The sequence below is a fragment of the Medicago sativa genome, chromosome 8 (genome assembly GCF_051527215.1).
Source record: "Medicago sativa cultivar Bolivia chromosome 8, Bolivia_mono, whole genome shotgun sequence".
Taxonomy (NCBI): domain Eukaryota; kingdom Viridiplantae; phylum Streptophyta; class Magnoliopsida; order Fabales; family Fabaceae; genus Medicago; species Medicago sativa.
In genome coordinates, this window is record NC_140756.1 from 42,623,847 (window position 1) to 42,695,935 (window position 72,089).

The 72,089-nt window shown below is 37.6% G+C and overlaps 2 protein-coding genes, 1 long non-coding RNA gene and 2 other non-coding genes across 5 annotated transcripts; 4 read left to right on the plus strand and 1 right to left on the minus strand.

Annotated features, from left to right (window-relative positions):
* The first annotated feature begins 14,078 nt into the window (after positions 1-14,078).
* Positions 14,079-15,703, plus strand: LOC146899268 (uncharacterized). The gene is made up of 2 exons (XR_015023528.1): positions 14,079-14,813; positions 14,905-15,703. It is a non-coding gene; the product is annotated as an uncharacterized LOC146899268 (long non-coding RNA).
* Positions 15,704-27,627: 11,924 nt separating this feature from the next.
* On the minus strand, positions 27,628-27,733 carry LOC146899269 (small nucleolar RNA R71). The gene has a single exon (XR_015024384.1). It is a non-coding gene; the product is annotated as a small nucleolar RNA R71 (small nucleolar RNA).
* Positions 27,734-28,145: 412 nt separating this feature from the next.
* On the plus strand, positions 28,146-30,301 carry LOC146899270 (uncharacterized). Its single transcript, XM_085736733.1, has one exon. The coding sequence runs from the start codon at positions 28,724-28,726 to the stop codon at positions 30,299-30,301; it is 1,578 nt and encodes a 525-aa protein (XP_085592859.1). The 5' UTR covers positions 28,146-28,723.
* An 18,775-nt stretch (positions 30,302-49,076) lies between these two features.
* LOC146899271 (small nucleolar RNA R71) lies at positions 49,077-49,183 on the plus strand. Its single transcript, XR_015024411.1, has one exon. It is a non-coding gene; the product is annotated as a small nucleolar RNA R71 (small nucleolar RNA).
* Positions 49,184-53,289: 4,106 nt separating this feature from the next.
* On the plus strand, positions 53,290-53,724 carry LOC146899272 (uncharacterized). Its single transcript, XM_085736735.1, has one exon. The coding sequence runs from the start codon at positions 53,290-53,292 to the stop codon at positions 53,722-53,724; it is 435 nt and encodes a 144-aa protein (XP_085592861.1).
* The last annotated feature ends 18,365 nt before the right edge of the window (positions 53,725-72,089 follow it).

Sequence of the window (72,089 nt, forward strand, 5' to 3'; positions counted from 1 at the left end):
ATCCAAAGGCAAGTCATCAAAAGCTTTGAAAGTGGTTGAATCTGAAGAGGAAGAACAATCAAGTTCAGATTCTGAACCAGATGCTGCTGAAATGGCCATGCTCTCCAACAGACTTCAGTATCTGGCTAAGAAGAACAAAAAGTTTCTAGCCAAAAGGAGTAACTCCAGAAGCTCAAGGAAAGAAGATCAGAAGGGATGCTTCAACTGTAAGAAGCCTGGACACTTCATTGCTGAATGCCCTGATCTTCAGAAGGAGAAGTCAAAGGACAAGTCAAAGAAATCAACTTTCAAACCAAGCAAATTCAAGAAGCAGATTAAGCAGAGTTTAATGGCAGCTGGGATGATTTAGGAAGTGAATCTGGATATGATAAAGAGGAAGCTAATGAAGACGCAAAGGTAGCTGTTGGGTTAGTAGCTACAACAACTTCAGAAGCAGGATCGGATTCAGACTCAGAAGATGAAAATGAGGTATATTCTAAAATTCCCAGAGATGAACTTGTTGAGTCACTTAAAGAACTTCTTACACATTTTGAAGTAAGAACCAATGAGTTGAAGGATTTAAAAGAAAAATAAGCTGATTTGGTAAAACAGCAAAAATCAACTCTATTGGATCTGAAAGCTTCTGAACAAGGACTTAGGGGCTTTGACTTCATGTGTAAAACATATGAAGATCAGCTCAGGTTCTTATGTCAGAAGCTGCAAGAAAAGTGTAATGAAAAACCTTTAAGCAACCATGAAATTGCTCTTGAAGATTTTATTATATCTGGCATTGACAGAAGCAGAGTGGCTTCTATGATTTATAGCATTTACAAGAACAATGGCCGAGGAATTGGTTTTCCAAAAGTGAAACTTGAGAAAACCAATCTTAAATCTTGTTGTGAATGCATCAAGGAAGGTCTGAAAAACCTTCTTTGTACCTGAAGGTGCTGACTTGGAAACTGTTGTTCAATTAGTACCTGAAGCTTCTGGCTCTAAGGCTAAGATTACTTCAAAGCCAAAGAACTCTAAGCCAAAGACTATGATCAAATCTGATTCCAAGACTTCAAAAATCAGGATCCTGAAAAGATCAGAACCTATTCCTCAGAGTCTGGTGAAACCAAAATCTGAGGTTCTGAACTCTAAGTTTCAGAAGAAGACAGTTACTGCTTCTGAAGTACCAAAACCTAAGGTGATGGTTAATCAGAAGCAACCCAACTCACAACACAAGGTACATGAAGTGAAGAGTAAAGCCTTAGGTACTAACCTTCCAGGACCCATAGGACAATGGGTACCTAAATCTGAAAATGTAAATGATGCAGGTATGTCTAAGAGCAGTGCCAAAGCAAAGATCGTGGTACCTAGACAGCGGTTGCTCAAGGCACATGACAGGAGAGAAGTCCATGTTCCTCAGCCTAACAATGAAGGAAGGAGGAAATGTGAAGTTTGGAGGCAACCAGTCTGGCAAGATCATAGGTACAGGAACTATTGGTAATTCCTTTACCTCAATAAATAATGTATGGTTGGTAGATGGTCTTGAACATAACCTTTTGAGCATTAGTCAATTTGGTGATAATGGTTATGATGTGCTTTTTGAGAAAACCAATTGTACTGTAATCAACAAGGAAGACAAATCCATTGTGTTCAAAGGGAAGAGGGTTGACAATGTCTATAAAATCAATTTTTCTGAACTGGCTGATCAGAAGGTGATTTGCCTTCTATCAGTGAATGATAAGAAATGGATGTGGCACAGGAGGTTGGGACATGCTAGTAAGTTACAACTTAGTAAGTTACAACTGGAGATTAATCTCTAAGCTTAGTAAGTTACAACTTGTCAAAGGGCTACCAGACATTGACTATCATTCAGATGCACTCTATGGTGCATGTCAGAGAGGGAAAATTGTGAAATCATCTTTTAAAACCAAAGACATTGTTTCAACCTCCAGACCCTTGGAACTACTTCATATTGATTTATTTGGACCAGTCAGTACTGCATCCTTATATGGAAGTAAATATGGATTAGTCATTGTTGATGATTACAGCAGATGGACTTGGGTGAAATTCATAAAGAGTAAAGATGTTGCTTGTGATGTATTCAGTAGTTTCTACACTCAAATTCAATCTGAAAAAGAATCAAAGATTTTGAAAGTCAGAAGTGATCATGGTGGAGAGTTTGAAAATGAGCCATTTGAAGCTTTTTGTGAAAAACATGGAATTGTCCATGAATTCTCTTCTCCTAGAACTCCACAACAAAATGGGGTTGTAGAGAGAAAGAATAGAACTTTACAAGAAATGGCCAGAACCATGATCCATGAAAACAATTTACCAAAACATTTTTGGGTAGAAGCAGTGAATACAGCATGTTATGTCCAGAACAGGATCTATATCAGACCTATTTTGGAGAAAATAGCATATGAACTCTTTAAAGGAAGGAAACCCAATATCTCTTACTTTCATCAATTTGGATGTACATGTTACATTCTGAATAGCAAGCTCTACCTAAAGAAATTTGATGCCAAGGCCCAAAGAGGAATCTTCTTTGGTTACTCTGAAAGGTCAAAGGCATACAGAGTGTATAATTCAGAGACACTCTGTGTTGAAGAATCTATGCACGTTAAATTTGATGACAAAGAGCCTGAAGATAAAACTTCAAAGCAAGGTGAAAGTTTTGTAGAGATACAGGTTCCTGAAGTTACTTCAGAACCTGATCAGATAGCTGAATCTGAAGAAAGTCCAGAAGTTGAACCCACATCAGAAGCGCAAGATGAAGCTGCTTCTGATGAAGCCCAAGATGGCTCACATCAAGCAGATCCTCCCAGAAACACATTCAAGCACAAGTCTTCACATCCAGAAGAATTAATCATTGGAAACAAAGATAGTCCTAGGAGAACAAGATCATACTTCAAACAAGAAGAGTCAATGATTGGACTGATCTTAATGATTGAACCTACAACAGTTGATGAAGCACTTTCAGATGATGGATGGATTTTAGCTATGCAAGAAGAGTTGAATCAATTTCAAAGAAATGATGTGTGGGATCTGGTACCCAAACCTCAGCACAAGAACATTATTGGAACAAAATGGGTATTCAGAAACAAGTTGAATGAGCAAGGAGAAGTAACAAGAAACAAAGCCGGACTTGTTGCACAAGGGTATAGTCAACAAGAAGGCATTGATTACACTGAAACATTTGCTCCAGTTGCAAGATTGGAAGCAATCAGGTTACTTCTTTCCTATGCAGTTAATCATGGCATAATATTATATCAAATGGATGTCAAGAGGGCATTTCTTAATGGTGTCATTGAAGAAGAAGTGTATGTCAAGCAACCTCCTAGATTTGAGGATATTAAGTATCCTGACTATGTTTTTAAACTGAAGAAATCGCTATATGGCTTGAAACAAGCTCCCAGAGCTTGGTATGATAGACTAAGTAATTTCTTAATCAAAAATGATTTTAAAAGAGGACAGGTTGATACAACACTCTTCAGAAGGACCCTTGGGAAAGATATCCTTGTTGTGCAGATATATGTTGATGATATAATATTTGGTTCTTCTAATGCATCTCTTTGCAAGGAATTCTCTAAGTTGATGCAGGATGAATTTGAAATGAGCATGATGGGAGAGCTGAAGTTCTTCCTAAGAATTCAAATCAACCAATGCAAAGATGGAGTTTATGTTCATCAATCAAAGTATACAAAGGAGCTTCTGAAGAAGTTCAAGCTTGAAGATTGTAAAGTGATGAACACTCCAATGCACCCTACGTGCATCTTAAGCAAAGAAGATGAAGGAGCTAATGTAGATCAGAAGCTGTACAGAGATATGATTGGTTCTTTGTTATACCTCACTGCATGTAGGCCAGATATTTTATTCAGTGTATGCTTGTGTGCAAGATTCTAATCAGATCCTAGAGAATCTCATATGACTGCAGTCAAGAGAATCTTCAGGATTTTGTAAGGAACAACTAATCTTGGACTCCTTTATAGGAAATCCTTAGATTATAAGCTAATTGGATTCTGTGATGCTGATTATGCTGGTGATAGGATTGAAAGAAAGTCAACCAGTGGTAATTGTCAATTTCTGGGTGATAATCTTATATCCTGGGCTAGCAAAAGACAAACAACTATTGCTATATCTACAGCAGAAGCAGAATACATTTCAGCTGCAAGTTGTTGTACACAACTACTTTAGATGAAACATCAGTTGGAAGACTATTAGATAATTGCTAACAGTATTCCTATTTATTGTGATAATACTGCTGCTATTTGTTTGTCTAAAAATCCAATTTTACATTCAAGAGCTAAGCATATTGAAATCAAACACCATTTTATCAGAGACTATGTTCAAAAAGGAATTTTAGATATACAGTTCATTGATATTGAGAATCAATGGGCTGATATATTTACTAAGCCTTTAACTGTTGAAAGGTTTGATTTTATAAAGAAAAATTTGAACATGCACTACGTGTCTGATTAAATTTTGCTTGCTCCTGAATAGGATTTTAGGTTCTGAAGTTAGTTCAGAAGCAGTAGTCCATCAGAAGCTCTTTATTGAGATTCTGAGGAAAACTCGCTTCTGATGATGACGTCAGCATCTGAAGTCCAGAAGCTGGATTTTGTGCTTCTGAATAGTAGAGTTAGTGGAAACGTTGGGAGTTACTTTTTATGGTAACTTCTGACCCACTAACTTGGTAGTTACTCTGAGAACCTCTGACGTGGCCTGTCTGTATTGGTGTATAACTTAAAAGGGCAATGATGATTTGATAGCTTTGAAAGTAATTTTCACGCGCCCCCAATTTTGTCATTAATGTATGTTTGTTTGTCTCTTTTGAATTGCAATTGTTTTACTTTTAACACTTTGTCAATTCACACACTACTCACTCACAACAAACACATTTGCTTTCAAACCTCTTGCGAAGTAAGCGCAAAAACCTTAGAACCCTAAATTCTCTAAATCTTCTTGAAATATTCATCAATGGCAACCTCAAGCTCAATTCAAAATCCTTCAGAATCTACTGCACATGAGGTACCTGAATATGACTACAGAGGAAGAAGCATGAAATTGGAAGAATGGGATCTACAGGTTCAGATAGAAAACCCAGTTGATTTTGAATCACTAGCTTTTCATAGGTGTTGGATCAGAAACTACTATGAAGAGCAAGGACTTATGCAATATTTCAAAATGTTGAATGGACCAACATACGAAGCATTGGTCAGGCACTTCTGGGTAAGAGCAAAAGTTTATAACAAAGCAGCATCTATAGCTGAAGAAAGTCATATGGTTCTGCTTTATCCAGAACTGGAAGGGAAATCTAGAGAAGAAATGGGACTTGAGCAATTTACTGACGATGAAATCAGGTCAAGTGTCTGTGGTATTCCAGTGAGAATTGCGCAATGGCAGATAAAAGCTGTACTTGGTCTAAAAGCTTCTGGAAAAATACTCTGGAATTGATCTTTCAAGTGCTGCTGAAGAACGCATTTGGAAAGAAATAGCAAACATGGCTATATACAATTCCAAGAAGGAAGGAAAGTATGCTGAATTGGGCATGGAAACTAAGTTGCTTCTGAAGATTCAGAATGAGAACTTACTACCATGTGGTGGTTGTGAAAAACCCAATTTGGCACAGAAGGTATTTCTCCAGCACTTCATCAAGAAGGAAAAGGTAAACGTGCCAAAATACATGTTCAAGTACTTGAAAGAGTGTCTAAAAAAAAGTCAGCTATCAGATAAACCCTGGGTTATTATGGAAGGCATTTATCAGAGATATTCTATCAAGGAGGTGTTTTGGACAGACTAAGCAGTACTCAAGCCTTCACAGATGAGCTACTTGATTCTAAGACTGGGAAGTTCATAAATGCTCAAACTCTCAGGAATATGAAGCTGATCAATGAGGTCACCAAGCTTCAAACTGATTTAAGCGAATCCCAAGTCATGTCTGATCTTATGAAAGATTTTCCACCTATATGCAAGAAGGATCCTCTTGATGTACAGATGCATTACATCAAGGATCACTTTGAGTCAACCAACAAGGTCATCAGGTTGGAGGATGTACCTGAGGAGATGTATGGTGGTGTTCTGCCACGGGCTAGAGGCAGGAGGTCAAAGAGAAAGATGACTGCAGAAGAGTACTTAGAAGTTGAAAAATCTGCGAAGAAGGCTAAGGTCACTCCTGATAAGCTTAAAATTGGTGGTTCTGAAATGCCATCAATTGAAGAAGCAATTGAAGAAGCAATTGAAGACATGGACTCAAGTTTGATGCTGGATATTGGTGTTGTTCTTGATCAACCTGCAATACCAAAGAAGAAAAGGAAGCAAGCAGTAAGGAGGACCAAGGATTTTCCTCTTATTACCAAGAAAGCTGAAGCTGCTACTACCGTGTCAGAAGCTATTGAAAAAGCTGTGAAGATTGCTTCTGAACTTCAAGAGAGTGTAATGACAGAAGCATCACAACTTCTTACATTTCCTGGCACTGCTGAAGATGATCAGAAGAGGTCAGCTGATTGTTCAGAACCGTCTTTAACAGGTAATGTCTCCACACAATCAGAACCTGTAGTACATGAGATATCCAGTGACTCTCCCTCACCCTCTTCAAAATCCTTATCATCGTCTTCTGATTCTGATGATGACATACCCTTAGGTCTTCGCTACCCAAACCTAGTAAAACGCCAACCAACTTCTACCAAAACCAACAAAAAGTCCTCTCAGTCAAGCACTTATAGGCCAGTTGGTCATATAATCAATAAGAAGTTAGAAGAATTGGCTGAGCAAAGAGACCATGTCATTGATACTATCCTTCGTCATCACCCTCAACCTCTAAACATCCAACCTCTTAACACAATTGTACCTAATGAGGTCAACTCAAACTCAGAAAAAGCCTCTGAGACAACCCCAGAAGCAGCTGCTTCTGATAAAGTTGTTTCAGAAGACCCCCAACAACAACAACCAGAACTAGAAAAAGCCTCTTCACCCCCTCAAACTGAACCTAAAACATCATCACCCCTACAACAACAACCTAATGTTCCTGAACAACCAGTTACTGAATCTATACCAGAACCTCTATCTGAAACTGCTGCTCCTGAACATAATGTTCCTGAGTCAACCCCTGCTTCCACAACTCCTTCATCAGTACAAGCTGTCAAGATCACCCACTACACTGTGTATGTGATATGGACACAGATTCAGAGGATGATCAAGATGATCACTCCTCTAATATGAGAATTGACAACTTTGCTGACCAACCCTCAACCAGCAACACCCTACCTACAAAGGGCCAATCACCATCTGACCTAGCCATTGTACCCACTGCCCCTCCTAAACCCTCTAGACAACCTTCACCTCCCACCATTTTCTTGGACTCTCAAGTACTACAGGATGTGTGGGAAGACATTGCTTCTGAAGTTCTCAGACTGATAGCAGGAAGAAATGACTTGGGTCATACAATAGACTATCAGAAGCAATGGAGGAGGATCAAGGAAAGGGTCATCAACCTGATTTCAGCATTGCATGATTCCTGTATTGAGGCTCAAGAGCAAGCCAAGCATAAGCTGAAAGATTGGTTGAACGGAATGGAAGAGAATTCAAATGATATAGAAATCCTTGGTACTTGGGTGAAGAACCCACTAAGTATCAGAGGCAGAGAACCTGGCGAATTTGATAATTCCCTTTGAGATCCTTGAGAAGACTGATGCACTAACCTGGCTCTAGTTCAGGAGAACAAGATGTTGAAAGAAGAAAATGAAAGGCTTGAAACAGAGCTACTAGAGCAGAAACTGAAGATATCAAAGTTGGAAGCTGACATGAAAGAAGCCAGAATCAGGGAAGACAACTACAAGACAGAGATGGATCAGAAGTATGCCGATATTCAAGAGCTTCTGAAGAAGATTTTAGAGAAATAAGCCAAACCCATAGTTGCACACTTTTAGCTTATTCTTTTGTCTCTTTAGGCTTTTGATATTCTCTGTTCATCTCTGCTTCTGATTCAGTTTTTCGCTTCTGATATTATATGCTTCTGAATTCTTTTCGCTTCTGAATAACATTAACTGTTTATATCATATGTGTTTTAGTATCTGCTCTGATTATAATGTTTGAAGATGGTTTATATGCTTTAGTTATATGGTTTAAATGCTCTGAACATTTATTTTATGTTTTTCTCATCTCTCTTTTTGTTTATTTCTTTTTGCTAATGACAAAAGGGGGAGTATATGTGATAGTATTTAAAGGCTCTGAGCCCCATTAATAATATTTGAAAATCTTGAAAATTTCTATCCTTTTGTTTTACCTTAAAACGGTGTATCAAAAAGAGGAGTATCAAATTTCAAATAAAATTAATTGAACCATTCTTCTTATCTATAAGTTAATTCTTTCAATTTTTTAAGCTCTGATATTATTGTGCGAAAAATGAATTTAATTAACCTGGATAGAACTTAGGGGGAGCTTACAAACCTCACCTTAAAGACTATCAGACTCAGGGGGAGTTAGAGCTTACAAACCTCAGACTCTGAGCTTACAAACCTCAGAACCCCAAAGTCAACTTGTTAGTTAGATTAACAACAATTGATCAATTTTAAATACTATTGTTTGTCATCATCAAAAAGGGGGAGATTGTTGGAACAAAATGTGTTTAACATTGAACCTTAAAGGGTTTTGATGATAACAAGGTATTAAAAATTGTAAATTGGACTAGCTAATATTTGTTCAAGTGTACAGGACCACAGTTAAAAAGTTACATAATTTATTGGTTCTGAATGAGCAAGTAAAGAGCAAAAGAAATCAACTAAATTGAAGCTTAGACGCTCCTGAAGGCAATACGCTCCTGAAGATGGAAAGCGCTCCTGAAGTCTAGCCGCTCCTGAAGAGAGAATAGCGCTCTTGAAGAATAACGCTCCTGAAGAGAGTATAGTGTTCCTAAAGACAAGAGGTCCAAAAGCTGCATCATCAGAAGCTACGTTATCAGAAGCTGCCTCATCAGAAGCCATTTCACCAGAAGCTGAAGATCAACTGAATTTGAGAAATTCAAGGATTCAAGAGCTGTGTCATGGATCAAAATTCATCAAAGGACAACAAAAGATCAGTGGAATTTTGCAACGGTCATTTCAAAGGTGTTTGAAGACATGTACTTGCAATTTTGGACAAAAGCGTTGACATTGTACTATTGTACGAACTGTACAACCACCTTCTCCACTACTCTGTTTTGTGTCCACGCTACAAGACAAGAAAACAACTCCAGAATACGGCTTCGCCTGCATAGATGTTCCTTTGGATAAGGAATGGTTTTCAAATTTGTTCTTCATAGGACAACAACCAAATCAAGCAAAAGATTATTGGTGAAAGATCAAGCTTCAACAACGACTCTTTGATGTGCTGGCAATTTCACAACGTCTCTTTCACATCTCTATATAAAGGAGTGAAGACTTAGAGTTTTGGCAATGCTGAACGAAAGACTCACAACATTTTTACAAGTGCCAAGCCTCTGCTGAAATTGTTCTGCATTCACTTATAATTTCTGTGTCTCAAAGTCATATCTTAGAAATTCTTAAGTCTTAGAGTCTGTATCTGATTTATATTGTGAGCACCTCTGATTGTATATCAAGTGTTCAACCTGAAACAATTTTCTGTGTAATTTTGTTTAGTTAGAAGTCTCTTGCAGTTGTGCTTGAGCAGGGAAGTCTCTTGATTGTGCTCTTGAGCATAGGAAGTCTCTTGCAGTTGTGCTTGAGGAAAGGAAGTCTCTTGCTTGTGTGCTTGAGCAATTGTAATCAGATATTACTCTTAGTGAAATCTCCTTGGAAGTGCAAGGGGGACTGGACTACTTCCAGATTGTGGAAGGAACTAGTATAATTGCTTTGTGTCATTCTTCTTCTCTCTCTCTCTATTTTATTCTGCTGCATTTAGATTCTGATTACCACTTCAGAAGTTGTCTCACTTAGCTTCTGACCAGTGTGTTCAATTTTTAGAAGAAACGAAGAATTTTCCAAAAACACAATTCAACCCCCCTTCTTGTGTTTTTCTTACCTTCAGATTTTTCAAGACCAGCAATCATCAGTAATACATTGACACCTTTAGAGGAAGAGAAACTAATGAGGGTGTTGAGAAGCAATCAAGGAGCATTAGGATGGAGTATTTCTGATCTAAAGGGTATTAGTCCAGCCTATTGTATGAACAAAATACATATGGAGGCTGAATACAAACCTGTAGTTCAACCTCAAAGGAGACTAAATCCAACAATGAAGGAGGTGGTTAAGAAGGAAGTGTTAAAGTTGCTCGACGCAGGCATGATTTACCCTATTTCTGATAGCTCTTGGGTAAGTCCTGTTCATGTGGTGCCTAAAAAGGGAGGAATGACTGTGGTGGCTAATGAAAAGAATGAATTAATACCCACACGCACCGTCACCAGTTGGAGAATGTGTATAGATTACCGGAGGCTGAATTCCGCAACAAGGAAAGATCACTTTCCATTACCATTCATGGATCAAATGCTAGAAAGGTTGGCTGGCCAAGCCTTTTACTACTTCTTGGATGGGTATTCAGGGTATAACCAGATTGCGGTGGCTCCGGAAGATCAAGAAAAGACTGCCTTCACTTGTCCTTTTGGTATATTTGCTTATAGGAGGATGCCCTTTGGGTTGTGTAATGCGCCGGCGACCTTTCAACTGTGTATGCTCTCCATCTTCTCTGACATGATAGAGAAGAACATTGAGGTATTCATGGACGACTTTTCTGTGTTTGGTAAGTCTTTTGATAAATGCTTGTTTCACTTAAATGCTGTACTTAAAAGATGCACCGAAACGAACCTTGTTTTAAATTGGGAAAAATGTCATTTTATGGTTACCGAAGGTATAGTTTTGGGGCATAAAATAAGTGCTAAAGGCATAGAAGTGGATCAAACAAAGATAGAGGTTATAGAGAAACTCCCCCCACCTGTTAATGTTAAAGGAGTTAGGAGTTTCTTGGGGCATGCCGGTTTCTATCGGCGTTTTATAAAAGATTTTTCAAAAATTTCTAAGCCCCTTTGCAACTTCTTGGTCAAAGAGAATGATTTTGATTTTGATTCTGAATGTTTAAATGCTTTTTCTTTGATTAAAACCAAGTTGGTGACTGCACCAATAATCATTGCACCCGATTGGGATTTACCTTTTGAACTTATGTGTGACGCAAGTGATTATGCTGTTGGTGCAGTCCTAGGCCAACGAAAGAACAAATTTTTCCATGCAATTTACTATGCAAGCAAGGTTTTAAATGAAAATCAAGTTAACTATTCCACTACTGAAAAGGAATTGCTTGCAGTAATATTTGCATTGGAGAAATTTCGTTCTTATCTAATAGGCTCCAAAGTCATTGTTTTTACAGATCATGCAACCCTTAAACATCTCTTGACGAAAGGGGATTCGTAGCCTCGGCTGTTGAGGTGGATCCTTTTATTACAAGAATTTAACCTGGAGATTCGTGACAAGAAAGGAGTGGAGAATGTGGTAGCTGATCACCTCTCAAGGTTGGAAAATGAGGAGGTGACAAAGAAAGAGAAGGCCATAACGGCTGAATTCCCGGATGAAAAGCTGATGGCCGTTGAAGAAAGGCCTTGGTTTGCTGACATGGCAAATTTTAAGGCCGGTAACATAATTCCGGATGACATGGAGCAGCACCAGAGGAAAAAGTTTTTCAATGATGCAAACCACTATTTATGGGATGATCCTTATTTATTCAAGGTAAGTGTTGATGGTTTGATTAGACGTTGTGTTGCAGGTATGGAAGCTAATAGTATCATGTGGCACTGCCATAGCTCAGCTTATGGGGGCCACCATAGTGGAAAAAGAACCGCTGCAAAAATCTTGCAAAGTGGCTTCTGGTGGCCCACACTCTTCAAGGATTGCCAAGAGTTCGTAAAGAGGTGTGATGAATGCCAAAGAACAGGTAGTATCTCAAAGAGGAATGAAATGCCCCTAACTGGAATCATTGAGGTTGAACCTTTTGATTGCTGGGCATAGATTTTATGGGACCATTTCCCTCCTCTTACTCTTATCTCCATATACTTGTGTGTGTTGACTATGTTACCAAGTGGGTTGAAGCGATACCATGTGTTGCTAATGGTGCTAAAACTGTGGTTAATTTCTTGAAGAGGAATATTTTCACTAGGTTTGGAACCCCTAGAGTTTTGATCAGTGATGGGGGAAGCACTTTTGCAACAATCTTCTTGAAACTGTGCTTAAAAAGTTTAACATCAAACATAAAGTTGGAACTCCCTATCATCCTCAAACTAGTGGTCAAGCGGAGGTTTCAAACCGTCAGTTGAAACAAATTTTGGAGAAAACTGTAGCGTCTTCTAGGAAGGATTGGTCTAGGAAGTTAGACGACGCTCTTTGGGCATATAGAACTGCGTTTAAGACGCACCTTGGGATGTCCCCTTATCAGTTGGTTTATGGAAAGGCTTGTCATCTCCCAGTTGAATTGGAACATAAAGCTTATTGGGCTATCAAAGCCCTAAATTTTGATCAAACTTTAGCTGGAAAGAAAAGGCTGTTAAACCTTAATGAGCTAGAGGAGATGAGATTGCGTGCGTACGAGAACGCCGTAATTTACAAAGAGAGAACTAAGAGGTATCATGACAAGGGGTTGGTGAGGAGAGAATTTTATATTGGACAACTTGTTTTGCTGTTTAATTCCAGGTTGAAGCTATTTCCTGGGAAGTTAAAATCAAAGTGGTCCGGACCATTCGTGATTGTAGACATGACTCCCTATGGAGCTATGGAGCTGAGTAGGCCTGGTGAACAACAAACTTTCAAGGTTAATGCAGAAAGGCTGAAATCGTACCTTAGAGGTGAACTCCCAAAGAATAGAGCGGGAGTGGTGTTGAATGATCCTTAGGGGTCATCATAAGTCAAGCTAGTGACGGTAAAGAAGCGCTGGATGGGAGGCAACCCATCAGATTAAGATCCACTCAGGTATTGTTTATATTTATTTATTGCATTTTCATAAAACAAAAACAGCAAAAATAATTTTTAAGAAGAAAGCTGAAAAAGAGATTTTTTTCTAAGTCAACACAATCGTGGGATGAACATCCTTCATCGTGGCACAATTTGGAAGCAAGAATCATGATGGAAGCCACTGGAATTTTCGTGGCACGTTTGTTTCCAAATAGTGGCATGTTTGCTGGGAGGTTGATGATCGTGGCACGAATGTTGATGATCGTGGCACGTTTAAGGCACAAAACTAAGTTCATGCCACGTTTTCTAACATCGTGTGATGTGATCCTAAAATTATCTCTCTTGAAAAGAAGAATAAAGTCATTGTGGAATAAAAGAACCAAATTAATTTTGGGTTCTAAGTTTTATTTTCGCAGGTCATGATAGGTCAGTCTTGTTTTGGCTATATATGGAGCTTTGGATGTCCGTTTGAGGTGATCTTTAATGTGTTGGAAAGCTTAGAATATTCTCTACATTTCGTCTGTTGGACTCAAGAGCAAATTCGGAATATTTCTTGGTGTAAAATGAGCATGAATTGGATGACGTGATTTTGATGAATGGGCTGATGTAAGAGAAGAAACAACACATTAAAGAAGCAAATGAATGTATAACATCTCCATGCATTGATGCAGCCACCCCCACCTTAAAGTCATTTTGTAACCTTTTATTTGCATTAATCAGCCACCAAAACATTATTGTAATTAGTGGCTGCATTTCCTTTCATTTTCTAAGAGTTTTAGAGTCAAAATCATCATGTAATAAGCTCCTATAAATAGAGCACGAAAATGATATGTAAAGATAGAGAATTTTGATAAAAAAAGTCACTTTATGTGAATTTGGAAGCTTTGCTTCTTTTTGGTTCTGGATTGAACCATGCATTGATCATATCAAGAATCCTTTCTTGTGGTGATCCTCAATCCCATAGACTTATCACTTTCTTGGATTAGAAAGTGTGGCGTCCCTTTCTTTCCATTCCATTTCTCCATTTTATCCACAAAATCTGTTTTGGTCAAAATTCTGCCATTTATCCATTTTAGCCCAAATTTCCATTTTTTTTCATTCTGTTTTATTATCATATTTTATCCAAAATTCACAAAAATACAAAACTAAAATCACTACCCCTTTTTGTCCTTTATCATTTGGAAAAAATTTCAATTTGGAAATCCCTTTCCATTGTTACCATTTCTTTTCTTCATTTTAATCTTTATGATTCTAGAAAAAAATGGAAAGATATAGTGACAAAAAAATCAAAGTTCCATTTTTTCGAGGGCAAAGAGACCCGGATGCATATTTAGAGTGGGAAACAAAAATTGAACAATTTTTTCAATGCAACACTTACTCTAATGTTCAAAAAGTGCAGGTTGCAGCTCTTGAATTTAAAGATTATGCATTGGTGTGGTGGGATCAAACCATCAAGGAAAGAAGGAGGTATGGAGATCCACCGATTGAAACTTGGGAGGAAATGAAAACAATGATGAGGAGGCGTTATGCACCTTCTTATCATCTTAGAGAAATTCAAAGAAAGAAGGTGGAAAAGATAGAAGGAGAAAAAATATTGCAAAGAGAAAGGGAAAGACAAAAAAGAAAGAAGGAAATGATGGAAAACATTGATAGAGGAATGGCTGATATCTCTAAAATATTAATGGAAAATCTCTTTCAAATCCAAAATAATTATAAGAAAGAGATAGAAGAAAAAGAAAGTCATGAGGAAGAAGTGAAAAGGAAGGAAAAAGAAGAAAAAAAGAATGTGATGAAAAAGAAGTAGATGAAAAAAAAGAGAGAAAAGAAGGTGCTGAAGAAGTCGAGAGAAAAGAAGAGAAAAAGGAGAGTGAGAATGAAAATCAAGAAAAAAATAGTTTGAAGTTTTGGCCTACTATTACACTAGTACCTTCTTCTAAGTTGCTTTGTGTTGTTAATTGTTGGAATTTTTCTAATATTGTTCAATCTCCTAACATTTCTTCTTTATGTCATGAAGGAAACAAAGTCAATGAAGAAACTTTTTCTCAACAGGTGGAAGGAAATTATGAGATTTGGAACGATTATTATGTCCATAAATCAAAAGTTGATGAAAAGCAAACAAATTCTTCCAACAAAAGTGAAGAGCTCTCTAAAGTTAAAGTTACATGTGATGGATTCTGTAGATTTGTTTTTGACCCAGGAGGTATTCAAGCTAAAAATTCGAGGTCGAATTCTCTTGAAGAGGGAGAGTATGATGTGATCCTAAAATTATCTCTCTTGAAAAGAAGAATAAAGTCATTGTGGAATAAAAGAACCAAATTAATTTTGGGTTCTAAGTTTTATTTTCGCAGGTCATGATAGGTCAGTCTTGTTTTGGCTATATCTGGAGCTTTGGATGTCCGTTTGAGGTGATCTTTAATGCGTTGGAAAGCTTAGAATATTCTCTACATTTCGTCTGTTGGACTCAAGAGCAAATTCGGAATATTTCTTGGTGTAAAATGAGCATGAATTGGATGACGTGATTTTGATGAATGGGCTGATGTAAGAGAAGAAACAACACATTAAAGAAGCAAATGAATGTATAACATCTCCATGCATTGATGCAGCCACCCCCACCTTAAAGTCATTTTGTAACCTTTTATTTGCATTAATCAGCCACCAAAACATTATTGTAATTAGTGGCTGCATTTCCTTTCATTTTCTAAGAGTTTTAGAGTCAAAATCATCATGTAATAAGCTCCTATAAATTGAGCACGAAAATGATATGTAAAGATAGAGAATTTTGATAAAAAAAGTCACTTTATGTGAATTTGGAAGCTTTGCTTCTTTTTGGTTCTGGATTGAACCATGCATTGATCATATCAAGAATCCTTTCTTGTGGTGATCCTCAATCCCATAGACTTATCACTTTCTTGGATTAGAAAGTGTGGCGTCCCTTTCTTTCCATTCCATTTCTCCATTTTATCCACAAAATCTGTTTTGGTCAAAATTCTGCCATTTATCCATTTTAGCCCAAATTTCCATTTTTTTTCATTCTGTTTTATTATCATATTTTATCCAAAATTCACAAAAATACAAAACTAAAATCACTACCCCTTTTTGTCCTTTATCATCGTGGCACGTTAGTGGGCAGTTTTGAATTAATTTGACCGTTACAAGTCCCATCGTGACACGATTGCTCCCCAACGTGGCACGATTGCTCTTCCCTATATATACCCATCTCAAAAAAATTTCACCATTCTCATTTTTCCCTAACAAAACTCTGCCAAAATTTCATCTCATTCATCTCCAACCTCTCAAATTCGTCCCTAACCCACTTATAATCATCTCAATATTCCTCCAAAATATCCTAAACCATCAATACATCAACCTAATCAACTTCCCCCCCCCCCCAAATTCAACCTAACCCTTATTTCACAAACCCTAACCAACAAATTTTCATCTTCCTCAATCCCAAAACATCTAAACCATCTAACCTAAATCCACAAATGGCCTCCGCATCCAACAAACGCTCCAGAACAACCCGCAACACCCAATCAACCCAACCACCACCTGGACCCACATACGAAAAATTTGAGGATGATGAGCATGCAGAGCGGTTTGAAAAGATCAAAGGGTTTAAGTTTTCTGGTGAAAGGAAGTTTGATTTCTTCAATCTTCAGAGGTACCCTCAATTTGAAACAACTATAAGGACGCTTGGGTGGAAGAAATTGAACGACATGGTTGAAAAAGAAAGCAATCACACCATCGCTCTTGAGTTCTTTGCTAATGCATTTGGAGATGAGGATAATGTGGTTTATGTCCGTGGGAAGCAGATTGATTACAGCCCTAGAGCCATCAATGCATTTCTAGGGCTAAAACTTCCAAGACAGTGTCACGTGGAAATGAGGAGGTCAAAGAGCTATAATAATTTTCCTTCTGATGATGTGCTTCAACAAATCCTGCAGGAAATTGGCGAAGAGGGTGTTGATTATGTTAGGTCCAGAGCTACTGGGTTTCCTACTAGGATGGATGTGGTGGACCTTAAGCCACAATACAAAGCTTGGGCTTCATTCATTCATTCTACCTTGGAAAGTGTTTCTGCTACATCTGAGTTGCCTATGGAGAGGCTGTATATTCTGGAGGCCATTATCTTTGGCTATGGGATAAATGTTGGGAGACTGATCAATTTGAGTCTTAAGGAAATGGCAAATTACGGGACTTCGGTGCATTTGGGGCACGTTTCCTTGATTAATGCTTTGTGTAAGAAGGAGGATGTCCCGGAGGAGCTTGGAGACATCATGCTGAAGTCAAAGGGAGCTATTGATGATACAGCCATGGTGAAATTCGAGAAGAAGAAAGGTCGTGAAGGATCACCGGTTCAGCGAGAGCGTGGAGGACCATCTCAGGCACAGCCTATGCAGGAGGATGCGCCTCAATACCCACCACTACACCCTATGATGCTTGATTACTTGGGAGGTATGGCTTGCTGGGCTCAGGATACATCATCACAGCTGCATGTGGACGATCCTTACTTTGGAGCGGAGCTATCTCTTGCTACTGATCAGCACCGTCAGAAGTCTCTTCAGAGTAATGCTTTTGATAGGTTTGGCACTGAGGCCAACATGGAGGACTATATTATGGAGCAGAGGAGACATGCTGGTGAGAGAGAGGGTCGTCTTCGATCCGACTTCGCTCATGGGAAGGCAGCTAGTGATCAGAGCGTGAATGAGTTTTATGCCGGCTTGCAGGGTTATCCGGAGGCCACTGATGATGATGAGCAGTGATGGACTTGGAGTCCAATTTTATTTTTCAGCTTTCTGTATTTTGTTCCTTTTATTTTGATGTACTTTTTATTTTGTTTGAACATTATGTTGGTGTGTCGTAGTTTAACTTTATTGCCCCCCCGTTTGTGATGCTTTCCTTTGTTTATTATTGATGAATCTGTTTGTTTGTGGAAATTTATCAGTCTCATAACAGTGCTATACCAATGATATGCCAAAGAGTTCAAGGAGGATGATGCCTAATTGTTTCAAAGGGAAATGTTCGGCAAAGGAATTAGGTAGCCACAACTCCCAGATATCTCAACTTGTAAGGTCCATAGCCAAATTTTTATTTTTCCAATTTTACATATATGAGTGTTCCATGCAACTGCTGTTTCTAGAACTTGCGATATTTCTCTATTTGTTGATTGGTCTTGTTTTGTACACACTAAGGCAAAGTGCTTGGTACCTTGAGCCTTTTTTTGAGCCTACCTTGATTTATGCATTATTTATCCTTTGTAAAGCCAATTTGAGCCATTAGGTATAGATCATTTTTGTTCGGTGACGAGCCATATTACAAACCTAGAAGACCTTAGGAATGAATGTCCCAATTATATGTTTGAAGTAAGCTCTTTAGGTTATGTGAAATGTTCATGTTTGGGGTTGCTTCTGGAATTAGCAACTTACTAAGTTTGGGGTGGGGGTACTAGAGAACCAAGAGAAAGGAAATGGCTAAATTTTATATTTTATCTCTTGAAAAGCACTTGAAAATGTGCAGAAAAGAAAAAAAATGAATGAAAAGAAAAGAAACTTGTACATGAGACCAACAATGTTTATATGTCTCAAAAGAATAAGTTCTCTAGTACTCTTCTGTTTTAAATTTGAAAGGAAGGAGATTGGTTTTCTGTGTTGTTACCAAAGATACCCAAGTAGTATGAGCTTAACTTCATTGTTTTATAACACTACTTCCCAAAATACATCCACCTTTCACCTAAGCCCCGTTATAACCCTAAAAGACCTTAAAAGTGTGTACTTGACTCTGACTTTGATTGACAGTTTAGAAATTTTTCAAGCTTAAGGTAATACAACAGACCTGCATGATGATTGTGTGACCCTATTCAAACAATTGCGTGGAGTTGTGGATTTGGAGGTAAGAGCTAGGCATCCGGTACATCATTACACCGGAAGGGAGTGAACTTTTAAGCATATCATTGGTTGGTAAGTTGTTATCTCACTGAAATTTTTCCATTTGCAAATTGGATTCCTTGAGGACAAGGAATGGTTTAAGTTTGGGGTTGTGATGACAGTGCATCAACATTAGTTATTTAGTCAGATTTAGGTGTTTATTATAGCATTTAGAGAGTCAACTGCAATGAATTCATGGTGAAATCAAGCCAAAACAGGAACAAGAGCTCAAGAGAAGAAACTTCAAGAAACCTAAGGAAAAATGCCTAAGAACTAAGCATCGTGCCACGTTTGATGATTTTCGTGGCACGTTGAATGAAGCGTGGGACAATGGTTCATCTCTGGAAATTTTGTGGCACGAAGCAATATGCAACGTGCCACGATGGGTGATTTTGTCTGCTGCCACGTAGGATTAATGAAGCATCGTGCCACGACCAGCCCGTAACGTGGCACGAAGATGGGCTTTTTCTGAGACCCTAATTTCTTTCTATAAATATCCAGATGCTAGCAAGGGTTATGGGACGAATTATTATTGCGATTTTGAGCACTAAGGACGACAGGAGACCAAGGAACGAGCCCTGAATCTCATACCAACACCCCGTTGGTTAGATTTATGTATATTTTCTCTTGTTATTTCTTATGATTGTTTAGCTATGAGTAGCTAAACCTTTAGTTTGGTTAAGCCATGATGAAACTTTTGTAATATATGATTTTGTAGTTGAACTCTCTCTATAATCAATGCTATTCAGTTTTTATTCAGAATTGCTTGTGTTTATTGCTTTTCATGTTATTGTTTTGTATGACTACTAGCCCTAGCTTCTTGCAATCACATGATTTGATCTTAGGAATTGAATGACTACTAGCCCTAGCTTTTAATCCTGAAATAGTAATTTTGTTTAACTCAACACTAGGAGCCTAGAGATAGGAAATTGAGAGTTATGATACATGAATTAACGTTCCAATATTGCTTTCGCGGTTATTCAATAACGTTAAGAGATTAATAGGGTTATAGCTTAGGAAAGGGTTTTGAGTCAAAAGATTGATCAAAACCACTTAGTTAATTTATCATAAAAACTGAGTAGTAATTGAGAGTAGAGAGAGGTAAACTTTTCATATCGAGCAATAGCGGATTCACCGGCTTAACCATTCATCTCAATATAATTTTCTTTCAAACTTTCTCTACTTTAATCAAATCTGATTAAAACAAACCTTTATTGCCCAAAGGCACCCAAATACAAACTTTACACATCCTAACGTATAACGCGCTTGCTAGAATTGAAATTAAGACAGTCCTTGTGGATCGATATTTATTACTACTTCGATAGTTTTTGGTACACTTGCCAGATATCTATCAGCAACGGCTAATTCAGAGGAATTTGGAAAGCATTAGATGCTTATTCTTTGGAGAAAGTTTGTTGGATATTTGTATGTTGACTTCACTTTTACATAAAACAAATATTCACTTCAGATGTGGAACACAATGTTCCAACATCCAGGCTTGGTATGCGTTCTGTGCTTTGCCTATGTTTACGCACGCGTTTGCTTGATTGAAGGAATCCATGCCAGCATGTGTTGGTCTAAACCGTTTACAATTATGAGAAGATTAGAACGATGTGATTTCCTAAGGGAATGGTAATGACTTAGGAAAGTTTTTTAAGGTGATGATAATGTGACTTTTAATGTGCCTACTTTTTAGGAGTTTCCTTATCCGACCATGTTGATTGAGTAATGAGTCACCGGTTTGATCTGAAGCCTGATTGAGTTGATGACGCGCTTTGCTTCAGTATATAAAGGAGGCTGCTAGACCTGAAGAATCATTCAAGACATCATTTTACAAAATAGAGTTTATTTTAGGTTTTGAGTCTTTTGATTGTGAGCCTTTCGTGTATCATCTTGATGCATGTTTAGGACTGTACTTTGAGTTGTAAATTATGCACGACTCCGAAGCTTTTAAGCAAGGAGCTAGGTAGACTGTGAACTGCATCTAAGCTTTTAAGCAAGCTTGTATGTTGTTATTTTTGAGGGTAACCTCATTTTATTTGAGTCTGTAAAATCACAGGGGATTGTGATCAGTTGTAAGGGAGTGAGATGGGATCTCAGATCTAGGAGTTCCTAGGTTGAAGTCTTGTTGGGGTAGGTCCTAGGTCATAAGTGCAAACGCAGTTTGCTAAGAGCTTTTGAATACGGACTGCACTAGTGGATTTCCTTCCTGGCTTGGTAGCCCCCAGAGTAGGTGACGTTGCACCGAACTGGGTTAACAATTTCTCCGTGCCTCTTTTCTTTCTTGTCTGTTATTTTGTTAAATTATGATTGTTAGCTTAATGTTCTATACATCGTATACAACATCTGTTTTCTGTGTTTCGTGCTTAACATCTCTTAGAACATCTTAAGACTAACGTGCCAGAATTTCAATTGGTATCAGAGCAGGCACCCTGCCTGTTATTGGGTGAGATCTAGAGGAGATATATTCTGGCAATATAGAGAAAGAAGGAGGTTTTGTAAACATACCACCGTTACTGGATGGAACAAATTATGACTACTGGAAGTCACGTATGAGTGCCTATCTCAAGTCTATTGACAGCAAGACTTGGAAGGTTGTGATGAAAGGTTGGGAACATCCAATTGTTCTTGACAAAGATGGCAACAAAACCACGATTTTGAAGCCAGAAGATGAGTGGACCTTGGCAGAAGATGAACTGTCTCTTGCAAACTCTAAGGCCCTAAATGCCCTTTTCAATGGGGTGGACAAAAATATGTTCAGACTCATCAAAAAGTGTGATGTTGCCAAAGATGCTTGGGACATCTTCAAGACAGCTCATGAAGGTACCTCCAAGGTAAAGAGCTAAAGGATCCTACTCCTGACAACCAAGTTTGAAAGTCTGAGAATGCAAGAGGATGAGACCATACATGACTACTACATGAATGTCCTTGACATTGCCAATTCGTTTGATTCTCTTGGAGCAAAGCTGTCAAATGAAAAATTGGTAAGGAAAATTCTCAGATCTTTGCCAAAAAGATTTGACATGAAGGTCACAACCATTGAGGAAGCCCAAGACATGTCCAACATGCAGGTGGAAGAGCTCACAGGTTCTCTTCGAAATTTTGAACTTGTTGTTGATAACAGGGCTGAGAAGAAGGGAAAAAGCTTTGCTTTTACAGCAAACACAACTGATGATGAAGGATTGCAAGAAGGTGTAGAGGATGAGAATCTGTCAGAGGACTTTGTAATGCTAGGAAGACAGTTTAACAAGATTCTCAAACAAGTAAGCAGCAGACCTAGAGGTAATGGACGGAACATCAGATGGAACACTGACAGGCAACAAGGTAATCAAAGGTATGACAGAAATGAAAAAAAGGACAGTCGTTACAAAGGAGTACAATGCCATGAGTGTGAAGGTTATGGCCACATCAGAACTGAATGTGCAACTTTTCTCAAGAAGCAAAAGAAAGGGATGATTGTGTCCTGGTCTGATGATGAGGGAACAAATGAGGATGTTGATAGTAATGCTGCTAAACGTGTCAGTGCTATGACTGGAGAGTAGAATCTGGGTCTGAATCTGATGAAGATTCTGACTATGAGAAACTAACTATGTCTTATGATCATCAAAACATTCATGATGCAAACATCTCCAGGCATGTGACGGATCAGGAAGAAATCATTAATCAGCTTCAGCAAGAGAGGATTGGTCATCTGGCTAAAATCTCTGATCTAAATAAAGACGTAATGTTACTTAATTCTCAACTTGACAATGTCCTTAAACAAGTTAGAATGATGACCATTGGAACTGATGTTCTAGATAGGATGCTGGAAGGTCAAGTGATAGGTAAACCAAATGGCATAGGCTTTACACATGAACACCTGAAACAGGAACAACAAAATAGTAGCTATGTTCAGGTTTTAGAACACTATCAAAAAGCCAAGAAGGGAAAACCAGTTAAGAAATTAAGTTTATAGCTTCATGTAGAACATATACTATCACTTGTATAGGTTCAAAGTTGGAACATTCTATACAACATCCTAAAACTGACTTAGTAAAAGAGAATCTCTATTGGAAGTGTCATTTTTGCCACAGACAGGGTCATAAAAAACCTTTCTGTTTTGATCTGTATGGTGTACCTAGACAACATCAACATAGTTCAACCTTGAGAGTGGTCAAGAAGAAGTGGAAACCCAAATGCTTAGGGCTAATAGCCCATACCTCCTCAGAGCATCCTCCAGTGAAGACTGGTACTTTGATAGTGGGTGTTCCCGTCACATGACAGGGATGGACAACTTTCTAGAAAATGTCAGACCTTATGCCAAGAGTTATGTCACATTTGGGGATGGTGCTAAAGGAAAGATTGTAGGGATTGGAGACCTAGTTAGTGAAGGATCACCAAGACTGAATAATGTTTTGTTGGTCAAAGGGCTGGCAGCCAACCTGATTAGTATTAGTCAACTATGTGATCAGGGTCTTAGTGTAAATTTTAGTAAAACTGATTGCCAGATGTTAGATGAAAAGGGTAAGGTGAGTATGAAGGGTACTAGGTCTAAGGACAATTGTTACTTGTGGATATCTCAAGAACAGACTCTCATATCCTCATGCATGCTGAGCAAAGATGAAGAGGTCAAACTGTGGCACCAAAAACTGGGTCATTTGAACATGCAAGGAATTAAGAAAGCTATTTCTATGGAAGCAATCAGAGGCATACCCAGACTGGAGATCACTGAAAGGAGTATTTGTGGTGAATGTCAGATTGGTAAACAGACTCGAATGTCCCATCCTACGTTGGAACATCTGGGAACCTCTAAAGCTCTTGAACTTCTTCATATTGATTTAATGGGACCCATGCAAGTGGCAAGCATTGGTGGAAGAGGTATGTTCTGGTGGTTGTTGATGATTTTTCAAGATTCACCTGGGTGAACTTTATCAGAGAGAAATTAGACTCCTTTGAAGCTCTCAAGGAACTTTGCATTCAACTTCAAAGAGAGAAAAATAGAGGCATTGTCAGAATAAGAAGTGATCATGGAACAGAATTTGAAAAATCCAGATTTCAAGAATTTTATGCAGATGAAGGAATCATGCATGAATTCTAATCTCCCATAACACCTCAATAGAATGGAGTGGTGGAAAGGAAGAACATGACTCTACAAGAATCAGCCAGGGTCATGCTACATGCGAAACACCTTCCTCTTTATTTCTGGGTTAAAGCTATGAATACAGCGTGTCATGTTCATAACAGAGTCACTTTAAGAATAGGTACTTCAACTACCTTGTATGAACTATGGAAAGAAAGAAAGCCTATTGTGAAATATTTTCATGTCTTTGGTAGCAAGTGTTACATTCTAGCAGATAGAGATTACAGAAGGAAAATGGATCCAAAGAGTGATGAGGGAATCTTTCTGGGCTACTCTACTAACAGCAGGGCATATAGAGTGTTTAACAACAGAACTCAAGTTGTTATCGAATCCATCAATGTGGTAGTAGATGATGTGGTTAAAGAACCAACACTTGAAGTTGTACCAGGTGTTGAAGCATATCCTGAAACATCTGCTCAAGAAAATATAATTCCTAAAATTGTTGAAGAACCTGAAACTAACTCTGAAGATACTGAGATGGGGCATGGAGAAACAAGCAAAGCACCTTTAATTAGAATTCAGAATAATCATCCTCAGGATTATTGGAAATCCAGATCAAGGAATCAAAACCAGAAGAGCTAATGATGTTATCTCGAACTCATGTTTTGTATCCAAATTTGAACCCAAGAATGTGAAGGAAGCTCTCACTGATGATTTCCGGATTGAAGCCATGCAAGAAGAACTCAACCAGTTTAAAAGAAGTGAAGTATGAGATCTGGTGCCAAGACCAAATGACATAAATGTCATTGGTACAAAATGGATCTACAAAAACAAGTCAGATGAAAATGACAATGTTACCAGAAACAAGGCAAGATTGGTAGCACAAGGTTATACACAAGTAGAAGGACTAGACTTTGATGAAACATCTGCACCTGTTACCAGACTGGAATCCATAAGGTTACTCTTGGGAGTGGCTTGTATTCTAAAGTTCAAATTGTTTCAGATGGATGTGGAGAGTTCCTTTTTAAATGGGTACCTTCATGAAGAAGTCTATGTTGAGCAACCAAAGGGATTTGTTGATCCAAATTTTCCTGGTCATGTGTACAAGCTGAAGAAGGCCTTGTATGGGTTGAAGCAAGCTCCTAGGGCCTGGTATGAAAGACTCACAGAATTTCTGATCCATCAAGGGTACAAGAAGGGAGGAACAGACAAAACCTTGTTTGTTAAGAAGGATAAAGGAAGACTCATGATAGTACCAATCTATGTTGATGACATTGTGTTTGGAGGAATGTCGAATCAAATGGTTCAACATTTTGTACATCAGATGCAGTCTAAATTTGAGATGAGTCTTGTGGGAGAACTGACTTACTTTCTTGGTCTACAAGTCAGGCAAATGAAAGATACAATATTCATCTCCCAGAGCAAGTATGCTAAGAATATTGTAAAGAAGTCTGGGCTAGACAATGCCAGTCATAAGAGAACACCAGCATCCACTCACTTAAAGTTATCCAAAGATGAAATGGTGTAGCTGTTGATCAAAGTCTGTACAGAAGCATGATTGGAAATCTCCTATATCTTACTGATAACACGCAAAATACATTGTCTAAATAGTTTAAGTTTTATTTATTTTGGGGTCGTTTATTGTGTTTTGCATGTCTTCTGGCTAGTATTTCGTTGTGTTTCAGGTACCGAGGGTGTCAAAAGTAAAAGAATGAAAGAAGGAGGTGCAAAGAGCAACTTGAGCTAGTACAGCCCATCACCAAGGTTAATGACATCATGCTGATGTCACACCCAAATCAGATGAAGGAAACACGTTGAAGGAACAAAATTACGAAGTCTTCCTTCCAAAACTGGAGATTTCATCCAAATCAATTCCCATATCTTTGGGCACAAGTTTGAGGATTCAGTGGCAGATTCAAGGCTATAAAAGAGACCTTCAAGAAGCAGTTTTGGGGAGGACCAAGCTTTTTAGAGAGAAACTTAGCAATTTAGAAACCGATTAGTTTTTCACGTTTAAGTGTTTATGTAATTTACGCTTTCAGTACTTTGTTTCTTTGCAATTTCAATTCCATTAGCAAATACACTATTATATTTCAATTGCTATTTCCATTACTGCCACCGTGTTCAAATTCCCAATCCATTTTTCAATTGTTGTTTTCATCTTACCCTTTGCAATTACATTACGATCACTTCTGTCCATTTATTTTCAATTGTTTTGCGTGGCTCTTTACACTTGAATTAAACCTCCATATTTTAATTCAATTACCATTGCTTATATTGTTCACTGTTTAGAAAATGTTTAGTAGCATGAAGAAAAGTATGCTTGTTATAATTACCATGTTTGAGTAGATTTTTAGAGTCCGGAATGTGATGAATGTCGTACCAATGTTGCTCTGTTAATTTGTATGATTAGTAATTGTAACAGGAGTTATTTTTAAGCCTGAAAATTCTGATTTTCAACGATGAATATTCAGAGCGAAAGCTGGAATAACGTGATACTGGTTTCATATCGAAAGAGTGAAACCAATATCTGTCCGTAGAGTTTTAAGGAATTGATTTAAAAATTCAGCGAAAGCGTTGTTTTAACTAATTTAGAAATTTCTTATTTTCAAAAATGCTATTTTAAACTCATGGTCGTACACGCGAAAGCTGGCGTCTGTGAGTTTAAAATACGGTACGGGTTATGCGAAAGCTAACAGGACCTTTCAATTAAAATTTCTACTAAAAATAACTTTTCAAGCAAAAATTGATTTTTTTTTCAAACAGAGTTTTGACGTTGTAAGGCGTATACGCGAAAGCGATCGAATAGATTACAAAGTCAAAATTTGGTGTCGTACACGCGAAAGCTGACGACCCCTTTAAATTAATCCTTCTTTTAATGCGCGAAAATATTTTCCTGTTACAATAATAAATTACAATTTAGCAAGCATCAATGGTCGACACGAATTATATTCCAGGCTCTCGTCATTTAAAAGTAATTAAAAACAAGTTATTTTCCCAATTTTGCAACCAAATTAATTAGCATCGCCTTAGATAAACAACGTGACAATAGATAACGGTACTTGACATTGGTCTCTGTGGATACGACATCCATTTTTATACTAAAACAAAACAGCCGTGCACTTGCGGCCCTATCAAGTTTTTGGCGCCGTTGCCGGGGACCAATTTTTGGCAATATCGCTACTCCGTTGTTACACCGTTTAGACTAAGGCCCTTTTATTTATTTAAAAAAAAAAAAAACTTTGCATGCGAAAAACCCGAAGTGCCGAAAATCTAGTCAGCTACGTTGATGAAATTGAGCGCTACTTTCGAGCTAGGCGCCGATTGTTATTCGATACCCCGTCGCAGTCTGAGCCTCAATCAGAAATGGGCGACAACAACAACGATAACCGGTCACTGAAGGATTTCGCTGTGCCCTCCGAGGAGAAGCCTCATACAAGCATTGTTCGCCCTGCCATTGCAGCGAATAATTTCGAGCTCAAGCCCTCTTTAGTGCAGATAATTCAGCAAAATCAATTCTCCGGAAACCCAACGGAGGACCCGAACTTGCACCTTGCTACCTTTGTGCGGTTCGCTGAGACGCTGAAAGTGAATGGCGTCAACCCTGAAGCCATTCGTTTACGTTTATTCCCTTTCTCCCTCAGGGACAGAGCCAGTGCATGGCTTAATTCCTTACCGTCAAATTCCATAACGACATGGAATGAGTTAAAAAAGGCGTTCCTCGCTAGGTATTTCCCGCCTAGCAAAACGGCACAATTGAGGAACCTAATTACCTGCTTTAGGCAGACAGACGGAGAATCGCTCTTTGAAGCGTGGGAGAGATACAAGGATCTTTTGAGAGCTTGCCCGCATCATGGGTTGGAAAAGTGGCTGATCATCCATACCTTTTACAATGGTCTCCTGTATAACACAAGGATGACTATCGATGCCGCTGCGGGAGGAGCTCTAATGAACAAGCCGTTTGCTGAGGCTTGGGGCCTGATCGAGGGTATGGCCCAGAACCATTACCAATGGGGGAGCGAACGCGCTCTAGCCGAAAAAGGCCAGCCCAAGGCAGGGATGTACGAGGTTAGCAGTTTTGATCATCTGAGCGCTAAAGTTGATGCGCTATATAAAAGATAGATAGTCTAACCATCACTCCACCTGCCCCTGTGGCCGTTGTGGCCCCTAACTGTGAGATTTGCGGGACACCTGGACACACCCCTACTGATTGTCATCTGTTAGTCGGTACGGACCAGGCAAACTACGCACATGGGAACCCATACTGGCAAAGAAATCCTAATTTCCCATATAAAAATAATAGTCCCACCTATGCGCAGAATCCTGCACCCATTGCACCCCCCGATTTCCAAGCTCAAAGAGGAGCCCCTGTTGCTCCTCAAAAGTCTAACCTAGAACTGATGATGGAAAATTTTGTCGTGTCACAGTCCCAACAAAAGAAGGAGTTCCTGAATCAAAACATTCACACGAATGAAATGATTAAGCAGCTTGCATCTAAAGTTGACACGTTGGCCACCCATAACAAAATGTTGGAAACGCAAATTACACAAGTGGCCTAACAACGAGCAGCTGCTCCTTCAGGAACTTTCCCTGCGCAACCTCAACCAAACCCAAAAGGGGAGCTGAATGCTGTTACCTTGCATAGTGGAAAAGAGTTAGGGAATCCTAGTGAGAAGGAAGGCGCTGTGAAAGACTCGGTGCCAACCGAAAGTGAGGAAATCTCAGAGAGAAAGGAGGGAGTGGAGGAAGAAAAAGAGAAACCCTATGTACCTCCACCCCCCTACAAACCTCCAATCCCATTCCCTCAGAGACTTGCTAAGTCAAAGAGTGAAGGTCAGTTTAAGAAATTCATGGAGCTCCTGAAGAAGCTCCACGTAAATATCCCTTTCACAGAGGCAATCACCCAAATGCCCTCTTATGCCAAGTTTCTAAAAGATATTTTGACAAATAAGAGAAAAATCGATGACGATGATACCGTAGCACTCACTGAAGTGTGTAGCGCTATCATCCAGAATAAGATGCCACCTAAATTGAAAGATCTAGGGAGTTTTTCAATTCCTTGTGTTATTGGCAACTACGTCATCGATAAAGCGCTCTGTGATTTGGGTGCTAGTGTGAGTCTTATGCCCCTTTCCATCTGTGGGAGACTCAACCTTGGAGAGCTAAAATCGACTAGGATGTCTCTACAACTGGCTGATCGATCTATCAAGTACCCGGTAGGAATATTGGAGGATGTACCGTTGAGAATCGGCCAGTTGTACATTCCCACCGACTTTGTGGTAATGGACATCACTGAAGACTCGTCTATCCCAATCCTCTTAGGAAGACCTTTCCTAGCTACGGCTGGTGCTATCATAGATGTAAAGAAAGGAAAACTTACCTTTGAGGTTGGGGATGAAAAGATCGAGTTCATCTTGTCTAAATTCATGAAAAACCCCTCCATTAACGACACAGCTTGCTTAGTTGATATAATTGATGAATGCATTAAGGAGCATGCGTCAGGACCACCTCCCACTAAGGGAATGGACGTGTCCTTGACTGAAACTGAGGTAGAAGAGGCAAGTCCCCATCAAGAAGAATTGGATGTAAATCCGGTTTATCAAAATGAATGCCTCACCCTTCTTCCCGCTCCGACTCAAGAGCAGTTGAAAGTCGAAATGAAAGAGTTACCTAAAAACCTTAGGTATGAATTTCTAGGACCTAACCGACCAGTCATTGTGAGTGCCGACTTAGGAGAGGCTGAAACTGAGAAATTACTTGCTGTATTAAGAAAATACTCGGAAGTTATAGGGTACTTAATTGATGACCACAAAGGTATTAGCCCTTCAATTTGTATGCATAAAATTTTACTTGAAGAGGACTACAAACCCTCTAGAGAACATCAAAGAAGTCTGAACCCAAACATGAGTGAGGTTGTTAAAAAAGAAGTACTGAAGCTTCTGGATGTCGGGGTGATATACCCCATCTCTGACAGCAAGTGGGTGAGTCCAGTTCATGTAGTACCAAAGAAAGGAGGGATGACAGTGGTGAAGAATGAAAAGGGAGAGTCTGTGGCCACACGTGCAACCACTGGATGGCGTATGTGTACAGACTACATGAAATTGAACAAGGCCACAAGGAAAGACCACTTCCCTCTCCCGTTCATAGACCAAATGCTTGAGCGTCGAGCTAAGCATTCCCATTTCTGCTATCTTGATGGTTACTCGGGATTCTTTCAGATCCCTATCCACCCGAGTGACCAAGAAAAGACGACCTTCATATGCCCTTATGGAACATTTGCCTATCGGCGAATCCCTTTCGGGCTATGCAATGCGCCCGCCACCTTTCAGAGATGCATGATGGCAATCTTTGGAGATTTCCTAGAGGACATATGGAAGTCTTCATGGATGACTTTTCAGTATGCGGGCCAAGCTTTGAGGGTTGTCTGAGTAATTTGGACAAAGTTCTAGAACGATGTGTAAAAGTCAACCTAGTGTTGAACTGGGAAAAATGCCATTTCATGGTAAAGGAAGGCATAGTCCTCGGACACGTAGTGTCAGAACCAGGAATAGAGGTTGACAAAGCAAAGATCAAAGTGATTGAGAGGCTAACACCTCCCACCACAGTGAAAGAAGTCCGAAGCTTTCTGGGTCACGCTGGTTTTTACCGGCGTTTCATTAAGGACTTCTCTAACATAACTAAGCCTCTTACAGGCTTGCTTATGAAGGACGTAGAGTTCATATTTAATGAACAATGCCTTGAGTCTTTCCACAAGCTCAAGCAAGCACTAATCTCTGCACCTATAATGCAACCTCCAGATTGGAGTCTTCCCTTTGAGATTATGTGCGATGCGAGCGATTATGCAGTAGGTGCTGTCTTAGGACAACGGAAGGATAAAAAGATGCATGCGATCTATTATGCCAGCAGAACCTTGAAGCTCAAATAAATTATGCTACTACTGAGAAAGAGCTTCTGGCCATTGTCTATGCTATTGACAAATTTCGATCTTACTTGGTGGGTGTGAAAATTATTGTCTACACTGACCATGCCGCCATAAGGTATCTGCTGAGTAAGAAAGATGCAAATCCCAGGTTAATTAGATGGATTCTGCTACTACAAGAGTTTGATCTGGAGATTCGTGATAAAAAAGGAACAGAGAATGTGGTAGCAGACCATTTGTCTAGGTTGAGTGACCTCAAGCGAGAGGAGTTACCTTTAGATGACTCTTTCCCTGATGATAGGCTGATAGCGTCCGTAAAGACTGTGGCACCCTGGTATGTTGACTTTGTCAACTACCTTGCCGCTGGGGTCCTACCCCCGGACATGGACTATCAGCGGAAGAAAAAGTTCTTCAATGATCTAAAGCAATATTACTGGGATGAGCCCCATTGTTGCATTCCAGAGGAAGAGGTCGAGAGTGTCCTTACCCATTGTCATGCGTCCGCCTATGGTGGGCACGCCAGCACGTCCAAAACGGCCTACAAGATCCTCCAAGCAGGACTCTACTGGCCTAATATCTTTAAGGATGTCCACGCGTTCGTTGCGAGATGTGATCAGTGCCAGCACACCGGTAACATCTCCAAAAGGCATGAGATGCCACTTAAGAACATCCTAGAGGTCGAAATCTTTGATGTGTGGGGCATTGACTTCATGGGACCCTTCCCGTCCTCCATGGGAAACCAATACATACTCGTCGCAGTGGACTATGTGTCAAAATGGATCGAGGCCATCGCCTCTCCTACCAATGATACACGAGTTGTGATTAAAATGTTTAAGAAAATAATCTTCCCTAGATTCGGAGTCCCAAGGCTGGTCATAAGTGATGGTGGATCTCACTTCATCTCGAGGCAATTTGAAAATTTGCTTCAGAAGTATGGAGTGAAACACAGAGTCGCAACCTCGTATCTTCCACAAACAAGCGGCCAAGTGGAAGTCTCTAACCGAGAAATTAAGTCCATCCTTGAGAAAACTGTCTCAACTTCTAGGAAGGATTGGGCCGCCAAGCTTGATGATGCACTCTGGGCTTATAGAACTGCCTACAAGACGCCTATTGGGACTACACCTTTCAAACTAGTCTATGGGAAGTCTTGCCATCTTCCGGTGGAACTTGAGCATAAAGCGTATTGGGCTATTAAAGCCCTTAACATGGATTATAAATCCGCCGGGGGAAAAAGGGTATTAGAGTTGAATGAGTTAGAAGAGCTAAGATTAGACGCCTATGAGAATGCCAAGATTTACAAAGAAAGAACAAAAAAATGGCAAGATAGGTGTATAATCAGGAGAGAATTTAGAGAGGGGGAGCTTGTATTACTGTTTAACTCCAGGTTGAAATTGTTCCCTGGAAAGCTCCGCTCTCGTTGGTCCGGGCCGTTTCAAGTGAAAAAAGTAATGCCGTCTGGCACAGTCGAAGTGTGGAGTGAATCCACTGGCCCATTTACTGTGAATGGCCAGAGGTTAAAACATTACACCTCTGGAGAGGATGTTGAGAAAGGCATTTGTTATGCCTTGACAAAACCCTGAAAGATGAGTAAGGCGTCGAGCTACCGACGTTAAATGAAGCGCTGCGTGGGAGGCAACCCACAGTTTTTATTTATTGACTTTATTTTTATGTTTATTTTTTTTAAAAAATAAAAAGATCAGTCAGAGTTGGCAATGATAGGTGGCATGTCCAAAAGGCAAGAAAAAAAAATTGGCAAGGATATATGGATGATCCAGCATCATTGGATGCCCCAGATGACCCAGACGATGATTGATCTACTAGGTAGTGTCTTTCCTTCGCTTTTATTTTTATTTATTTCCATTGAGGTCAATGTCAGTTTTAAGTGTGGGAGAGGAATTTCCCACCTTAACAGTCTAAGTCTTAATTATCGAGTCAAAAAAATGTGTAGTTTTTGCTTTGTTGTCTAATTCTCCCGTTTTATGAACCAATAAAATTTCAAAAAAAAAAAAAAAATAAATAAATTTAAGGCTGAGTTCGATGATGACTTTATGCATGTAAACACCCTTTCCCTTTTTAAGTTTCACTAAACTCATATCATGTTTCAATGTGAAAATTCTCTTTTGAGAAATCACAAAGTTGCAGTCTTTGAGTAAGTGTATGAGTAGGTATTTTAAGGAGCACGTTCTAACTTTAATTGTAACTTAGACCCTTAAAAGTCTTCAGAGTAAAAGTAGTATAAGTTTGTGTGGCAAATAATGTGCTTTATTGTTATAAATTGTTAAACTAAAATGGGGCGGGAGAATGGCACCAACATGTGGAGGAAAGGACACTCTCTCTCTGACTTCCTAAATGTGGTGGTGACTCCCTAAATTGAGCTTAAGTTCCGAATCCCTCAAAAGAGGAAATAAATTCATCAAAGCTAGGGGGAAAGGACACCCTCTCCATAATGACTTCCTACGCGGAGTTGATAAAATTTTTGCAGCACTACTTAGGGTGATTTTGAATCTAGGAGGAAAGGACACCCTCTCCATAAAGACTTCCTATGAGGATAGATAGCCCCTAAGCAATCTGCAGTCCCTTGCGCTTAAATTGTTAATTTAATTCTAACTAAATTCCCATCTCTCTTATATGAAATGAAGAAAGGACTTTTCTCGGTTGATTTACTGTTGAAGTTAGAACCTGTTTTCCTCATAATACCTCTTACACAGGCGCAATAAAAAGCTGGACTCCACACACACACACTCACTTGAAACTGTTGTAGGGTTGATGTGATCTTTGAAAAGTGTTTTGGTTGTGATAAGTGCATCCTGAGAACAAAGCCTTGAAAAAAAATGCAATTGATTTCTAGTTCATTCTGTTCTTCTGAATTATGTTGTTGTCGTCCCTTGCTTTTTGCTTGAGGACAAGCAATGGTTCAAGTGTGGGGGAGTTTGATAACACGCAAAATACATTGTCTAAATAGTTTAAGTTTTATTTATTTTGGGGTCGTTTATTGTGTTTTGCATGTCTTCTGGCTAGTATTTCGTTGTGTTTCAGGTACCGAGGGTGTCAAAAGTAAAAGAATGAAAGAAGGAGGTGCAAAGAGCAACTTGAGCTAGTACAACCCATCACCAAGGTTAATGACATCATGCTGATGTCACACCCAAATCAGATTAAGGAAACGCGTTGAGGGAACAAAATTACGGAGTCTTCCTTCCAAAACTGGAGATTTCATCCAAATCAATTCCCATATCTTTGGGCACAAGTTTGAGGATTCAGTGGCAGATTCAAGGCTATAAAAGAGACCTTCAAGAATCAGTTTTGGGGAGGACCAAGCTTTTTAGAGAGAAACTTAGCAATTTAGAAACCGATTAGTTTTTCACGTTTAAGTGTTTATGTAATTTACGCTTTCAGTACTTTGTTTCTTTGCAATTTCAATTCCATTAGCAAATACACTATTATATTTCAATTGCTATTTCCATTACTGCCACCGTGTTCAAATTCCCAATCCATTTTTCAATTGTTGTTTTCATCTTACCCTTTGCAATTACATTACGATCACTTCTGTCCATTTATTTTCAATTGTTTTGCGTGGCTCTTTACACTTGAATTAAACCTCCATATTTTAATTCAATTACCATTGCCGTGACATATTTCTGGTTCTGTTCAATTTATTGTTTATGTTAAGTTCAATTCCCTGGTTGCTGCTATTCCCTTGTTTTCGCTTGTTGCGGCTGTTTGTTTCAATACAATTGGCATAGTTTTCATTGTGGCAGTGGAATTATATACTCAATTAAAGTTGCCATCTAATTCAGGTTCTGCTTCTATTCACGTTTATTTTCTTATATTGTTCACTGTTTAGAAAATGTTTAGTAGCATGAAGAAAAGTATGCTTGTTATAATTACCATGTTTGAGTAGATTTTTATAGAGTCCGGAATGTGATGAATGTCGTACCAATGTTGCTCTGTTAATTTGTATGATTAGTAATTGTAACACGAATTATTTTTAAGCCTGAAAATTCTGATTTTCAACGATGAATATTCACAGCGAAAGCTGGAATAACGTGATACTGGTTTCATATCGAAAGAGTGAAACCAGTATCTGTCCGTAGAGTTTTAAGGAATTGATTTAAAAATTCAGCGAAAGCATTTTTTTAATTAATTTAGAAATTTCTTATTTTCAAAAATGCTATTTTAAACTCAAGGTCGTACACGCGAAAGCTGGCGTCTGTGAGTTTAAAATACGGTACTGGTTATGCGAAAGCTAACAGGACCTTTAAATTAAAATTTCTACTAAAAATAACTTTTCAAGAAAAAATTGATTTTTTTTTCAAACAGAGTTTTGACGTTGTAAGGCGTATACGCGAAAGCGATCGAATAGATTACAAAGTCAAAATTTGGTGTCGTACACGCGAAAGCTGACGACCCCTTTAAATTAATCCTTTTAATGCGCGAAAATATTTTCCTGTTACAATAATAAATTACAATTTAGCAAGCATCAACGGTCGACACGAATTATATTCCGGACTCTCGTCATTTAAAAGTAATTAAAAACCAGTTATTTTCCCAATTTTGCAACCAAATTAATTAGCATCGCCTTAGATAAACAACGTGACAATAGATAACGGTATTTGACATTGGTCTATGTGGATACGACATCCCTTTTTATACTAAAACGAAACAGCCGTGCACTTGCGGCCCTATCACTTACAGCAGACCTGACATAACTTTTGCTGTAGGAGTTTGTGCTAGATACCAAGCAGAGCCCAAATTGAGTCATCTTGTTCAAGTCAAGAGGATTCTGAAGTACATAAATGGCACCACAGACTATGGAATTCTATATTCTCACAGTGAAAATTCCAGGTTGATTGGCTATTGTGATGCAGATTGGGCAGGTAGTGCAGATGACAGAAAAAGTACTTCAAGAGGTTGTTTCTTCCTTGGGAACAATCTAGTGTCTTGGTTCAGCAAGAAACAAAATTCTATGTCTCTATCCACAACAGAAGAAGAATATATTGATGTTGGAAGTAGCTGCTCTCAGTTAGTATGGATGAAGCAAATGTGGGAAGAGTATGATGTTCAACAAAATGTTCTAACATTGTACTGTGACAATCTAAGTGCTATCAACATCTCCAAGAATCCTATACAACATAGCAGAACAAAGCACATTGACATCCGACATCACTTCATTAGGGATCTTGTTGAAGACAAGGTAGTAACTCTGGAGCATGTGACAACTGAAGAACAACTGGCTGACATCTTCACAAAAGCCTTAGATGTCAAACAATTTGAGAAACTAAGAAGCAAGCTGGGTATCTGCATCCATGAGGAATTGTAGCAACCAATGTTCAGAATGTCAGGTACTTTTGGCTATAATTTATGCTTTTATCAACTCTTAATTTGGCATATTTTATGGCTAAAAAGGGGGAGCAGATATATCCATGTTGTATGTTTCCTGACTATGTGTCTACTGATGTTGAGACATCTGATTCTGGTTCTCTGGTGATCTTGGTTTTCTGGTATTCTTATTTGATTGATAAAAAAAAAATTTGCTCGTATGCATGTATTCAGGGGGAGTCTTAGAAACACTGATTGCGCTCCTTGAGGGGGAGTAAACTTTTGTCCCTGAATGTTCCTGTGGATGTTGGAACATCCTGCTTGTTTGAGCTATTGAACATTGTCTGGGAGTTTATTCTTCTTATTTTTCTCTGAGTAGCGTGTTGTGACAGTTGACTGTCTGTTTAGGATGTACAGGAATTTATTTTTCCTTATATGTCCTATGCTGCAAGACTCTGATTCTCTTGTTGATACCTACTAGTTTCTTTTGTCTGCCTATTTCCATATGTTAATTGTTGTGTGAAAATATTGGAAGCAGAATCTGAGACCTGTAATATATTTCTTCTATGTCCAGAAGATTATGTGTGATGACTGAAGAACTGTATTTTGGTATCTATTGGAAATATGAGTTTGTGAACCTTTCTTCAAGGTAGATTTTGTTTGTGAAGATTGAAGGAAAGGTTACGTGTGCTATCTCTCTGATTTAACTGGTTTGGGCTTAATTTGGTTTAGCCAAAAATTTGCCAAAGGGGGAGATTGTTGGATATTTATATGTTGGCTTCACTTTTGCCTAAAACAAATATTCACTACAGATGTGGAACACAATGTTCCAACATCCAGGCTTGGTATGTGCGTTATGTGCTTTGCCTATGTTTACGCACGCATTCGCTTGATTTAAGGAATCCACGCCAGCATGTGTTGGTCTAAATCGTGTGCAGTTATGAGAAGATCAGAACGATGTGATTTCCTAAGGGAATGGTAATGACTTAGGAAAGTTTTTTAAGGTGATGATAATGTGACTTTTAATGTGCCTACTTTTTAGGAGTTTCCTTATCCGGCCATGTTGATTGAGTAATGAGTCACCGGTTTGATCTGAAGCCTGATTGAGTTGATGACGCGCTTTGCTTCAGCATATAAAGGAGGCTGCAAGACCTGAAGAATCATTCAAGACATCATTTTAAAAAATAGAGTTTATTTTAGGTTTTGAGCCTTTTGATTGTGAGCCTTTCGTGTATCATCTTGATGCATGTTAAGGACTGTACTTTGAGTTGTAAATTGTGCACTACTCCGAAGCTTTTAAGCAAGGAGCTAGGTAGACTGTCAACTGCATCTAAGCTTTTAAGCAAGGTTGCATGTTGTTATTTTTGAGGGTAACCTCATTTTATTTGAGTCTGTAATTTGGAAATCACAAGGGATTGTGATCAGTTGTAAGGGAGTGAGATGGGATCTCAGATCTAGGAGTTCCTAGGTTGATGTCTTGTTGGGGTATGTCCTAGGCCATAAGTGCAAAGGCGGTTTGCTGAGAGCTTTTGAATACGAACTGCACTAGTGGATTTCCTTCCTGGCTTGGTAGCCCCCAGAGTAGGTGACGTCGCACTGAACTGGGTTAACAATTTCTCTGTGCCTCTTTTCTTTCTTGTCTGTTATTTTGTTAAATTATGATTGTTAGCTTAATGTTCTAAACATCGTATACAACATTTGTTTTCTGTGTTTCATGTTGAAACATCTCTCAGAACATCTTAAGACTAACGTGCCAGAATTTCAACGTTGGAAAAGGACAATAGTACAATTGTACAACCACTATCTCCACTACTCAGTTTTGTGCCTGCAATAGTACAAGAACAACAGCTGTGACTACGATGGTATTCCTCTATTCTTGGAATAGATTCGAAATTGTTCCTTCATAGGACAATAACCAAATCAGGCAATAGATCATTGGTGATTTGATCAAGCTTCAAACGACTCTTTTTGATGTGCTGGCAATCAACAACATCTCTTTCACACCTCTATATAAAGAAGTGAAGACTTGAAGATTTCTAAGAGACTCACAACAATTTTACCAGTGCCAAAACTCTGCTGAATTTTTTCACATCAAAAGTTCACTTAGAATTTCTTTTCAACGTTGACATCTTAGAAATTCTAGAGTCTTAAGAGTCTATATCTGATTTGTATTGTGAACACCACTGATTGTATATCAAATGTTCAACCTCAAACAATTTTCTTTGTAATTCTGCTTGAATAGAAGTCTCTTGCAGTTGTGCTTGAGCATAGGAAGTCTCTTGATTTTGTTCTTGAGCATAGAAAATCTCTTGCACTTGTGCTTGACTAGTTGGAAGTCTCTTGCTAGTTTTAGCAGTGAGCAGTTGTAATTAGATATTACATTTTCTAGTGAACTCTCCTTGGAAGTGCAAGTGGGACATGACTACTTTCGGTTTGTGGAAGGAACTTGTATAATTGTTTTGTGTCTTTCCTCTCTCTCTCTCTCTCCCTCTCTCTGCCTCTTTCTCTGGTTTTATCCGCTGCATTTAGATTATGAACATCACTTCTTAAACTGACCTCTATTAGGTTCTGAACAGTGAATTCAGTTTAGGAGAAAACGAAGAAAAAGAAAACAAAATTCAACCCCCCTTCTTGTGTTTTTCTCACCTTCAATTGGTATCTAGAGCCTTGGTCTGTTGTCTTAACACTTAACAGTATAACAGGAAAAGATTTGAGAAAAACATGTCTGGTGAAAGCTCTAGTTCTGGTCAGAACAACTATGTTGTTCCATATGATTATGGTGATAAGAAAGCTGACTCTGGTAAAGTTCCAAAGTTCAATGGAGACCCTGAAGAATTCTCTTGGTGGAAAACCAACTTCTACAGTTATGTCATGGGTTTAGATGAAGAACTGTGGGATATTCTTGAAGAAGGTGTTGGTGACTTGGTCCTTGATGAAGAAGGAGCTGTTGTTGATAGAAAGAAACATACCCCTGCTCAAAAGAAAATTTACAAGAAACATCACAAGATTAGAGGTTCACTTGTTCTTGTTATACCTCGTGTAGAGTATAAGAAAATGAGTGACAAATCTACTGCAAAGACAATGTTTGCTTCTCTCTGTGCAAACTATGAAGGTAGTAAGAAAGTTAGAGAAGCAAAGACTCTTATGCTTGTTCATTAGTATGAGTTGTTCAAGATGAAAAATGATGAAAGTATTGAGCAAATGTACTTAAGATTTCAGACTCTAGTCTTTGGACTTCAAATACTGAAGAAAAGCTATGTAGCTTCTGATCATGTGAGCAAGATATTGAGAAGCTTACTTGCTAGATGAAGACCTAAAGTTACAGCTATTGAGGAAGCTAAAGATTTAAACACTTTAAGGGTTGAAGATCTTGTCAGCTCTCTCAAGGTTCATGAGATAAGTCTAAATGAACATGAGCACGCTAAGAAGACAAAATCTATTGCTCTGCCATCTAAAGGAAAGTCATCAAAAGCTCTTAAAGTTATAGAATCTAAAGAAGAGTCACCTGATGCAGATTCTGATGAATATCCTACTAAGAAGATGGTTATGCTTTCCAACAAGCTTGAGTATCTAGCAAAGAAGAACAAGAAGTTTTTGAGCAATAAGGGTGGTTACAAAACTTCAAGAAGGAAGATCAAAAAGGCTGCTTCAACTGTAAGAAACCTGTACATTTCATTTCCGATTGCCCTGATCTTCAGAAGGAGAAATCAAATGACAAGTCAAAGAAATCAAATTTCAACTCAAGAAAATTCAGGAAGCAGATTAAGAAGAGTTTAATGGCAACTTGGGAAGATTTAGACAGTGAATATGGGTCTGAAAAGGAAGAAGCTGGAGATGAAGCAAATGTAGCTATGGGTTTAGTAGCTACTGTGACTTCAGAAGCTGAACCTGACTCAGACTCTGAAGATGAAAATGAGGTATACTCTAAAATTCCTGGAGATGAACTTGTTGAGTCAAAGAGCTTCTTACACACTTTGAACTTAGAACCAATGAGTTGAAATACTTAAAAGAAAAATATGTTGATTTAATGAAACAACAAGAATCAACTCTATTGGATCTAAAAGCTTTTTAAGAAGGACTTAGAGGCTTTGACTTCATTTGTAAAACATATGAAGAGAAGCTCAAGTTTCTTTGTCAGAAGCTACAAGAAAAGTGTAATGGGAAATCTTTAAGTAAACATGAAATTGCTCTTGAAGATTTTATTATGTCTGGTATTGACAGAAGCAAAGTGGCTTCTATAATTTATAGCATTTATAGAAACAATGGTAAAGGGATTGGATTTTCAGAAGGAAAACTTAATGAAATCAGTGTTAAAGCATGTTGTGAATGCATCAAGCAAAGGTTGAAAACCTTCTTTGTACCTGAAAGTGCTAAGTCTAAAACTGTTGTTCAGTCAGAACCTGGAGCTTCTTGTTCTTAGACTAAGAACATTTCAAAGTCAAAGAACTTTAAGTCTAAGGTAATGACAAACTTTGATTCTAAGCCTTCAAAGATCAAGATTCTGAACAGATCAAAACCTGTTCCTCAGAGTCTGTTGAAATCAGAGTCTGGCATCTTAAAGTCTAAGTTTTAGAAGAACAAGACAGTTGTTGCTTCTTAGGAATCAAAACCAAAAGGTTATAAACCTAAGGTATTGAGTGATCAGACGCTATCAAACTTACAACATAAGGTACAAGAAAAGAAGAGTAAAACTTCCAGTGCTAACCTCAAAGGACCCATAAAGATATGGGTACCTAAATCTGAAAATGTCAATATTGCATAAATGTCTTAGAGCAAAGGAAAAGCAAAAATCATGGTACCTAGACAGCGGTTGCTCAAGACATATGATAAGTGAAGTCTATGTTCCTCTCCCTCACAATGAAAGAAGGAGAAAATGTGAAGTTTGGAGGCAACCAATCTGGCAAGATCATTGGTACAGGAACTATTGGTAACTCCTCTATCTCTATTAATAATGTGTGGTTGGTAGATGGTTTTAGACATAACCTATTGAGTATCAGTCAGTTTTGTGACAATGGTTACGATGTGATGTTTGATAAGACCAACTGCACAGTAGTTAACAAGAATGACAACTCCATAGTATTCAAGGGAAAGAGGATGGATAATGTCTATAAAATTAACTTCTCTAAACTAGTTGATCAGATGTTAGTTAGCCTTCTATCAGTGAATGATATAAAATGAGTATGGCACAGAAGGTTGGGACATGCTAACTGGAGATTAATCTCTAAGCTTAGTAAGTTACAACTTGTCAAAGGCTTACCTAACATTGACTATCATTCAGATGCACTGTGTGGTGCATGCCAGAAAGAGAAGATTGTTAAATCATCTTTTAAAACTAAAGACATTGTCTCAACTTATAGACCCTTAGAATTACTTCATATTGATTTATTTGGACCAGCTAACACTGCATCTTTATATGGAAGTAAATATGGATTAGTCATTATCGATGATTACAACAGATGGACCTGGTTAAATTCCTAAGAAGTAAGGATAATGCTTATGATGTATTCAGTAACTTCTACACTCAAATACAATCTGAAAAAGAAATGAAAATCTTAAAAGTCAGAAGTGATCATGGTGGAGAATTTGAAAATGAGCCATTTGAAGCTTTTTGTGAAAAACATGGAATCATCCATGAATTCTCTTCTCCTAGAACTCCACACCAAAATGGGGTTGTAGAGAGAAAGAATAGAACTTTACAAGAAATGGCAAGAACCATGATTCATGAAAGTAATTTGGCTATACATTTCTGGACAGAAGCAGTGAATACAACATGTTATGTCCAAAATAGAATCTATATCAGACCTATTTTGGAGAAAACAGCATATGAACTCTTTAAGGGAAGAAGACCCAATATCTCTTACTTTCATCAATTTGGATGTACCTGTTACATTCTAAATAACGAAGTCTACCTAAAAAAATATGATGCCAAGGCCCAAAGAGGAATATTTTTAGGTTACTCTGAAAGGTCAAAAGCATACAAAGTGTATAATTCAGAGACACTCTATGTTGAAGAATCAATGCACGTTAAATTTGATGACAAAGAGCCTGGAAATGAAATTCCAGAGCAAGGTGAAAGTTTTGCAGATATGCAGGTGCCTGAAAGTACTTCAGAACCTGATCAGACTCCAGAATCTGAAGACAGTCCAGAAACTGAACCCACTCCAGAATCTCAAGATGAAGTAGCTTCTGATGAAGTGATAGATCTCTGGCAAGTGCACCAAATACTATCGAAGTAGTAAAAATATCGATCCCACGAGGACTGTTTTTAACTTCAATAATTCAATTGCGTTATAAAAATAGGATATATAAAAGTTTATTTTGTTTTGCCACTAGGCAGTAGATTTGGTTTGATTTTAAGAAATCAATTAAAAGAATAAGATTTGATTAAGAAAATATGGAGAGAGATGAGATCAGGTCTTCGAATCCTCTATGTTTCCCCTAATTGGTTACTGCACCTATTATTACTAATGATTTTCTAGTTTCACGATAGTTAACAAATTAGCCCTAATCAATCCCTTGAGTTAGGACCCTCTTCTTAAACTACAGCCCCTAATTCCTTAGGTGGTCTAATAATCCTTGAAGGTTTTATGAACGTTAACCTAATATCACTAACAAACGATTATCTATTCCTAGACTAACCATGTTTATCAGAACAATTCAATTAGGTCTAAGTCGAAAGCTATGGTCAGTAGTCATTCGATCTCACAAAATCATGTTTATATTTGATCAGGATATAAAAAGCATTAAGAACAATTGAATTGAATAAAGACTAGAAATTCATTAATAAACAATAGAGTTTCACAGCAACATATGATCAATTAGGGTTACATAGGTTCATCTCCGACCTAATCTCTAAGAGATTTAGCTACTCATAATTGAGTTTACAAATAGCATAATCAATGGAAGAATTAAAACATACATAAACTGGGTTAGAGATGATGAAATCCTCTCCGCTGCAGCCTTCTGGGTGTTAAAATCGCACTTTAGCTCTCCAAAATCGTAATAATTATGTTTGAGAGTAAGTTGGGCTTAAATAGGCAACTTCTGGATCGCCCATAATCGCATTGCGATTTGCAAATCGTACCACGATGGATTCTTTGAACCCTAATTTCCTTAAAAGCCCTTCTTGAAATCGTATCACGATTGGCTGGATCGTATTACGATCCAGCTTCTTGAAAAACATGCTCTCTGACTTCAAGAAATCGCATTGCGATTAGAGAATCGCAGTACGATTGGCTTCAATCCAGTTCTTCCAAATTTGTTGCTTTTAACTGCTCCTGGACACTTAATGTTGCTTAGAACTCTATCAAAATGTCAAAATAAGTCCTAAAAATTACGTAATGACAGCATGTCATCACAACCCCAAACTTAAACCATTCCTTGTCCTCAAGGAATTTGCTTGCAACAGTGACAAACGACAGTAAAATAACAGTTACCTGACAAAACGATAGTACCCAAAAGTTCATTCTCCTTCTAGCTAAAGATGAGCTAGTTTGACTTGTTCGCATCCACCAATTCACAACTCCTCGCATCAAATTGAAACAGGGTTCTACCAGTCGACATGCAGGTCTACATATTACCATACGCTTGAAAAGTTTCTAAACATCAATCAAAGTCAATATCATTACACACTTTTGAGGTCTTTAGGGTTATAACGGGGCTTGGGTGAAAGGTGGGATATATTTGGATAAGTAGGCTTCACATAATTTGAGTTAGGCATTCCTACGGAAGTTAAAGCACAAAATTCAATCCTTCAATCATTCACCTTGTGGAATAACAATCAATGCAAAGGTACTAGAGAATATTTTTAACATTTAGGGACAATCGAGTTTGAAGTTACTCGGATTTTCAATGTGTTTTGTCCCTTTCTTTTCATCATTTCATTTTCATCATATATTTTTTTTTCATACACCATTTTTGTGTGTATTTTGCATGACAATTTCTTTTTCTTTCATTTTTGTTCTCTTATTCTCTAGTACCCCCACCCCAAACTTAATTGGTTGCAAATTCCAATAGCAACCCCAAACTTAATCTTTAGCAACATCCTATAATGCCTTAACTAAGAAAATACATTAAGGGACAAGTCCTAAAGGTCTCTAAGCTTGTAATGTAGTTTGTCACCGAACAAAAAGTTCTAATCCTACCGGCTCAAATTGGCTAAGAAATGGATAATATTTAACAATTAAAATCAGGGTAGGCTTCAAAAAGGCTCACAGGACCAAACACTTTTGCCTCAGTGTGTATATGACAAAGACCAATCAATAATAGAGAAACAATGCAAGTTCTAGAAATGTAGTTGCATGGAAAACTAACCTAAATATAAGTAAATTGAAAAACAAATTTGGCAATGAACCTTATGGCTGAGATTTCTGGGAGTATGTGACTACCTAGCAATGCCGTACACTTCGCCTTTGAATCAAGTCACCTCTCCTTTAGAACTTTTGGAATACCGTTTCATCAAACAACTGTTACTAAACTGGAATAGGTCACATAACAAACAAATTCGTCAATAATAAACAAGTGCAGGAGCAATTACAATAGGGAAATAAGTTCAATGGACTTTGACAATACAAGAAATTAAAAACAATACGGAATTAAATAAAAATGTTCAACAGAAAATAGAAATTACAACAAAACAATAACACAAGCAAAGCTGGACCCTCAGTGATCCAGTCCCATATCCACATCATCATCACCACCAGTCCCGGGTATCCCATCAAAGAAGTCATCAGCATCTGCCTTCTCTCCTGCCTCGAAATCATCAGTGATCTCCTTCTTCATGAAAGCAGCATATCGCTCCTGGCGATCAAAGTAAGCATCCATAGACTCCCTAGACTTGTCAAACCTCTCATAAGACCCGGTGATAGGCCTCATATGTATCTGTGCCTCTGCAGCAAACTCAGCGGAGAACCTAGGACGGTTAACCCACATGAGATCAGAGGTCTCATTCATCCAGTTAGCAGAACTGAACATATACTCTAGAACCATAGGATGAACTGGAGGGTAAGAACCATGCTGACTACTACCCTCTCCATGCTCCATTTGTGGTGGCTGCTGCGGTGGTGGTGCTTCAGGTTCACCACTTCTCCTTCGCATATACTCAGCATATTTCTTCATCAAGACATCCATAGTCTTGTCCGTGATAGGCTTAGTGGTCGGAGTATGCAAATCACCCTCAAATTCTTGCACCAGCTTCTTTTCACATAGCCAATTAATCATGCTCCCATGCCCATAGACCGACTTGCTACCCTTTGCAAACATATGAATGTTGTTGGCGATGAGTTCACCAACATTAATTTGTTGTTGATCAAGAATGGCAGAAACAGTGAGTACTCTCTTGAGAGGAATCTCAGAAGAGCAAGATGTGCTCTCAAGCGTCTGAATAACAAAAGAGGCCCACACCTTTGGAATGGGTAAGAACTCAGCATAAGTCAACATCCGGGCTTTCTTCCATGTCGCCCCTGGTCTACACATTTGGGCAAGCAACTCAGCCCATCGATTATCACCCCAACTTTTTGCTTCCCTCTCCAACCTTCGAACAGCACACTCTTCAGGAGCAACCAACCCAAGCAAGTTGTTGATTGTATCAGGACTAAAATCTATGACCTTCCCTCGCACATACGACTGATATTTCGTTTCCGTGAAACGAGCGTTTGAATAGAATTCCATCACAACAGACTTGTTATTCTCTTCCGGTACCATGTTATTCAATTCTTCCCATCCTCTCTCACGAAGCATTGTGTCGAAAATGGGGTATTTCGTGAGATTCACCACATCAAACTGCCTCTCCCCTACAACCTCGAAACCCTTGCAGTAATCAAACCATGCACGAGCATCATCGGAAATGAAACGGTTAACATTGGATGGTGGAACGGGGATTCGTTTACGTTTGTTTTGGCTAGATGAAGGTTGGGTGGTTGTTTTCTTGGGTTTGGATTGTTGACGGGTCAATGTTTTGGAGGGTTGTTATTGTTTGGGTGCCATTGATGAAAGTTGGAGGATTTAGTGAAAAGGGTAGGATGAATTGGTTGGATTATGTGGATGAAAATGAAGGTTGTTGAATGAATTGATGTTGGGAAGTGTTAGGAAGATGAAAAATTGGTAGAAAATGGATGAATTTCGTGGTTAGGGTTTTCTGGAGAAGTTTGGGCAGAGTAACACTAGGAAAATGGTCGAGTGGGTTGTGCTTGCAACTGCTGGGTTTTTATAGAACCTGATAGAATCGTACTGCGATTGGTCCATCGTAATACGATTGCAGTTTGTAACGGTTATTTTTTTCAAATTCTTGTCCCCATCGTATTGCGATTAGTCCCATCGTAGTGCGATTTGTCTGAAACAGAAAGGGTGCAAAATTTTTCCATTGATCGTATTACGATACCCCAATCGTAATACAATTTCAAAAGTCAAAGTCCAGGTGTTTGACTTCACCATCGTATTACGATTGTACAATCGTAATGCGATTTTGTGAAGTCAGAATGATGATATTTTAAAATTTGAAATTTTTTCTGGACTTCTACTTTTGAAAAATAATTATTCTTTGAAAAGGAGATTGTGATGCAACATCAGTATTGCATTACAATCTTCCTGGCAGGGCTTGCACACATTTTTGAAATTTTTAAAGAAAATCCTCTGCCTGTTTTGTGTTTTGTTGTAAAAGAAAAATTTAAAAGATGAAAGCAATAAATTATACCTGAAAATAAATCAGTGGGTTGCCTCCCACCCAGCGTTTCTTTATCGTCACTAGCTTGACTGATGACGACCCCTAAGGATCCTTTGACATTTCTTCCTTTTCCTTGATTGGGAGTCCACCTTCATGGTGCAGTTTCAGCTGTTGTTCTTTACCTTTTAAGGTTTCTTGTGTACCAGACTTCCTCAGCCCCATAGTTTCATCAGAAAGCTTGTTCCTTGCCAACCCTTGGTCACAGTACCTCCTAACTCTTTCTAAAGTATCAGAGAGAATTGAAAGCACACACCATTGAAAAGTAGCCGGCCCATTACGCATTCCAAATGGGATCTTCTTATAAGCAAATACAACATAAGGATTAGTGAAAGTAGTCTTGGGCATATGGTTCCAAGTTTCCAATCCCCCATCCTTGTTGTCAAGGATGTCTCCTGATGATTGTTGTTGCCTAATTTATGTGCTTGCGTCCAGTTGCTTAACACACTCTTTCATCCCAACATCTTCAACCATTTTTTCAGACTTAACAATTTCTCCTTCCATAGGTTGAATAGGTTGAGATTCAAGAGAATGATCTTCGACTGTTTCTTCAACAACCTCAATCCGGTAACACTTGGGATTTTCATCTTGGTGCTTCATGGCCTCAAAGATATTGAAAACTACCTGCTCCTTATGAAATCTCAACATTAACTCTCCACGTTCAACATCAATCAAAGCACGACCCGTTGCAAGGAAAGGTCTTCTTAGAATGAGTGGCATTTCTTCATCTTCAGCCATGTCTAAGGTCACAAAATCTGCCGGAAATACCAAGTCATTAACCTTGACTAGCACATCTTCAAGTATACCGAAAGGATAAGAGATTGACCGATCAGCTAAAGTAATGGTCATTCTTGTTGGTTTTGGTTCCCCACACTTAAGCTTCTTCATCATTGAAAGAGGCATCAGGTTTATACTTGCTCCCAAGTCACATAAAGCTCTTCCAATGTCTACCGGTCCAATTGAACAAGGGATAGTAAAAGCACCGGGATCCTTCAGCTTAGGTGGCAGCTTCTTTTGAAGAATAGCACTACAATTTTCAGAAAGTGCAATGTTCTCATCATCCTTAGGCTTCCTTCGTTTAGTCAATAAGTCTTTCATGAACTTAGCATATAACGGCATTTGATCAAGAGCTTCGCCGAAAGGAATATTCACCTGAAGTTGTGAGAAAAGTTGCATGAACTTCTTGAATTGACCTTCATCCTTTTCTTTCTTCTTCGAAAGGTGAGGGTATGGAAGCTTCATATATGATGGAATAACCTGTGGTTTGTCTCCATCCTTCAATATTTGACTCTTCGTCTTCCTCAAGATTGAATCTTCATCAATTAACTTCTCACTTTTTTCTTCCTCTATTTTTTTCTTCCTTTCGTGTTCAACTACTCCATGATCATTTTCTTTTTCAACTACACCCTCATCATTTTTTTCAACTACATCATTCTCCTCCACCTCAACTACATCATCACCCTTCTTTGGAGCTTTTGGAACTAAAGGTGTCAAAACCTTTTTGCTCCTCAATTCAATAGCATTACAAGACTCATTCTTAGGGTTGTCTTTAGTGTTACCTAAGAATCCACCTTTGTTTTGTTCAGCCAATTGCTTAGCTAATTGCCCCAGTTGAGTTTCAAGCATCTTCCTAGAAGCTTCATTGTTCTTTCTTTCAGCTTCTTGACTCTTCTTCATCTCTTCAAAGTTGCCTTGAGTCATCTTCATGAAGTTCATCATAGTTTCCTCAAGAGCTGATGGCTTCCTTTGTTGTTGTTGAGGAGGAGTGAGCATCTGAGAGTTCAAAGCATTGTTATTTGAGTAGCTTAGATTTGGATGCTTATTGATGCCTGAATTGTAGTATTGATTCTGCCTTTGATAACCTCCCATGAAGTTAGCTTCTTCACTTGATCCTTCTGGAACACATTCACCATTGGGATGTTCTTCACCACATAAGTCACATTTGATTGCAGACACTTGCTGTTGCTTATGAGCCAAAGCGAAGCCTTGAAACTCCTTAGTTAGAGCTTCGATTTGTTTGTTCATAGCTGCTTGGTTAGCAAGGATAGCAGTTTGCTCACTTACCCCAAACACTCATCTTTCTTTCTTCTTAGCTTCAGCCCGATACTCATTTCCAGCCATGTTCTCAATTAAAGCTTGGACTTCATGATCAGTTTTGCTTTTGAGACTACCTCCCGCGGAAGCATCTAAGAACATTCTAGTATTTGGTGTTACCCCCTCAGTGAAGATTTGGAGGTATTGTTTCTCGGTGAACTCATGATTAGGGCACCTCTTAAGAAGCAAATTGAATCGCTCCCAAGCATCATACAATGATTCACCTTCTCCTTGCTTGAAGTTAGAGATCTCCATCTTCTTGTCCCAATACTTAGACATAGGGAAATATTTCTCCAAGAACTTCAGCTCTAATTCTTCCCATGTTTGGACAGTCCCGTTTGGTATTGTTAGCAACCAATCTTTTGCTCTTCCCGTCAAGGTGAAAGGAAATAGCCTTAGTTTCTTTTGTGCTTCAGTCACGGTGGCTGGTTGCACACAAAACTCGCAGGTTTCAGCAAAGCGGCTCAAGTGTTCATGAGGACTCATAGCTTCAGTCCCATCGAATTGCTTGTCCCTCAAACCGTTGAGGCCAGTTGTCTTGATGTCGAAAGCTACAGGGTTAGCTGGTTGAAAAGTATGGGTCAGTTGACCGCGATGAGTGGCTAACCCGTAGTCTCCTAGCTTAGGTCTCGGTGGTACAACTCCTTCTCCTTCCATAGTTGCAGATTTAGGAGAAGAGATCGTTTCAGATTCAGTTGAGAGTGGCTCCAGTATTTGTTCTCGAACACCCGGTGGAACAGACTGGGCTAATCTTTGCGACCGGACAACTTTCCGAAGTGCTCTAGCAGTCCTCTCAATTTCCGGATCGTACTCTAAGTCGTCTGAGCTCTGCACAACGTAAAGTAATCAAGTGAATATGAAAGCAGAAAAATAAAAATTAAAAACAGAAAATTAAATTGCAAAAACCCTAAATTATAACGTAATTGCCTTGTTGAAATAATTCAACAGTCCCCGGCAACGGCGCCAAAAACTTGATAGATCTCTGGCAAGTGCACCAAATACTATCGAAGTAGTAAAAATATCGATCCCACGAGGACTGTTTTTAACTTCAATAATTCAATTGCGTTATAAAAATAGGATATATAAAAGTTTATTTTGTTTTGCCACTAGGCAGTAGATTTGGTTTGATTTTAAGAAATCAATTAAAAGAATAAGATTTGATTAAGAAAATATAGAGAGAGATGAGATCAGGTCTTCGAATCCTCTATGTTTCCCCTAATTGGTTACTGCACCTATTATTACTAATGATTTTCTAGTTTCACGATAGTTAACAAATTAGCCCTAATCAATCCCTTGAGTTAGGACCCTCTTCTTAAACTACAGCCCCTAATTCCTTAGGTGGTCTAATAATCCTTGAAGGTTTTATGAACGTTAACCTAATATCACTAACAAACGATTATCTATTCCTAGACTAACCATGTTTATCAGAACAATTCAATTAGGTCTAAGTCGAAAGCTATGGTCAGTAGTCATTCGATCTCACAAAATCATGTTTATATTTGATCAGGATATAAAAAGCATTAAGAACAATTGAATTGAATAAAGACTAGAAATTCATTAATAAACAATAGAGTTTCACAGCAACATATGATCAATTAGGGTTACATAGGTTCATCTCCGACCTAATCTCTAAGAGATTTAGCTACTCATAATTGAGTTTACAAATAGCATAATCAATGGAAGAATTAAAACATACATAAACTGGGTTAGAGATGATGAAATCCTCTCCGCTGCAGCCTTCTGGGTGTTAAAATCGCACTTTAGCTCTCCAAAATCGTAATAATTATGTTTGAGAGTAAGTTGGGCTTGAATAGGCAACTTCTGGATCGCCCATAATCGCATTGCGATTTGCAAATCGTACCGCGATGGATTCTTTGAACCCTAATTTCCTTAAAAGCCCTTCTTGAAATCGTATCACGATTGGCTGGATCGTATTACGATCCAGCTTCTTGAAAAACATGCTCTCTGACTTCAAGAAATCGCATTGCGATTAGAGAATCGCAGTACGATTGGCTTCAATCCAGTTCTTCCAAATTTGTTGCTTTTAACTGCTCCTGGACACTTAATGTTGCTTATAACTCTATCAAAATGTCAAAATAAGTCCTAAAAATTACGTAATGACAGCATGTCATCATGAAGCTCAAGATGGTTCTCAGCAAGCTAATCAATCCAAGAATATTTTCAAGTATAAGTCTTCATATCCTGAGCAACTAATTATTGGAAACAAATAGAGTCCAAGAAGAACAAGATCATATTTTAGACAAGAATAGTCTATGATGGGATTATTATTAGTGATAGAACCTGCTACAGTTGATGAAGCACTATCAGATGATGGATGGATAATGGTTATGCAAGAAGAATTCAATCAATTTCAGAGAAATGATGTGTGGAATCTGGTACCCAAACCTCAAAACAAGAACATTATTGGAATAAAATGGGTATTCATAAACAAGCTTAATGAACAGGGAGAAGTAGTCAGAAACAAAGCAAGACTTGTTGCTCAAGGTTACAGTCAACAGGAAGGCATAGACTACACTGAAACATTTGCTCCAGTTGCAAGATTGGAAGCAATCAGGTTACTTCTATCCTATGCAGCAAATCATGGCATAATATTATATCACATGGATGTAAAGAGTGCATTTCTCAATGGAGTGATATCAGAAGAAGTGTTTATCAAACAACCACCTGGTTTTGAGGATCTAAAGCATCCTGACCATGTTTATAAACTTAAGAAATCTTTATATGGTCTCAAACAAGCTCGTAGAGCCTGGTATGATAAACTAAGTAATTTCTTAACTGAAAATGATTTTAAAAGAGGTCAGGTTGACACAACACTCTTTAGAAGGACTCTTGAGAAAGACATTCTTGTTGTGCAGATATATGTTGATGATATAATATTTGGTTCTACTAATGTATCTCTTTGCAAGGAATTCTCTAAGTTAATGCTGGATGAATTTGAAATGAGCATGATGGGAGAATTGAAGTTCTTCCTTGGGATTCAAATCAATCAGTGCAAAGATGGAGTGTATGTTCATCAAACAAAGTATACTAAGGAGCTTTTGAAGAAGTTTAAGCTTTAAGATTGTAAAGTGATGAACACTCCAATGCATCCAACCTGCAATTTAAGCAAAAAAGATATTGGATCAAAGGTTTATCAGAAGCTGTATAGAGGTATGATTGGTTCTTTGTTATACCTCACTGCATCTAGACCAGATATTTTATTCAGGGTATGCTTGTGTGCAAGATTCCAGTCAGATCCTAGAGAATCTCATTTAACTGTTGTTAAGAGAATCTTCACGTATTTGAAAGGAACAACAAATCTTGGACTCCTTTACATGAAATCCTTAGATTATAAGTTCGTTGGATTCTGTGATGCTGACTATGCTGGTGACAAGATTGAAAGAAAATCAACCAGTGGTAACTGTCAGTTCCTGGGTGAGAATCTGATATATTGGGCTAGCAAAAGACAACAACTATTGCTATGTCTACAGCAGAAGCAGAATACATCTCAACTGCAAGTTGTTGTACACAACTACTTTGGATGAAACATCAGTTGAAAGATTATCAGATTAATGCTAACAGTATTCCCATTTATTGTGATAATACTGCTGCTATTTGTTTGTCAAAGAATCCAATTCTACATTCAAGAGCCAAGCATATTGAAATCAAACATCACTTTATTAGATATTATGTTCAAAAAGGAATTATGGATATACAATTCATTGATATAGAACATCAATGGGCTTATATATTCACTAAGCCTTTAACTGTTGAAAGATTTGATTTTATAAATAAAAAATTAAACATACACTTTGTGTCTGATTAAAATACTTGTCCTTGATTAGGAATTTAGGTTCTGAAGTTGTTCAGAAGCTATAGTCCATCAGAAGCTCTTCACTGAGATTTTGAGGAAAATGTGCTTCTGAAGATGACATCAGCATCTGAACTCCAGAATCTGAGCTCTTTGCTTCTGAATAGTGGTGTTAGTAGAAATGTTGGAAGTTATTTTTTGGTAACACATGTCCCACTTACATAGCAGTTACTCTGAGAAACTCCGACGTGGTTTATGTGTATTGGTGTATAACATAAGAGGGCAATGATGAATTTTGCTTTGAATGTACTATCTTTATGTCATTAATGTTATGTTTGTTTGTCCCCTTCTGAATTGCAATCGTTATTACTAAAAACACTTAAACAAAAACACACACTTCTGATTTTAGACTGTTTCTCTGCGAAAATTATTTCTCTACAAAATCAAAACCATAGAACCCTAAAAACTTCATCAATCTTCAATAGCATCTTCAAGTTCGAATCAAGGAACTTCCATGCAACTGAATACTGGAGAGTCTCTTTAGATAAAAGGGAGAACGATGAAACTGGAAGAGGGTCAATTAACAGTCCAAGAGGAGAATCCAGTGGACTTCGTATCACTTACTCGACATGACTGTGATTTGTCAGGCTATCTGAGATATCAAGACTTGTCAGGTTACTTTACAATGCTAGATGGACTAACGTATGAAAACTTGGTAAGGTACTTCTGCGTAAGAGCAGAAATTTTCGACAAATATGCTGCTAAAGCTGAAGAAGATCACAAGGTACTACTTGATCTTAGTCTTAAAGGGAAATCAAGGGCAAAAATGGGTTTGAAAGAATTTACCAGGACAAAGATTCGCTCCAATGTAATGGGGATTCCAGTCACCATTATTGAAGAAGTGATTGGAAAAGCCTGCAGAAGACAAGTTGAAAGAGCCTTTCAATGGAATTTGAATAAAAAGACAAGCACCTGGATATCAGTGGTGAAATAGACGTTGTTCAAAGGCAAGAAAGATGGAAAGTACTCTAATATGGAAAAAGAACATAAAGTTCTTCAGATGCTGATGCAAGAGTGCTTTCTACCCAAGGGGGTAGGTGTACATCATCTATCTATTGATCACAAAGTGTTTTTACACTATTTCATCACTTATGACAAAGTAAACTTGGGAAGGTACATATTCCACCATCTTCTATGGGCTTTGAAGGAAAGCCAAGAGAAGAACATAACCTTTATTCCTTATGGAAGAGTTTTGTCTGAAATCTTTCATCAAGGAGGTATTTTAGCTACAATCAAGTTATCCAAAATTGTCAATGATGATCAATTGGGCACAGTGGTTGGTAAGTACATAAATGGTTCAACTCTGAAGAACATGAATCTGGTACAGGAGTTTGTCAAGATGGATACTGATTTGAAGGAGTCAAACATTCTATCAAATCTGATGGATGATTTTCCCCCAATCTGCAAACAAGATCCTCTTGAGGTTCGTGTTGCATATGTGTATGATCACTTGAAGGCTACTGGTGAAATCATCAAGTACAGTGACATCCTAGATACCATGTATGGTGGTTCTCTGCCAATTTCCTCTAAGAAGAGGAAGTTAAAGAAGAAAGTAACTTCAGAAGCTGCTGATGTAGAGGAAGATTCTGAACCAAAGCCTAAAAAGGCTAAGAAAGATAAAGGTGCAACTCAGTCTTAAGAAGTTGGCTCTACTATCAACTACATCCTCAACATCCATTCCTCCTCAACCATCAATTCCTAAGAAGAAGAGGTAACATAGTATCAGAAAAATGAAGGTTTCAACCTATCTGATGGAAGGGGACGCTCAGATTGAAGCTGCAACTGATCTGGTCACAGGAGAAATAAGAAAGAAGAAGGCTGCTGATGCAGTTCTACAACAAGCTCTTGAGATTGACAATGACATAGATGTTCCTGCTGAACATTTGCTGAAGAAATCAACAATTGAAGCTTCTTAGAATGTGATTGAGCTAACAGGAAGTCTGCAAGAGTTGGTGGTGGCTGATGAGCTACAAAATGCTATTGAAGAAGTTTAGAGGGAGGAAGCTACTTGTTCAGAAGCTGCTGCTTCAGAAGCTACTAAAGGTAATACTGATTCTCACAATACTTCTAATAATGTAATAGAAATAGAATCTAGTTCAACCTCTATCTCAGCCTCAACCTCAACCTCTTTAGACAACATAGATAATATTCCCTTGATTAGAGTCTATGAAAACTTACAAAAGTCTTTGGCCCCCTCACCATCTGCCAAGCACCAGGAAAAGCGTGTTGTTGATGAGTTTGTGCCAGTGTATCCATCTATCCAAGAAAGAATAGGTGAAATGGCACAAATGAGAATGGATGTATGTTCTAGACTGCCTGCTAATCATCCTTTCCAACCACCTTTCATTCAGCCTCTTCAAACTATCCCTGCTAATGCAGAATTTGAAAGAGAGCAAGCAGTGCATGAGTCTGACATCCCTGCTTCAACATCATCTCCTCAACCAACAACCCAATCTAGTAATCCTTCTGTTCTAAAAGAACTAACAAATCATTATTCAGGAGAATTACCAAACTTTGAACCTAACTCAGAGAAAGCCTCTGAAATTGCTTCTGATAAAGTTGTTTCAGAAAGCCCCCAACAACAACAACCTGAACAAAGACTAGATTAACCCAACCATATTCAGCCTGAATCTCAACTACCTGATCAATCCATGACTGATGCTGACACCTCAGTATCAGAAGATCAAACTCTTGTTGAATCACCAATAATTGTACCTTTATCTGCTTTTGTCTCAGAAGCTGCAATTGATCCCCAACCTATTAGTGTAGTTATACCATTAACATCTTCTGAAACTACACTTAACCTGTCTGAACCTGAACAAATAATCATAACATATTCAAATGCTAAAAAGGAGCAACCTATTCAAATTGTTACTACATTAGACTCATCTTCACCATTTGTCTTGGAGTTTGTTTATGATGCACCCTTTGTTTCTCCTAACCTATCTGATGCACCTTCTACCTCAACTAGAAATACTCCTCAACCTACAAATGTCTCACCACCTACCTTTTTACTAGATTCTATTATATTAAAAGAGGTTTGCGAGAATATTTTCAAAGATCTGAACAAATTGGTGAAGACCAGAAACAATTTTGTCCACAAAGTAGATTATGTGAAGGAATGGACTGTTCTGAGAGAAAGAGTTGCCTATGTCATGTGTGAGCTTCATAAGACATCTTTGGAAGCACATGATAAAGCTCTGAACACTCTCAATGAATGGTTTACAAAAGTTGTCAAGAATATGGAAGAAGTATATGTTAACAGAGATCAAGAAAAGAACAAACTATACATCTCAGACACACCTATTTTCATGGATGCTTCAAGTATTATTACTGCTAGTGTGCTCTCTGAAAATCCTGATATCAGATGGTTAACTAAGTTAAAGATTCAAACTGATGCTCCTATTCTTGAGAAGTTAAAGAAGGACTCTGTACTTGAAAGAGAGAACAAGAAGTTGAAGAAAGATCTTTTTGAGCAAAGAATACTGTGTGCTGAACTTCAAAGGAAGATGATAGCTCATCAAGAGGAAGCTAAGGTCAGAGAAGAAGCACTTATGAAGAGCTACAGTGATCTTAAGGAAGCAATGGAGAAGCAGTCTGATAAGACAAACAACATGATGCAAGAAATGCTAGAATTGATGAAGAAACAAGCCAAGCCTTAGATTGCACACATAAACGAGCCGTTTACTTTATGTTTAATCTTTGATTGTGCTTCTAAATATTAACTTTTTATCTTGCTTCTGACTATGTTTTTCTGAACTTGTTACTTGTTTGTTTATAGAATTTTCTCATTATGTTTTTCTCTCTTCTCTTTTTTTGTCTTTATTTTTACTTTTTGTTGATGAAAAAAGGGGGAGTAGATGTAGTATTTATGGGCTCTGAGCCCCATTAATTTAATTCTAAATTGAATTAGGAGAACCTTATTCTCATCTCTTAGTCTTTTGATTTAATGTGAGAATCTTCTGAATGAATTACGCTTTTAAAGATGAATTTAGTTAACTTGTATAGAACTTAGGGGGAGCATACAAAGCCCACTTTAAAGGACTATTAGACTTAGGGGGAGCTTACAAACCTCAAACCCTAAAAGCCAACTTGTTAATTAGATTAACAACAATTGAACATTTTAAATACTAGTGTTTGTCATCATCAAAAAGGGGGAGATTGTTAGAACAAAATGTGTTTAACATTACCCATTGAGTTTTGATGATACCAAGGTATAAAAAATTGTCAATTGGATACACTAATATTTGTTGCAAGAAATGAGAGCAAAGAAAGGAAGCTTGTGTTGCAAGAAAAGAGGTTCTGAAGAAAAGAGGTTTTGAAGACAAGAGGTTCTAAAGAAGCTGACGTCATCAGAAGCACTCTCCTCAGAAGCTAGTTAGCAGAAACTGACGTCATCGGAGGTTCTAAAGATCATGAGAAGCTCAAGATCATCAGAAGCTAGAAGAATGAAAGCTTTAAAGATTGTTCAAATGTTTTAATCATGCCTATCATTGCAGAAGTATAGAAGCCTAATGCAACGGCTAATTCAGAGGAATTTGGAAAGCATTGGATGCTTATTCTTTGGAGAACGTTGGAAAAGGACAATAGTACAACTGTACAACCACTATCTCCACTACTCTGTTTTGTGTCTGCAATAGTACATGAACAACAGTTGTGACTACGTTGGTATTCCTCTATTCTTGGAATGGATTTGAAATTGTTCCTTCATAGGACAATAACTATATCAGGCAACATATCACTGGTGATTTGATCAAGCTTCAAACGACTCTTTTTGATGTTCTGGCAATCAACAACATCTCTTTCACACCTCTATATAAAGGAGTGAAGACTTGAAGATTTCCAAGAGACTCACAACAATTTTACAAGTGCCAAAACTCTGCTGAAATTGTTTCACATCAAAAGTTCACTTAGAATTTCTTTTCAACGTTCACATCTTAGAAATTCTAGAGTCTTAAAGTGTCTGTATCTGATTTGTATTGTGAACACCACTGATTGTATATCAAGTGTTCAACCTCAAACAATTTTCTTTGTAATTCTGTTTGAATAGAAATCTCTTGTTGTTGTGCTTGAGCATATGAAGTCTCTTGATTTTTGCAGTTGTGCTTGAGTAGTTTGAAGTCTCTTGCTTGTTTTAGCAGTGATCAGTTGTAATCAGATATTACATTTTCTAGTGAACTCTCCTTGGAAGTGCAAGGGGGACATGACTACTTCCGGTTTGTTGAAGGAACCTGTATAATTGCATTGTGTCTTCTCTCTCTCTCTCTCTCTCTCTCTCTCTCTCTCTCACTCTGTTTTTATCCGCTGCATTTAGATTTTGAACATCACTTCAGAAACCGACCTCTATCAGGTTCTGAACAGTGAATTCATTTTAGGAGAAAAACGAAGAAAAAGCAAACACAATTCAACCCCCTTCTTGTGTTTTTCTCACCTTCATCATAAGGCTGAAACACGCATATAAAATACGAAAATGCCCCTCGGCAGTTATCTGTCGAGGAATTCAAAACTGGTTGCTGTTAACTGCAGAGCTTTTCCTCGGTAGTTAACTGTCGAGAAAATGTTTCATCAGATGAAACAACCACCTGCTCCCCTTACACACTATTTCATCATCAACTTCCATCTATGTTTTCATCAAATCTTGCTCCAAAATCATTGAAGCATCAAGCGTAGGAGGTATCAACACAATTTTGACGTAAAAACAGATATTGAGCATTTTAATCTCTTCATTTTTAGCTGTTGTTATAGGTTTTTACGTCAGTTTACATAAACCTGTTATGGGATTCATCGGTAACGTACTACCGAAGAAATTTTCGGTTGTTAACTACCGAGGAAAAGCTCGGCAAGTAACTGTCGAGGATTACTTGGGAAAAATTTGGAAAAACGCAGAAAAATGGAGCTACTGCCATTTTTCAACAACTTTTTTTGTTTGTTTTTTATTTGTTTTTTGTTTTAATTCTTTATGACATTGATGTTTATGCATTAGTTAGTTGTTAATTCATATTTTTGTGTTGTTTAATTATAGTAATGGTTGAGAACGCGGAAGATGTTCTGGGAGAAACAAAACCAAAATTTGTCGAAACTTCCGGAGATGTCAAACCGCCTAAGGTTGAAGCCAAACCAAACAGTGATGGAGCTTCTGTCCATGTTGAAGCTTCTAAATATGTTAACTCCGGTGTCCTCCCACTTCATGCCCATGAAGTTGACACGACTAGGTTTTTTTCAGACGACGTTAAGTGGAAAGATAGAGAAAAATTGTTTGAGTGGGCACGTCATCAAGAAAATAAGGCGGGATTTACAATTGTTACACAAATATCAAGTTTGATCAATCCAATGTTGCGCCTAGTGTGTGAAAGGAGTGGAGCTCACAAAGTGCCGAAAAAAAATTGAAGCATGCGACAACAGGCTCAAGAAAATGTGGGTGCTTGTTCATGGTTAGTGGTTATCTTAGTAGGCAAACAAATGAATGGGGATTGAACATTCTTAATGGAGTTCACAACCATGCAATGGAGTCGACTTTAGAAGGACACATTCTTACCGGTAGATTAAAGGAGGACGACAAGAAGATTGTACGTGACTTGACCAAGAGCAAGATGCTTCCAAGAAATATTTTGATAAATTTGAAGAACAAAAGACCACATCGCATGACAAATATCAAGCAAGTGTACAATGAACGTCAACAAATATGGAAGGCAAATAGAGGTGACAAGAAGTCGTTGCAATATCTAATCTCAAAGTTGGAAGAGCACAACTATACTTATTTCTCAAGAACACAAAGTGAAAGTACTAGAATTGAAGATATCTTTTGGGATCATCCAACATCCGTTAAGTTGTTTAACAATTTTCCAACGGTTTTGGTTATGAACTCCACCTACAAAACCAACATGTACAAGATGCCAATGTTTGAGGTAGTTGGTGTCACTTTGAACTATTTGACATATTAAGTTGGGTTTGGATTTGTGACACATGAGAAAGAGGAAAACTTTGTTTGGGTTTCAAAAATGTTGCGTAAACTTCTTACGTAAAAGATGAATATGCCTAAGGTGACTGTGACTGACAGGGATATGTCTTTGATGAAAGTCGTTGGAAATGTTTTCCCCGAAAGTTATGCAATGAATTGTTACTTTCATGTGCAAGCAAATGTTAAACAAAGGTGCATATTAGATTGTAGGCTAAAGTGCATTTTTCCCCCCTAACTTTCAAAACATTGCGATTTTGGCCCCCCATGTATGAAAACCACAATTTTGCCCCCCTAAGTTTTAGCCCCTTTGCATTTTTGGTCCTTTTGGTCAATTATGACCGGTCAAAGCCTACGTGGCATGCCATGTGTGTAAATATTTAATTAAAAAAACAATATAATTATTTTTTAAATTAAATAAATGAAAAATTAAATTAAAAAATGAAAAAAAAAGGACCAAAAAACATAACTTCTTAGGTCCATTTTCTTCTCCTTCAACCGCATTTTTCTCTCCCCCTAAAGCCTCATATTCTTCTTCTTCTTCCACTTTTTTTCCTCTTCGATCTAATGCAACTACTTCTTCTTCTTCTGTAACAACTTCTGGAACTTCTTCTTCTTCTTCTTCTTATTTTTCTCCTCTTGATTTTAATAAATGTAACTTCTTCTCTCGAATTCCTGCAGAATCTCCAAATCTACTTCACAATATCAATAAATTTCCCCTCTCAAATTGATTTAATCCCTAATTCATCCCATTAATCTCAAAAACCCAAATCCTTTATTGTTGTCAGGATGAGGTTTAGTTTGTGCAATTGAATTTCTGGGGAGATTTAATACAAATTAGGGAAAAGAATTTGATGAACAGTAACGAGAACAATATGAACTCGATGAAGAGTAAGGAGAAAGAACTCAAAAACCCAAATCCTTTATTGTTGTAGTGCAACAGTACTATGTTTGGATTTTGTTATTTATTTTTTTTTGCACAAGCTATTTTGTTATTTATTTTGATTTGGATTCTTCATCTTTGTGTTTCATGATTCAGATTTTGGATTCAAAGTAAGGAGAATTTGGGGTTGTTATTGATTTAGGAGTGGGACTGGATTTTGAAATCGGTTATTAACGTAGTGCTGAATCTTTGGTTAGTGTTGGTGAAGAGAAAATGAAAAGACGGAGTGAATGAATGAATGAATCAGTGTTGGTGAAGATGAGAAGATGGGTTTGTATTGGTTTTTTGTTTTCTATGAATGTTGATGAATTTTTTGTTTCCTGAATTTTTTAATTTAATTTTTCATTTATTTAATTTAAAAAATAATTATATTGTTTTTTAATTTTTTTAATTAAATAATTACACATGTGGCATGCCACGTAGGCTTTGACCGGTCAAAATTGATCAAAAGGACCAAAAATGCAAAGGGCTAAAACTTAAGGGGCCAAAATTGTGGTTTTCATACATGGGGGCCAAAATCGCAACGTTTTGAAAGTTAGGGGGGGAAAGTGCACTTTAGCCTAGATTGTAAATATCCTTTGGGAAAGAGTTGAAACCTCGCGAAGTTGTGAAGAAGATAATGAGGGCATGGAAAGCTATAGTTGAAACGCCCACTCAAGAGTTATATGCAAATGCATTAGTGGAGTTCCAAGATGCATGTAGTGATTTCCCACTTTTCCTAAAGTATGCCATGACCACCATGAAAGAAGTGAAGGAGAAAATAGTGAGGGCATGGACATACCATATGTTGCATCTTGGTTGCAGAACCACCAATAGGGTAGAATCGGCTCATGCTTTAGTAAAGAAATATTTGGACAATAGTGTGGGTGATTTGGGTACTTGTTGGGAGAAAATACATGACATGTTGGTGCTTCAGTTCACTGCGATGCAAACAACCTTTGGTCAGAGCGTTACCGTATTGGAACATAGATTCAAAGATGTCACTTTGTACTCCGGGTTAGGTGGTCATGAGTCTATTGGACAACATTGCTTTGGAAAATTCACGTTGTAGGGAAACATTGTGCATGGACAAGGAAATTTGTGGTTGTGTTCAAAGGACATCTTACGGGCTACCATGTGCATGCGAAATTGCTACTAAAATCCTTGAAAAGAAGCCAATTTTATTGGATGAGATACACAACCATTGACATAGGTTACGTATGGGCGAAGAAACTAATGAAGATTGTTTTTCTGTCGAGGATGAGTTGAAGGGTATTCAAGAACGTCTCAAGAAACTCCCTTTTCCAAATGAAGCTTGAAGTCAAGGAGGTTTTACGGCAGTTGGCATTTCCTGAAACCACCATGATGTCTCCACCACCTTGAAAAGTACCAACCAAGGGAGCCAAGAAAAAAGTGGGCATTGCGAGGTCTAAAGGAAAAATTACATCGACTAGTCGAGTTCCTTCTTCTTGGGAGGTTGTTGATTCCCAAAATCTAGATAGTCAACTGTCACCATCACCAACAACTTCATCATTTAAAAGAAAAAAAGGTGCTTGTATTGGTAAAACATCACTTTCCCCACTTCCACCACCTTCTCGGTATCCAAAGCCTAAGCCTATTCTGGTTCCAACGTCTAATCTGGTTATTGATTATATGCCAAAGTCCATGGTTCCATTTATTGAAAAAGTGGTGGATGTTATAGGCGATGGACATTGTGGATTTCAAGCTATAGTCGAGTTCATGGGATTGACCGAAGAAAGTCATATCATGATTCGTCACAATCTTATTAAAGAGTTGAAAGATCATAGAGATGATTATGTGAGAGTATATGCGGGTGAGGATCGTTATAACTACATTTTAAATGGCTTACATCCTCCCGAAAATATGAAAGGTTATGCACATCTTGTTGATAAGTGGTTCACTATTCCAGACATAAGACACATTGTTGCTAATTATTACAAAAGGTGTGTGGTCGTGTTGACAACTCTTGGAAAATCGGAATCTTTTTTCCCACTAAGCAAAAAACCAGCTAAGCAATTCTCTAAGCAAAAAACTCCCATCACGTGCCTTGGCTTAATTCCAAACCATTTTGTAACACCCTATTTCCCGACGATAATTATTAAATAATAAGAATAAATTTAATAATTAGGATGTTACAAAACCTCACATGATATCACATAACAGCATAAATTTTTCTTTTAAATAATAATTTCAACAATGGAAAACAATTCTCTAATCTCATTAATAAAAATTTCTCTTGTCATTCAAAATTGAAATAGAAATAACTATAGTTCTCAAGATTTAAACTCAAGGATAAATAAATTCATCGTCAACCCCAACCCTGGTGTTACATATCAGAGCTCATATTTGATTACATGTCTAATCATCACTAAAATAAAATTGACTGAAGATAAGCCCTGTCGCAACCTTCTAAGTGTCCAGCAACTAGATCTCCTTGTCCTAAGTATATGTACCCCACGGGTACAGACACCATAAATACAACAACAAGAAAGGGGTGAGAAATCCAGCCATAACAAATTATAAGGAAACATTCACAATATTGAAATATCATAAGAACAATATTCCACCATTACAAGATCATCAACATCTATTATTCTTTCTCAACATGTCGTATATCACACCATCACATTACACTTCACGTATAAACATATCAAAAACAAGCACGTCATTTAAAAGCATATGGACTCATCCTAAGACCTATATAAATGTGGTACCACACCTATCATCACCGAGTTGCCAGAGATATGTTACTGGACTTTTCATCACCAAAATGTCAGAGATATATTACTGGACTTTTCATCACCAATTCATCACCATTTTTCCTACACGCAATTCTAGTATGCATGCATGGGGGCTGACTCATCAAGTAAATATGCATCAACACATCATCAACACATCATTCATTAATTCACGACTCTCCCTAATATGCAAAACACCACAACATAAACAAGAACATCACCATAATTAAACATCATCATTTTCATCACCAATTGTAAATATTCTCACCGTTCCATCACCATACTCTCTAACATCACCATATATAACCATCACTGCTTACATCACCAAATATTATTAAATATCAACAACATCAACACAATAATTATTTTATACCTCTTTATTTTCATCATCAACTAAAATACACGTCACCATTATCGTCCTTATACTCCTTAAACATCTCCAAGTTCATCGCCCATATAAACAAACAACACCTATTCTTATTTATATGATCTTTAACTCTCTCACTCCCATATTTTATTAGAAATAAACTTCACTATTCTCGTCATCATTATCATATAAACATCATCAGTTCTCATCGTAATATGGACATCATCACTCTCAGCATCTTTATCATATAGACCTCATCAACTTTCATCGCACATATTTATAAGTTTAGATAACATTACTCATCATCACTCTTCATTACAATCGTAAGACTCCTCACCATATTGTTCCTCTCAAGACATTTATATCACCACATTATCCCTTCATTAATCCAACCCTTAAGTGCGACTTATTTTCACGTCACTATCCCTCTATTTTATTTTATTATCTATCTCACAGACACACTTTATTTATCATCTATTCTAGGATCTATATATACTATATTATGATATCATACCATATTCCTCATTCTTAGTCTTAAGTTGTTTACTTATTCGTTATCATAACATTTCCTCTCTTTAAAACTAGGTTCTACCTCACTATCGTCATTAACTCCTTCATACTTATTCTTCTCATTAACGCGACTTTACATCTTATTACTTCGTCCTCACATTCATCATCATTTATACGTCAACCATTCACCTAATCTGAACCTTGTTCTAATCTAAAGTTATTATCGCACCTTGTCATTACTTTCGACTTCATAAACTTCCCTCACCAAGACTTCATTATAATTCAAGATTTTATTCTCTCGATACCAGTCATTATTATTATCGTCAAACATTATAACTATTACCTCTTATCTGCTTTCCTATTCATCTTAATTTCTCTCTTCTAATCGATTCCCATCTAATTCATCTCTATCATCATTCCTATTATCTTTCATTACTTAATTCACAACTCTCTATTCTTCCTTACATTTCATCTACGATCCCCTAATTCGACGGACCTATATTAGCTTAGTCATCTATCTTAAACATCACCCTTGTCCCCCCCCTCCTATCATTGTATTTAACTCCCTATTGCCAGGCCATATTTAGCATCATTAGATTCTCATAGGTTACTATCTTCGGTTCATATTTAGACTTGTTTTTATCTTGAAACAACCACTTTCTTTTATACTCGAACACATTCCCTCATCTAGATAAGTAGCCTAGGGATTCTTACTTCTAATTTAAACACAAATGGATTTCTTAAAGTTACTATTTCTTTTATTGGAGTTGAAGAGTCCACTAGAAGAATTGTGTTGAAATTTCATTAACAACACATCATGACTCAGGTGTGGTGTTTAAATCATAACTCAAGTTCTATAGGGACTAATGGGTTCAGACTAATGGTTAATGAAAGTTAACACCAGTACCTACAATTTTCATGAAGACACCTAGATCCAATTCTAAACATAAAACAATGGAAAATTATATTTTCTTAAGACTGGGAGGGGTGCAAGTTTGTGCTGACCCATGCGTGGTAATTTGAATAACTCACGTTGTGGTTGTCTGAATGAGGTCAAACCAAAGCCAATGGAAATATAACATCAATTTCTACAACTTTTTTGTTTACATCAAAACCTATTTCAAAATAGAAAAGAGTGAAAAAGTTGAATTTCCTAAGCCTGGAAAAGAGCATGACCCTGCTGACCTCTGTGTAGTATTTTGATCATATCGTGAGTTCTATATATTGGAATGAGGTCAAACCAACGCCCAAATAAATCTAACATCCATAGCTACAACTTTCATGAAGACGCCAAAACCTAATTCTGAACAGAAAAGTCCCAGTGTTTATTTTTTGTTTTGGGGTACAGAAATCGTAGATTTTCTGCAATTTCGCATCTGCGATTTAGCATTAAGGGACCTTTCCTAACTCTGTTTTCGACCCTAAACTCGCCAAACTCGACTCTAATCTTCACTCCATCATCAACCTATCATTCAAACATTAATTCTTTGTTAACCTACCAGATTATCCACTCTTTTTAAAACTAAAACTCAATTCGAAAACTTAAACTAGTTTTCCTCAATTCACATCTTTCAACTTCATCTTTCAATTAGTTCATCATCATTTTCTCATCAAAATTCACATCATAACAGCAAAAAAATATTAAAATTTAAGACAACCCTCCTATTATAGACTATGATACCCTAAAGTGCAAAGATTCTCCTCCTTACCTCGATTCCTTCTAAAATTTTGGCTTTGGCTTGATTCCGTCGCAGCTCGGGTTTCTCCTTTTCTCCTCCCCTCTTCTCTATTTTCCACGTTCAGCAAAAGTGACCATTCTAACTCCTAATGCTTCTATTTATAATTGGGTCAATCACTTGTTATAATTTCCTTCTCCTTTGTTCACTATTCTTTTACTCCTCCTCTCCCCCACTTATTTGAAACTTATATTCTACACCTCCGACACTATTTTATTTTGTTTTGATTCCTCACTTTATTTAATTTAAATTCTCATACTGCTTATCAATCATCATCAATATTCTATATTCTTAACAACAAAATAACATTAAGGCTAAAGCAGCATCAATAATAATATTAACCAACGCTTCACCTATTAACATTCACGGATTAATTAAAAACAATAAATTGGGGTGTTACACATTTCGTGCTTATTTTTTTGGAGGATGCTTGTCCACTACCTCCATCATCTACGGAGTGGCAAAATCACAAGAATGAAGAGGCGTTAACTTGGGAAGATGAGTACTTGGATCAACATGATTTTTTTTGAAAGCTCGTGATTATTGAAGAGGGAAAGAAACCGCCGCAACCAAAAAAAGAGTCAAACAAAGCGGAACCTTTTTTGTTGGACACTCCTGAAAAACCAAAGCAATAATTTGAAGTAATTGCGGAAGATGAAGGAAACTATATTTAACCTAATCTTCCCCAATCACTTGGTGATTAATGAGTGATTTTTGTTCGATGTTAGTCCTTTTTTTGGTAGAAATTACACTGACGTATATTTTGGGGTCAAATTGTAACGCCAATTTTTTGAGGCCAATATATACGTAACATTATGTAATTTATATTGATATATATGATAATATGACTTTTATGTTGTGAAACTAGAGCAATACTTATTTATTCGTTATTAATGTTTACGCATATGATTTATTTGTATTTATTCGTTATTACATATCATTTAATTTCATCATAATGTATGATTTTTTTCATAAAGCTTTTGTGAAGTGAAACATGTCTGAGGTTGCAAAAATCAAAGGCTGTGTTAGGTACTCCGCTTTTAAAAAGACAATTAAGGTTATGATAACGCCGACCGACTCTCTTGATGATTTGAAGGCACAACTTAACACTTATTTTGAGCATCTTGGTGAAAATCAATATACACATCACTTGTTTGGTCAAATGCCATGCATAGACCTAGGAGAAAATAGAGATGAATACGCATGGAAAACGGCAAGCTATATGCCTTGGCTTATTCGCGACGATAGCGACGTCGGATTTATGTTTCGGAATATGGTGGAATATAATATTATATATATATATATATATATATATATATATATATATATATATATGTGTGTGTTCGTTCCATATGCAATTGCGTTGAATGTAAGTAGGGATTTAATTTAATGATATGTAATGAGTTGTTTAATTATGGACACTATGTAATGTTTTGATGAATTTCAAACTTTTGTGTATTTTGAACCAAATGTCGGATGGATTTAATTATGGACAATTGTAAAAGATATTGTATTTTTCTTGTTTATGAATGAGTTTAAATGTTGTATGAGTTATATTGCCTTTGTAAATGCTCTGGTTTAATTACAGGTAAAAACTGGCCGAAAAATGTGCAGAACCCATTGTCTACATAACTGTCTTTTACATGTGTTTCTCAGCCTAACAAGATGTGTATACAACAATTTTCATTGTTGTTTTATTGTTGGGCCCTATTGAGGACCAACTTTTGGTCCAACTCAACATTCCAACCTCTAATAAAAAAAAATATTACTTTTAGAATTTTCTTTTAAGAAAATAAATTTGTTTGGAGCAAAATAATATTATTTTAGTAAGTATATAATTTTTTTAGTTGAGAAAAAATTTCCACTAGATTTTTTTGAGGGAGAAGGGGATATATATATATATTAAAAAGTTATACCTTGGATTCATTGGATAAAGTTTGTTCTACTAAAGAACTTGCTGGCATGGGGTTTAGACGGCTTAGGGAGTTCAATGTAGCGTTGTTAGAAAAATGGTTTTGGAGGTTGTATGTTCATCGGGGTGGGTTGTGGTTTAAAGTTATGTCCACTAAATATAGGGTTAAGGAGGGTATTGTTAGGAGAAGAGGGAGACATACTTCACTTTGGTGGAAGGAGTTGTGTGTTATCAACGAGGGAGTGGAAGGTGTTATACCCTAATTTTGGACCTAAAAATACTAGCTTCATTCCTCTTTTCTTGTATTTCAAGTCATTTGAACTGTCTCTGATCAATTGCATCTTTCTCTGTTTCCTATTTCAATATTACTTGCAAAATTTACATGGAAGGGTATTTTAGTCATTTCCTATGGCAAAATTTCTTTCAGTCTTGTAAAAATTTGTTTGAGTCTTTTCATTTGGTTTGAATAAGTCTTTATTTCAATTCTATGACAAAATCCAGTTTAAAAGTTGCATTTGAAGTCATTTTGAGTCGGTTTAGCCCCTAGGGTCATTTTAGTCTTTTCATGTGTCAAAATTCTGTTTAAACTTTTAAAAGTGTCTCTAAGTCTTTTAATTTGCTTGTATAAATGTTTGCTTTAATTTTCTGTTAAAAACCCCTTTTAAGATTGCATCTGAGTCATTTTTAGTCATTTTTAGCCCCAGGGGCATTTTGGTCATTTCACACGAAATTTTGGCAGAGAGAGGTTACTTTAAAGTACCTCATTTAAGCCATTGGTTCATTTTAGTCCGTTTTGTCAATTTTAGTCGTTTCACTTTACGTTTATTTCAAATTACGTTTTTTAATTCAATTTTATTATTTTTTCATTTTTTGTCCTAAAAGTTTCCAAATTTGCATTCAAGTCCTTTTAGTCCGTAATAATTTTCTTTTTTTTTAGGCCTTTTAATTTCGCATTTTGCATAATAGTCCTCTTTTGTTTCAAATTTTTTAAGTCTTTTTATTAAAATTGCAATTCAGTCCTCTTTTCTATTTTGTAGTTTTGTCCCTTTAGTTTTTTGGTTTGCAGAACAGTCCTTCAAATTTCCCAAAATTGCAAAAGAGGCCCTTAAGTCTCAAATCCAGCAAAGCCGTAGCTTCTTAGTCCAAATCCAGGTGGCAAGTTTCTATTGGTCCAGTGGCACACATGGCAGCCTATAAAAGGAGCCAAATCATCAATCACAGGGGAGATCCATTCATTCCTTTACACATCACCACAAACAGCTTCCACATTCTCTCTCTCTCTCCTCTAACAGAATCAAGAAACGAAATCCCTCAAGGACGAAGATGAATCTTCATCTTCTCCATTGAACCCTAACTTCCAGAATCAACAAATTCATGAACAATTGCAACAACATTCAACAGACTCAGTGAATTCAAAACGGTTCTCAGTGATTTCTTACGAGAATCATCATCATTGAACCTTGAATCCCTGCAATTCAAGCATGAATCCGCCACCGAAGTGACGAACCACGCGATCACAGAGAGTTTGGGAAGAGAAGAAGAGAATCGAAGAGAAAAAACAAAGAAAAACTTCGTCCTTAAATCCAAACCCTAACCGAACCAATTTCGCAACCAAACCACAAAATTCACCGTCAAACTCATCAATTCACATTGAATTCAGCATCACAGAAGTATCACAGACTCAGGAAACACCAGAAGTGTTTGAAGATTCGAGGAAAAGACGAAGAGTGAGAAGACGAAGAACCTCTGATTTATTTTCAGAGGTTAGATCGAAACACTTACCAGAAGCAAAGGCAAAGCAATTAGGATCCGTTTTCGCTATTTCTTCGTTCAAATAACCAAATCACAACAAGGTAATTCGTTAACTCTTCTCCATTTCACAATCCCTTTCATATAAGTGTGTTTCCTCGCAAAAGCGATGTAGATCTATGGTTATAAAAACGTTTTAGTTCAAGTTTGACTGAAATCATTTGAAAAAAATTTTAAACCGAAAAGATAAAAGTAGATCTACGTCGCTTGCGTTGTCTTTGTGATTTTTTGACTGTGAATTCGTGTTCAGTGATAGAAAACGAGTAGGAAGACGTATAGATCGGAGAGGTTAGGGTTCCGTCATCATCGGCGGTGGTCAATCCCGCCGGAGAAGATGACTGGAGGTCTAGTGAGAGAGGGAGAGAACTTTCGTAGTTAGAGAGAGAAAGAGAGGAGTGAAATGAGAGATGGACCGGTCCTCATGTTTTTATAGGAGCATGAACCAGACCGGTTCACCTGAACCAGTCTGGTTCACCTCCAGACCGGTCTCTCTTTCGTTTTCCACCATTAGATTCAAGCAGTGATGACGTGGACGGTGGGGATGTGATGTTACTGTGTGCATGATGTGCCTTATTGTGTCCTGCACGATGTGAGCCTTTGGTTCTAGGGTTTGTAGGATCCTGGATCAATCCAACGTCCCTGATACGTCTGGATAGTCCAGGATCCGTCTCCCCTTTGGGCCTGGACCGTCTCATCAAAAAATCTTATTAAAATTCCTATTTTTTTTCCTATGTGTTTTAGTATATTTCTTGGTTTTTTTTTTTAATATTTTGCACAATAAAAAATGGATAAAAAATATGCATGATTTTACTTGTGGTTGGTTTATTTTTCTTGAGAATTTCTTGCTAGGTTTTGATGTGATATTTTGTTTAAATGATACATGTACTCGTTGTGTAGTTTTGTGATGTGTTTGCCTTTAATTTGTATCTTTTTTCTACTGTTTGTGAATGTGATTTGTCAACTTCTTGTGTTACAAATTATGTGAACATTTCTATGCAAAAATAAAGCGTAAAATGTGCCTAAAAGTGTGTCATAATTCTTGGTTTGTATATGTGCCTATAATTACCACATTGTGGTTACAATAAAGTCTCTTGAAAAGTGCTATGATGGGAGAATTATAGGTCATGTGCATATTGAGAAATTATGGTAAACTTTTAGTATATTTTAGCACTTTATTCTTGTTGATTTTACCATTTTTGTTTAATGCCTCCTTGCCTTATTTCTTTATCCCATTGCATCTTGTGGTACTAACCGTTTCATTTCATGTTTCATACTCCATAAAGCATCCCATACTTCATCCCTTTCTTCACTCTATCTCTTACATTTTTAAGCCTTACCAAAACTTAGTATGTAAAGACCTAGGAGTTTTGTAATTTCTTTTATATTTCTTTAATTTCTTGCAAGACCATAGAATATATCTAGGCCAATGATGTAACGGACAATGGACTCTAATAATGTACACCGACACAAGCACCGACACATGCACACACATCACTTTAGGTATATGGCTAGAATATGCATGTTTAGATGTATGTTTAGGATTGTATGTTTAGATGAATGCTTAGGATTTACACTTAGAGAAAAATCAATTTTCCAAAAAAATATGAACAATATCACTCAAACCATTTTCTAATAAACCTTGGGATCAAAATCCCATTGTAGTTTTCCTTTTCATTTTCTTAATCAAAATCATAAAGAATTTTAATCATACTTAGACCATATTTTGCAAATAACTAATTCCACCTCACCCTTTCTAAATCTCATGCCCTTGAGGCCTCTCTCTTATTCTTCAAAACTCCATTTTCAAACTTAAAATCAACCAACAAAAACAAAAACATTTCTTGGAAGAGAACTACGGTGGATTTGATCCCTTAAAAGGGTACGTAGGCAAGGAATCAAAATTCCTTCAATTCAAATAAAATAAAAATTCAAACACATTCTTCTCCCTCCAATTCTTCACTTAGAATACTCTTAGGCTTAATATCATTTTCAAATAGCATTTAAAAATAAAGCGCGCTCGTAGAAAGTAAAGACGGTTCCTATAGGATACTATAGTCGTTATGGGTGCCTAACACCTTCCCGTAGCGAAAACAACTCCCAGACCTCGATTCTCAAGGGTTTTGCATACTTTTTCCCTTCCCAAGAAAAAATAAGATATCACCGGTTAAAAAGGTTTAAACGTAATCAATGTTTGACACTCGAAAACCAAGATAAAACAGCTGGCGACTTCACTGGGGAGATTCGAGATTTACGCCTAGTCTTTATTTCCACGCTTGCGCTCTTTTTTACTTGTTTTCCTATGTGAATAAATGTTTAATTTCTTGCAAAC

Bases quoted from the DNA above. Each gene is read 5' to 3' on its own strand.
- LOC146899270 (XM_085736733.1), top strand. From the start codon at position 28,724: ATGGAGCTCCTGAAGAAGCTCCACGTAAATATCCCTTTCACAGAGGCA.
- LOC146899272 (XM_085736735.1), top strand. From the start codon at position 53,290: ATGAAACTGGAAGAGGGTCAATTAACAGTCCAAGAGGAGAATCCAGTG.